The 72089-nt window shown below is 38.7% G+C and overlaps 1 protein-coding gene across 1 annotated transcript; it reads left to right on the top strand.

The window, feature by feature from the left end:
• Positions 1–43463: 43463 nt before the first annotated feature.
• LOC149302568 (lysophosphatidylcholine acyltransferase 1-like) lies at positions 43464–61541 on the top strand. Its single transcript, XM_089482266.1, has 13 exons — positions 43464–43603; positions 46558–46772; positions 48818–48930; positions 52162–52222; positions 52992–53050; positions 55727–55761; positions 56400–56454; positions 57108–57190; positions 57747–57872; positions 58324–58477; positions 59289–59387; positions 60580–60721; positions 61375–61541. Exons 1-13 carry the CDS (start codon positions 43470–43472, stop codon positions 61539–61541), a joined length of 1443 nt encoding a protein of 480 aa, XP_089338392.1. The 5' UTR covers positions 43464–43469.
• The last annotated feature ends 10548 nt before the right edge of the window (positions 61542–72089 follow it).

The following is a 72089-nucleotide window of genomic DNA, read 5'->3' as shown; positions in this document are numbered from 1 at the left end:
ATTTCCAATTGATATATACCTGCAAAGCTGGGTTTTGTGTTATTCTGTTGATCTGTATCGGCTATATTTCCATACATTATTTATGTTTACCTGCAAATATAGGATTTGTATGTCTTATTCAGTTGATCAATACCTGGAGTGCTGTTTCCATGTGTTGTTTATTTGATCTATACCTTCAGTGCTGAGTGTACATGTGATTTCCAGTTGATATATACCTGCAATGCTGGGTTTGTGTGTTCTGTTGGTTTATACCTGCAATGCTATGTTTCCATACATTATTTATGTATACCTGCAAATACAAGTTTTTTTTTTAAATCATTCAGTTGATATATATATATTGGCAGCAGGGGCAAATATTTATATATGTTTTGGCAGCAGGGGCTAATATTTATTTATATATTGGCAGCAGGGTCTAATATTTATTTATATATTGACAGCAGTGTTAATATTTATATATATTGGCAGCAGCGTCTAATATTAATATATATTGGCTGCAGGGGCTAATATTAATATATATAGGAAGCAGGGACTAATACTATATATATATCGGCAGCAGGGTCTAATATTAATATATATCGGCAGCAGGGGCTAATATTAATACATATCGGCAGCAGGGGCTAATATATATTGGCAGCAGGAGCTAATATTAACATATATTGGCAGCAGGGTCTATTATTTATATATATATCAGCAGCAGGGGCTAATATTAATATATATTGGCTGCATGGGCTAATTATATATATTGGCTGCAGGGACTAATGATATATATTGGCAGTAGGGGCTAATATTAATATATATTGGCAGCAGGGTCAAATATTAATATATATCGGCAGCAGGGTATAATTTTTATGTATATCGGCAGCAGGGTATAATATAAGTATATATCCGCAGCAGGGGCTAGTATCAATATATATCCGGAGCAGGGGTTAATATTAATATATATCGGAAGCAGGGTGTAATATTTCTATATATCGGCAGCAGGGTCTAATATTTATATATATTGTCAGCAGGGGCTAATATTAAAGAATGAAAAATAACTGCCAGTTTAGCTGTTATTTTGAAATCATATTTCAATCACGGTCTTTACTTCAAAGAGATAAGTGCATATTATGTAGTTAAAAAAATGCACGTCTAACGTGTGTGTGTGTGTATATATATATATATATATATATATAGTGTATATGTACCGTTTTATAAGTGGCCCCCCTACTTTGGTCCCTGGTCCCCCATGTGCCCCCCTAAATATGAAAGCCGGAGACGCCACTGGCAGCAATGACTCTTTTTAAGTGGACTGCCTGTTCTCAACAAACCCAGTTTGGGAGTGAAGAATAATGTTTGCCAGGATAGATTGTATCCGTGTTCCATGTGAAGATATAGTTCATATAGAATCATATGGTCATAAGATGTAAGCTTGCCACTGCTTTGCAGTTCTTCACATCAGGCAAGTCCAACACTAACCATAAACTAAAGAACATAACCCAAACAAGGAAAATAGACCTTGTGTACAAAGGTGCTTACCTGTAGCAGGCAAGAAAGAAGCAGATGAACAGGATGGGGCAAAATAAGGAACAGATATACAGGGAACTAGGCACACTAACATCGTAACCCGCAAGACATGGAGCCTGACAAGCACCCAGAGCTCTGGGGTCCCTAGGCAAGTGCTTAATGTATAATCTATGAAGTGGTGGCCTATCATGTTGCCTCTATGTAGCAAGAAGTTAAAATTATTTAGACCAGGACTCTACCAGTGATCTGCCCAGGGCAGAATAAAACAGGTTATATATTGCCCTTTCAAGTATAACATAAATAACATTGTTCCCTTCTCCACCTAACATAACAACCAAACATTATCTGAACAATGTTTGCCTAAAAGTAGCCATAATGCAGCTCTGGGTTCCTTTGGTTTAACTGGATTCCTGTTTCTGTGTTTGTCTTCCTTTCACATTTGTCAGAGAAAATTATGTGCAGTTTCACACAGGCTTTCACGCTGACTCAAAGATTTCTTCACACGGTAGTCAGAAAAAATGTCCTTAAAATTGTATACTGTGCTAATTGTTAAACTTGTTGTTGTCAGCAAAATAATTTAAATGTCTTTATATCCCTTTCAGTAAAACATTTACTTTTCCTTAAATTCACACATCCACACAAGACATAGTACTTGATACTGTTTCCATTAGTGTGTTTTGAACCATTCTATTCATGTTTTGCATACAGTATTGTTTGTGTAATCTGTGTACCAAATTCATTTTCACAATACCCTTTCCCTTCTGGCTAAAAAAATAACAAAAAAGAGACAGAAAAGGGGTAAAGGCTCTCTAACTCATCATCATTCGACTGCCTTGATTTAAAGGGAATACAGCAGGGTCAGCAACCAGCAACCAGCAGATTGAGTTAAGATATAGGAACCATGAAAAGAAAAGTCAACGATTAGAAGGCAATTAATGGGGGTATAAGTACAGCCAAACAGCCTGGTAATATGGCAGCCTTACAAACATTGTTCTCTGCAATGCATCTTTCAACAATAATACAATCGCCAAATGAAAATAAATGTTTTATTGAGATAACTAGGCATTTAAAACATTTGTCGATTCCAGGTACGCTAGAGTAGCATTTAATGAAGTATAGTAGATATCTTTAAGACGCTTTGAGCAGAGGAACCATGTGTCAGTATTTTTTACCAATTAAGCCACCCTGCTACAGCACACATATATACTACAGCAAGATTTTGCTTTAAGGGGAGAAGGCAAATGAGACAAAAGTATCAATGTCTAAATCTGATAAAAATCAACCCACGTCGTTCTGTTTTTACGTCAAATGTTACAAATGACTCTATGTATGTTAATTCTAGTACAGCCATTAAAAATTGTCACTTAATAAAAAAATGATGGTAAGCAGACTGACTGACACTACAGATAGAGAATCCATACAACCTGTGTACACCAGAGAATCTCAGCTTTCTGTGCAATCCGATACCAATTCCTCTTTCATTATCAATTTACATCTCAGTACGGAGAACTAAAGTATAGAATTTGCTAATGTGGAAACATTTTAATCATTCAATACCTGTTAACACACTGTATACATGTTTATAAAGCATATGGAACATTGTTAATTAAAAACCTTATTTTGAAAACAAAACCTCAGGTGTAATATTACCAATTCTATTTATTGAGTTCGCAGACTTCAGCTGGATACACAGATAGCTCTGTGGCCACCATGCTGAACAGCAAAGACATTTATTTCAAGATTTAGTGATAATTACTTGAGGTGGAGCTCACAATCAACCAAAGAACTATGGTTTGTTTTCAACTTGAAGCAAGAGTAACCCGAACAAACATATGGATGTGATCAGCATTTTGTATTTTTTTTAAAGAGATGTAGAATGTTCAGTTGGAATCATGAGTCGCAATCACACAGAAAGAATATGGATGTAATATGTAAAAGCTGCAGTAAGGAGTTAAGTTGTTCTCTCAGAATCTGGGGCCAGTTTTTCTGTACAGGTAGAAGCATACTCACAGTGTACGGCTAACGGCTGGCGATGCCCAGCGGCACCCTGTATGACTATAAAAATGTAGCGTGCGGCTGAGCAACTTATGGCATCAGGTGGCTGTTCATTCTCATAGGTAGCTGCCATTCTCAGATTCACCTTTATCATGTCATGTCTCATAGTATCTACAAAGATCGAAAGAACATTGGGTTAATAGAATTGCAACCTTGTGCTGTGCTCACAGCTATGTATTATTATTATTATTTATTGTTTTATATAGCGCCATTAAATTCCATAGTGCTGTACAGTGGGTAGGCGGGACATAACAAGTAGTATGTAACATAACAAATTGACTTACAGAGACAGCAGGTGAGGAGGGCCATGCTCAAACGCTCAGTCTAGAGAGATTTAGGGTATATTACACAATAAGTAAAAGGTAAAAGTGCTATTGTAAGCTAGTGTAAGTATTGCATTAGCGGGACTAGGAGAGGTTAGCTAAGGGAATATGGGAGGGTATGTATAAAATAGTAGGCATATGTAAAAGTAGAAGCACATGTAACAGCACCAGTCTGGGGATGACTAAGCGTCCCTGGCACAACTGGGCATTGTGAGTTGTTTTTTTTTTAAATTCCCCCCTCAAAGTTTCCAGCTTGTTTTGCAATTGAATTGTTCACGTTATAGGTCACATTAAAGGTGGAAAAAGTTCTGACATGATTTATCTTTGTCTCATTCTTTAAAATCACAAGAACCTGGCATTTTAACATGGGTGTGTAGACTTTTTATATCGACTGTAAGTAAAGCATTTAATTCATGTCTTTGTTAGTTATGATGAAGTACATCCTGGAAGATTTTCATAAACTCTTGTTAAGCAACATGTTCTTAAAGTACATAATTTATTAGCAGAGAACATATAAAATGATGAAATTAATTACAAACTTATTTTATTGAAAGGCATCTCATATTTAAGTTGCGGTGGGGTTGAAAATATCATTAAACAGGCACAGCAGGAATAAATCTTTTTAAGCAGAAACTGGAGAACATAATGTGATGTGAATTAAGGCATTTGTCTATAAAGGGACACTCCAGGCATCATATGCTCATTTCTGCAGAATCTCCCCATATGTACTTGCCCCTTTCCCCACAAGCCACATAATTTCTATGCAGGAGATGTGTTCAGCTGAACACATCTCTTTGCACATGACACACTTACTGCGGATCAGCTCCAGGACTGACTTGGTGAATGATGCAGGCATTAATTTGGCAAGCATTGCTGGACCACGGAGAAGGAGGTCAACTGCAGCTTCTGCACAGTGTCAGCCACACTGACTTCAACAGGCAGCCGCCACCTTAAAGTGTCAAGCCTGCCAGGCCATCGCCAGCCTGGCCCTGTTCAACATTATTCTTACATTGAAACTATACTCTAGAGTACCCTACTATGATTTTCTTTTTTTCTATTTACCCACCGGAAGTCATTATTTTTTATACGTGAAACTATACATAACACAATACCATATACATAAGATAATGCTAAGATGTGTACTTTTGTGGGTTTTTATAATATTCTGCTCATAGCTTTAAGTAGTCCAGAACTAAAAATGATGCATTTTTGTATTGACGGATATAGAAAAAAAAATGGAGAGTCAGCAGAACTGGGTTAATTATCTCTGGCAAGCTGGTTTTTGATGTTGTGTAGGAACCTTGAAATTTATTTTAAGAAGGAATTGTTGCAGTCCCAGCTGAACTATATTCATTGATTAAAACTTCCAATAGTTTGTACTTTATTTTGAAGATATTAAGTTTAATAATTGAATTTAGGGAAGATGAGATCTGTAGCTGCATATAGCACAACTATCATTATCTAATCAATTTTCTGTACTGAAGCTCTCCCCTTTCTCCACCATCTCTAAGACTGCCTGACACAATCAACAACAATCAGCACATTAACAGTATGAGTAAGATACCATGATGGGAAGGAACAATCATGCAGATCCTGAGAACTGGGTGGATAATGAGTTAACATTGCAACACCCACGGTATATACATAAGCATATCTTTGACTTGGAAAAGATGCTCTTTAACAAGTTTCACATTATAATACTTCAAATGGCTGATAATATGCCCTTGGGTGAAATTAATTCTGAAGAAATGCAAACCAGCTATTCTGTTTACTTTAGCTTTTATCAACAGATAACGCAAAAGTGTCAGCTACAATGCTGCTCGCTGTTGAAGTATTTAAATGTCATATATGTGTATTTTGTCTGCATTAATGTTTCAGTTTTTTCAGAATAAATCATTTTCAGGCAGATGTATTGTTACCAATTTCTATGTGGTCGGTTTTAGCTTAAACAACCTGACTCCTTATCATTCTAGCTGTACTAAACAATACAAAGTCTCAGTTAATAACCCCACCAAACATTGAGACTAATAAACTTCTATAGAGGAATGGACTTGAAAGCATGACCATAAAGAATCAGCTCAGTGTAGTGATTGTTCAGGGTAGGTCACCCAAAATATCACAACTGACAACAATAAAAACTTCCTGGTCTATACATAAAGAAGGTTTATTGGACAGGTTTTTGCCAATGCCATGCTACATTATCGTATAAACCAACAGGATAAGTAGGTTCCCCCTGGAAAATTCTTCAAGGGGGACTGGCCCTCTCGTGGATCTGGGAATACCACGATAATATTGCACCTGCTCACAAAGAGCCTGGCTCTTCCACATAGCTACCACCTCTACTGTATTTACATACTACTAACTACACACAGATATGCACATTTCTGCTAATATTCATGGTCTGGATCCTCAAGTTGATGATCCAGCCCTCCGCACTAATGAAGTTGGACACCACTGATCTTCAGTCTGTCTCTCTGCTCCCACCTTGACAATCATAACACCTTCTCCGTGTAATTTTCTAAGCTATGGAGCAAAGCTTGATTATTATGGTGTGTTCAGTGCAGCGGCAATCCGAGGGAGGTCACCTTCCAAAAAAAGTAAAAAATATATAGGGACCCCATTGATGTTACTGTGACATCAATGGAATCTGTAAGGTAAAGGAGAGATCCCCAAATAAATCTCTATGCACTGCACTGGGAATAGTGCAAAACAAAACATGATAAAACGTCGAAGGACACCAGAACAAAATTGTAGACCTGCACCAGGCTGGGAAGACTGAATCTGCAATAGGCAAGCAGCTTGATCTGGGGCTCCACGCAAGATCTCACCCCGTGGTGTCAAAATGATCACAAGAATGGTGAGCAAAGATCCCAGAACCACACAGGGGGGACCTAGTGAATGACCTGCAGAGAGCTGGGACCAAAGTAATAAAGGCTACCATCAGTAACACACTACGCCGCCAGGGACTCAAATCATGCAGTGCCAGGCGTGTCCCCCTGCTTAAGCCAGTACATGTCCGGGCCCGTCTGAAGTTTGCTAGAGAGCATTTGGATGATCCAGAAGAGGATTGGGCGAATGTCATATGGTCAGATGAAACCAAGGTAGAACTTTTTGGAAGAAAATCAACTCGTTGTGTTTGGAGGAGAAAGAATGCTGAGTTGCATCCAAAGAACACCATACCTACGGTGAAGCATGGGGGTGGAAGCATCATGCTTTGGGGCTGTTTTTCTGCAAAGGGACCAGGACGACTGATCCACGTAAAGGAAAGAATGAATGGGACCATGTATCGTGAGATTTTGAGTGAAAACCTCCTTCCATCAGCAAAGGCATTGAAGATGAAACGTGGCTGGGCCTTTCAGCATGACAATGATCCAAAACACACCTCCCGGGCAACGAAGGAGTGGCTTCGTAAGAAGCATTTCAAGGTCCTGGAGTGGCCTAGTCAGTCTCCAGATATCAACCCCATAGAAAACCTTTGGAGGGAGTTGAAAGTCCGTGTTGCCCAGCAACAGCCCCAAAACATCACTGCTCTAGAGGAGATCTGCATGGAGGAATGGTCCAAAATACCAGGAACAGCGTGTGAAAACCTTGTGAAGATATGAACTTTTGTTATTGACCAAATACTTATTTCTTTTCCACCATAATTTGCAAATGAATTCTTAAAAATCAGACAATGTGATTTATGGACTCTCTCATCTTTGTAAGTGGGAGAACTTGCACAATTGGTGGCTGACTAAATACTTTTTTGCCCCACTGTATATATAGTGCCCCAATACAAGTAAAAAAAAAACTACTCTACCCAAAACCCATTTAGTCAGTAGTATTTAAGACATACAATATAGGGTAATTAATGTGGTCCTCTAGAATATAATAAAATGTATGCAGGGATATTATACTAACTAGAGGATGTTGTTTTACATTGGGTCATTGTTTGGAGTGGCACCTATTGTGTAGAAGAAATCCTAAGCGGAATTGCAAAAAAATATTTTTTTTCTATTTTAGCATAGTTTTTTTTCTTACATTTTAGCAATATGTTATGTACTTTAAAGGAAGGTCCCATTTGTCATGTGCAAAACAATGCCTAATCAAACATGGAAAATGGAAATATGGTTGTGGTGGGGGATTTAAATGAATTAGGATGTTGGGGGTATAATGATGGTCAGGGGCAGCTCTACACCAACACATACATACATATAGCAACTCTAACGCCATACAGCCCCTCCAACACCATACACTTATATACATATATACATACATACACACACTCTTAAGACCATACACTTACGCGTGTATGCATACACATAGCGACTCTAACACCAGGCACTTACACATATAAACATACAAGTATACACATATACACACCCACACTCTGACATCATACTTAAAACACACATGCACACACAATCTAAAACCATACACTTACATACACATAGCCACTCTAACAATATACACATGCACATATATACATATACTCAGGCCCGGACTGGGACAAAAAATAGGCCCGGGCATTTAAGCCTGAGCAGCCCATATTTATTTATTTATTTATTGTTAAAGCCCACCCTTCATGTACCATCTTTGCATTTAATCATTCACACAAATCATTAACACATTCATTAATGCAGTCTCACAAATCATTCAAGCAATTCATCCACACATGAATTCATTAATTGTCATCCGCATTCACACAATTCATCCACACATTTATTCATTCATTCTCATACGCATTCACACTACCCCCTCTCATCATCTTATCTGCCCCTTCTCACTATGTTCCCCCTTTTCACTATGTAACCCCCTTCCCCACTTCTCAATATGTACCGCCTCTATCTATCCCCTCTCCCCCTTTCTCACTACCTAACCCCCCTCTGCCCCTTCTCACTGCAGCCCCTTCCCTCACCCTATTTACCTTGTTGCCAGAGCAAGCAGCAACTGCGACCGCGCCTGTGGCAGGGCAGGATTGACTTAGGGGCTGATGGAGCTGCAGCTCCAGGCTCCTACCTTAAAATAGGCCCAGTCAGGACCGGACTGACTGGGCCTATATGGCCGCATTAAGGCAGAGCCCCTTAAGCCCGCCGCAACTGCAACCGGGTCCGCCACTCTAAGGCAGAGCCGGCCTTAGGTGTTCTGGCGCCCTGTGCGGACTACTCCTCTGGTGCCCCCCCATCCCAAAAAAAGAAAGGAATAAAAACTTGTAACAAAACTCCCCTTTCTCACTATCTATCCCCCTGTATCACTATCTACCACCTCTGCCTCTTCTCACTGTTATCATTATATACTGAGGCAGACATTGACTTTGGTACAGCATAATACTTATCACTATATACTGAGGCAGAAATTGACGGTGGTACAGCATAACACCCATCACTCTCACACACTTACCAATCCACACGTATACACCAATCCACACGTATACACCAATCCACACGTATACACCAATCCACACGTATACACCAATCCACACATATATACCAATCCACACGTATACACCAATCCACACATATATACTAATCCACTCTCACTGAATATTTTCCTACCTTTCCTCTTTTCTCCTTACAGCTCCTTTTCCTCCTCTTCGCTCCTCTTCTTCAGTTCTTCTGTCTTCTCTGTCTTCTTCCGGTTCAGAGGGCACGGACAGCGGTGGGCGCGGCTTCAGTGTTGTGCGCCGGGATCTAACAACAAACCCCGGCGCACAGCAGCTCTTGCCGCGCGGATCACAAGGGAGCGGTATCGGAGGTCTTTAGCAGACCTCCGGCTCCCTTGAGTGATTTTAAGCCGGGTTGAACCCAGCTTAAAATCACTCAAGGGAACCGGAGGTCTGTTAAAGACCTCCGATACCGCTCCCTTGCGAGCCTGCTCCTCCAGCGGCGGACATTACTGTCCGTCTCTGGAGGGGTGCCGGGTGCCGCAAGTTGGCACCCCCTGATGAGCGGCACCCGGTGCGGACCGCCCCCTAGAGTGTGACGCCCTGCGCGGTCGCACACCCCAAAGGCCGGTCCTGCTCACACAGGGTTTAAATTAAAGCATCGGGGGTTTTTTTCAACTTTATTTAACATCCTCCATGTTAAATAAAGTTAAAAAAAACTTTATTTAACATGGAGCATGTTAAATAAAGTTAAAAAAACCCCCGATGTTTTAATTTAAACCCTGTGCGGCCGCGTTATTGCGGCCGTAGGTAGGGTAGGGGCCTGGAGCTGCAGCTCCATCAGCCCCTAAGTCAATGCGGCCCGGCCCACCGGGCAAACGCCCGGTGTGCCCGATGGCCAGTCCGGGCCTACATATACTGTATTTACGTATACACAATCACTCTCTGATAAATTAATGTAGCTCGCACACCCCTCCCTCAGCCTCTCTCTTATTTTTAGATTTAGATTTTTTAGGAGAGCAACAAGTTTATTTGCAAGTATGAAAGTAATTTCAAACTTAAAATACTTTTTCCAACACATTTGATGATGTCATGGGCCACAATAAGTTATTTAAATAAATTTGAAAATGGTAATTTCATACTTAAAATACTTCTTCCGACCCATTAGATGATGTCATGGGCCACAGTAATATTATGAACTATCTGTTTTCATATGTATCTTATTTACTTACTTTTAAAATGCAGGGTTTGCCCCTGTTGTGAACAAAAAATATTGGGGCCAGAACTCGACATGTGCAGTGTGCCAAAAAATGTCACCCTGAAATATGAGGCTGGTAATGCAATTATTTCCATGTGTCCATATATCAGTCCCATGTTTGGAATATGCTTTCTGTAAATAACGTTAATGTCCATATCTGTTATAATTTGCTGGCATGTTTTATTATGTTCTGTTGAATACAATCAAGTTCAACAAGAAACTGAAACCTGTGAGCTCAAATGGGAGCTTTTGTGTTATGTTTATGTTTTGGTGTATTTATTTGTGCATTTGTATATAATGGTCACAACGGTTTCCTGGAAATGTGTTGTTCCTGAGCCTTATTGCTCCTGAAGTTCTTACTTAAATAACCAAAAAGTGAATTTCTTAACCCTGAGAGTTTATTAAAATAGACCCTTAATTATAAATGCTGAAAGATATATCATTTTACCATAACCTAAAATTGAAATTTAGCCAACATACCAGCCTTTGTGCTTAGAGGAGCCTTTGTATTGTTCCTATTAATGAGAATATTAAAAGTAGAAATGGTTAATTGTCATTAATAGTGCATATTTTGAGCTGAAGCTGCATTTTATATTTCTCAAGATACTGTTATTATACTAGGAGCCAATCATTGTAGAATAATATCTATTTCTTTGTAAAATCATGGCAGGTTTTAAAATCTGCTATAACAAGTATTCCTTTAATAGTCTGCTCATTAAATTTGTTACCTCAAGTATGGATGGGGAAAGTCTTACTTCCTTCAATATATATATATATATTTTTTGTTGTTTTTTTTAATTTATTTTTTTAAGCATATTACAATAATGGTAAAAGAGTGCAATTATTTCACTTATAACTTTCATTGAAAATATAGTAGAATCAGCTCTTCTCGGTTTAAAAGGTAATTGTATTTTAAATAGAATACCATAATTTTAGGAGTAAAACCTTTTAGAGAAGGCACAGAGAAACTGTCAAACGCATTTGACAGAAGGTCAAACTCATATTTCTACATTATCCAAAATTGTAAAAGTACATTACATGTTCTGTATTACCATTACTGTACACATTGTTAGTGATGCCATGGGGTTATATTTTCTCAACCTCATCAACTGTGTTCCCCTAAATAGACAGTCTGTCCTTATTCTTATATGAAACAATGAATCAAAACTAGAAGGCTGCTTTTCAATAAGGCTCTGTACCAGGAGAGGTAATTTCAGTGATATTGGACAGAAAAGGGACATACATATATAGACAACAGCAAACAACAACAGAAAATGTCACCTTCTTCTCCAGAAGAATTCAACAAAGCACCATCTTCGTTCCCAGAAGAGCGGGAAAATGTCTGTCTGACCCCAGTACCAGCTCCAAAAGTCCCAGCATCTGTGGGTGATATCGGGATTTTTTAGCAGACATGAAATGGGAACATTTCACAGACATGAAAAAAGATTTAGGATCACGCATGGATCACCTGGATCACGGATTGGTAACCTCTACTTAACTAGAAGATTAACTCCATGATTTATTTACATCCCTGGTGCAGCCTGACTCTGAGGGTGAAGCTCTAATTACTAGGGTCCTTAAAGGGTCCTTAAACCTCAAAAAAGCACCTGAAAATGTCCCACGAAATGTAATAGAAAGGTTTCACTTTTACAAATACAAGGAAAGGATCCTTGAGGTGACGATGAATATCATAGAATAACCTTAAGGTCTGTTCTTCACACTTCACACCAGATCCTTCCACAAGACCTCTGCAGCACTGAGGGCAAACTGATTCCCCCAAAAAATAATTTTAGTCAGAAATGGGGTAGAGAAAATACTCTGGCTGAAGGCTCAACTCTCCTGATAAACTGATATATCCACAAGGAATATTACAGAAGCTAGTTTGCAAAGATTGGTCACCAGTAGTGAAAAAAGCTAAATAATCTACTTACTTTTAGTATAGTGTTCCTTATTCAGATAATTTTCTTTGCCTGTGTTATGTGAGTGCTAAATACATGTAGAAGATGGCTCCACCACCATGCAACTTCTGCAAAGGATTCTGCATTTATTTCCTAGAGTGTTAAAATGGATCTTGGTAATGTTGATGTTTCGTTAGACAATAAGTACGGCAAAATACTTTATCTACACGATTTCTGGAATGGATTCTTTGCGTCTAACGATTAGGTTCCTTCATTAGCAAGGAGATACGCTGTTTATAAAATATTAGTTTTTTTTTACTTTCCACAAACATTGGGTGATTTGGAATAAGTTATGTTCATGGCATTTTGATGTTATACATCATCTTGCTCTTATCCTTAATGACTACTCTCCCCAAATGACTCTGACGTTAGCGAGTGACTTGGTTATATTTTTCAACTCTAGCAATAGATGAATCCTTCTAATCTCTGTTTTAATCTTTCTCCATTTTTCCTATTTTCTGCCTTATTCATTTTTGGCACTATATTTCTCCCATCTCAACTACTGTACTGGTTCATTCAAAAGAAATAACTTCCTGATATATCAGACTAGCCATGCTTTTCAGACTTGTTCAGGTAATCATCTCTCCCATCAAAGATTTTACCCAGCTAAAGAGCTAAGATTGCCCCACAAAAGAAGACTAGCAACGGAAGAGGACCAAAAATCTAAAGCTGATGTCTATGTATATTCAGGAAACACATTTTCATAGACTACATCACCCAAATACTTATAGAAAACATTATGGTTCCATTGCACTAAGTAAGTCTGTTTTCCCAGTTTGACAAATTTGTTGACTCCAATGGTGGATTTTTACTACTAAATTACTTCATTAGTAAACATTTACCTTCCTTACTCAGACCAAATATCTTTCCAAGGAAAAAAGGGGCCCTAATTCTGGAAGGTGATCTCAATTTAGCTACTAACCATATACCACAAAGAGCTAGCCTCACTCAAGACACATACTCCGACATAGCGGTATATTATTTTATAATAGATAAATCCATCAAGTCATGCCACAATTTCCATCCTATCTCACTATTATAGATATATAGAAGATATATAGAAAGATCTTGGCAGGCAGTGTAGGATTCGTTAAAAATCACCAATCCTCAGATAATACAAAGAAACTGCTAACATTATTGCACCACATTCACAAACTCATAATACCTAACCTTGTTTTATCATTAGACACAGAAAAGACGTTTGACCGCAACATGCAACAGACTCTTATACATTATGCTTTTTCCGGGATCATTTATCATGGCAATTTCAGCACTATATCAAGGGCCTGCGGCACAGGTTGACACAACAGGTTTCCTCCCATACCCATTTAAAATAACAAAAGGGACCCACTAAAGGAACCCACGATCCCCCTCTACACTATAGGGAGCATTACATCTCATATTTCGTAAGTGGATCTATATTTGGGGAAAAAAAGGCCTCTAGGTATACCTATTCCCTCAACTGGTACAGGAGCTCCTTGCCCGCGACCAATCGTACAGACGATCGTACAGACCTTTAACTCCTGACGCCGAAACTTGGCCTGGGGAGGGAACAGGAGTTAAATAGGGACCTCCTCTAGCATCAACCAATGAAGGGCAGCTGTCCCTTATTGGTTGATGTCAGAGGAGGCCCCTGCAGGCAACCAATAGAGTCGCTTGCAAGGACCTTTAACTCCTTACGCGATCGTACGGATTCCTGCTCTCGTTAATCCCTGCGCCTGCATAGACGAGGAAGGCTAGAGGGAGAAGGGACCAGGAAGATTAGTTAGGAGATATCAATGAAGACGAACACGAAGATTCTCCATGTTCGTTTCTTCGGTTTTCAGACTGAACAACGAAAACGCACCCTTTGTGTTTGTTTTAATGATCGCCTGAATACGAATGCACAAGACTAGTGATTACCCTCTGCTAATCCTCCTGGACATTTATTCAGATACTGTGAAACACCCTCTTTTACTTCAATCCCTTCTGCAAGGGGCCAATGGAGCCACTTCGATTTACACCCCCCCAGGCTAGAAGGTGTCAGCACAAACCCTTAAAACCTTGGAAGAGCTCCTCTAAGTTAAAATGGTCTCAGCACAGAGCCATTTATCAACTATAAACAGAATGTATGTGTTATCTTCAGACATCTCTGAGTCAGACTCGGAACCCAAAACAGAAAGTATTTCTCCCACACACTTCAATGTACTGTATATCAGCTTGACATAATTTGGTAAGATATTTGGATGCCACAATACATTGTAAATACTTACTTGTGCTTTATTCTTGTGGCATGCTTGTGGGGATCAATGGCTAGGGCCAATACCTTACCCTAGGAATGTTGTAAATAGGCATCATTACCCTGCAGTTTCCTCTTTCTTAAAAGGGAAAAATCAGGTACAGTTGGTGAGAACATATAGAACACCAGCTCAGACCATATATTAGTAGATTGTAAGGGGGATGAAACAATCTCTGACGGGTGCTCAAGCTCAAGTGGAGCATCCACTCCAACTATAAAGCAAGACAAAAAAACACTATAAAAAAAGTCAAACAATGCATAACTAAAAGATAATAATTCCTTTATTTGGATTCGTAGTCCCATATTAAAAGTTCAAAATGTCAAAAATATGAGACAAAGAAAAAATAAGTAGTACAAAAAACATACCACATGCCACTAGAACAGAAAATATTCTTAAAAAAGCAGATTTGAATGGATCAGAAACATAGTGTAGACATTGTTAATGTTGGAAACATTTGATTTTAATGGAATATCTTCATAGAACTTTTCTGTGCTCATGGTTCTATATGGGCTGTAGGTCCTACTAGTTCATCAATAACAGGGCTAGAATAAATTATAGTGTTTTTAGCCAATTAAGTGCCCTTGAAAGAGCAGAGAGGTCAGACCCAGTATACCAGTACTGGTTATACCCCTCTAAAGGCAGCCCTGCATATAATGGTAAATCAAATGCTTGTTGCTGGAGTATGGTTTTTCCAATATAGATGAGTTTCCATAATAACTGTGTGTTTTCAGAGTACAATGAGTTTTCTATCAAGCTACTTGCTAATACAGTGTTAGAAGAGTTGGCCTTAGGGGACTTTACAAGAAACACAGTGTTACAATAATGGGATGCAGTATATGAGAATTTCATTGAATTGTGCATTCTGCTGAAATCAGGGGCGTAACTAGACGCCTCAGGGCCCGGGTGCGAGAATCTGTTAAGGGCCCCCCCCACCCCCTCACCCCCCCCAAAAACATGATTTTTACCCAACAATTATTTTTCAACTAATTCAACAAATTCAATTTACATATTGAATCATATCTGTAAAAAAATCAAAGAAAAAGGGGCGCATGTACAAAGGGCATAAAAAAAAAAAACTTAAAAAAGATTTCGGGCGGCCCCTTGGCTTGGGCCCCCCTGCCGCCGGGGCCCGGTCTCAGTCGCGACCCCTGCGACCCCGGTAGATCCGCCACTGGCTGAAATTAGCTTTCACATCTTAAGTTCTGCAATTTTTGGAATATGAGATAACGCTACTGCTGCACTCAAAACCTCAAGTCCAGAAATTGCCAGTGCAATATCTCATATGATTTATTCATATAGTTCAATGGTTCTGAAACTCCACATCCAAAAACATGCCACAGCTGTGAAGATTGTTCAGCCAGACATTACTTTATTGTCATTCTCACTTTATTCCTACTAATTGAAAAATCACAGTTTTTCAGACTATAAAATCCACCTGATAATAAAAACTAAATTAAATGAGCATTTTATATAAAAAAAACTTTTTATAGCTGTTTGGATGCATTTAGAATATATGACTGTTTAGCATCCTTTTTATTAATAAAAAAGGAGTGTAAACTTCCAGATTAGAAAATATTAGTCCAAGAGATCTAAGTATTAATTCTCAAAGGGACCCACATATGATACGTGCCTATTATCGCAAACCCTAGTTCGAATTTAAAAAAAAAGTTGGTGGTGCCATGATGCCATACTAATTTAAATAATAATTCATTTTTCTTCAGGACTTTCCTTCCAAGCTCTGCCTGACCCAAGCCGCTATATGGCAATGCTACCTTCAGTGGAGTCTGGTCACATTAGCATTTCAGAGTTTTAATTATCACAGCTTCCATAACAAAAACCAAAATATAATGATTTCTTCTTTTTCATATTTAAAGGGGAATGCCTAGACTTTTTCTCATTTACTGTACTAGTATCACATGAAAAAATGTTGTTTTCTATTTTGAAATGTTTTCAGACAGCTGCATATTACTTACACAAATGTGTTTTAAATCCAGTCTCTTAGACAAACACCCAGGCGCCTTGGTGTTTATTCCCTAAAGAGAGAGCCGGCAGGAGAATTTGCAGGAGATTTGCAGTTTTAGCACCCTCACTTCACTGCTTATTCAGGATGGCCGACACGGCCAGGACGTGTATAATGTATAGTTCAATGGGTAAAGAGACTGAAGAAATCTCACTGATTTCTATGTGCATTATGGAGGGATGAAAAAAAGGTCTTCAAGAACCATCACTGCCAGTGTCCCAGAGAGAGGAGGAGGATTCACATCTAGCGTGGCTTCCTTCCCCGACAGAGACCAGTCGGAGGTGAGTGTGGCCTGGGGGCACACAGATGGGACCCCGGGGGCCACCAGTCACAGTGCGTGTGAAGCGGTCTGAGCCTGGCCATTGTGTGGGGACATTGTACTGATGGCACTGTAGAGAGCACTATACCTCAGCCCGCAGAATAATAGGACTGTCCTGTACTTCCCCTTTCCTGTTGGAGAGCCTTACCATCCGCTGCCCCCTACCTGAGTCCCCATCCCTTAAAGATCTTTATCCCTCTCCTGTCCCATTTTGAAAAGAAGGCAATTCCCAGTAAGTTTAAGTGTTACAGTGAGCATGAACTCAAGTCAGTGTCAGATTTTAACCCCTTTTTTCTGCGGTGTTTGTGTTTAGCTATAATTTTCCCTTTTTCTCATTTACTTTACCCGCACAAATTATACATTGTTTTTTTTCAAGGGCTTTCTTCTTAGACACCATTATTCTGATCATATCATCTAATTCACTGATTTAAATAGCATATTGGTATATCAAAACAATTTTTTCAAATCTATTCATACTGTGGCCATGTCCTATTTGGACATATTTGAAGCTGGCCAAATCAATTTACCACACCAAACCATATGTTTTTGAAAACTAGACACCCCAGGATAGTTCATATGCTGGTATTTTACCATGTATTTTTCGATGCCAGGATTTTTGAGAAGATACAGTGGCAATTTTTAGGACTTGCTGATAAAATAAAACATTTTATCATTTTTTTTATTTTTTTTTTTACATTTGGACATTAATTGTTTCCTGGGGAGTATGCAAGTGCTAGTAATTAATAAGCAGCACCTGTTAGATTTATTGGACTTTGAATGCTTAACACATGTAAGATATTAAGTATAAGCCTGCACCAGCGGGGGAGAAAGAAAAAAGAGATGAAAATCAGAGAGAGAGAGAGAGAGAGAGAGAGAAAGGGGTAGTGGCACCTCTAACAACACTGGTGACATGTTCCCAAAGCCCCAAAGAGCAAATGGATACAATAAAAACAAACCAGTGTGAGCGCTCAACGAGTCATGAAGGTCAACAGGGTAAATATATATATTTTTTTTTCGTATACACAAAGTGATAGATAAGTACCATACATATGATAACATAATAGTTCGTACAAAGAGTGTGTTGCCAAGTCAGTTTAGAAATACTGTAAACCTGACACGTTTTGCCTAACAAGGGTTCCTCAGAGGTATCGCATAGAGTGACCAAAAACCCTAATATGTACAATAACCCTCAAATGACCAAGTGATACAACGGTATGTCAAATAAACACAGTGTGGTCAGTTGTGGGTATAGTCCTCAGCTAATCTGTTGTAGACTGAGAAGGATGTGATTAGCATTCTTTGGATATAGACAAATCGCAGAATGGATGTATCATATACTCGGCACATGTAAATGTATGATACATCCGTTCCGCAATTTGTCTATATACCAAGAACTGAATGTCTTTTTTTTCTGGACTGTCATCTGTGTTGTCTAATTCTAAGCAGTCAGAAGTTAACTGTTTGTACCTGGTGTCTACTTTTTATCATCGCAGTAAACAGCTTACTGCAAGTGTGTCACTATTTTAAAAACATAAAAAAAGAGGTAACAATATACATCACTGTTTTGCATTTCTGATGAATTGGCTGCTAGACATGTAAAACTGAATCCAGAAAATGAAGCAATCTTAAAATCATGACAATGGCTTTTATATTCTATTATACAAGGTGCAGTTACGCTCTGCAGGATTAATGGGTGATCCCTAGTTTTGGACTTTACATCCACTGGAATGAATTAATAATTAATCACAAGGGATTAATTAAATCCACTTTACAAGATGATTTTCAGAATGCTATTAGCAAATAAACATCTATGTTCTACATTAATAACATTTTGGGATTTATGCATGAAAGATAATTGAGACTGTCACAAAATAGCCATTCTGGAATGACTGCATTTCCTTTTCCCTTTATACCCATTTGATCACTGATACCCTTTCCTCACATTCCAGACTAGAACAAGAACACTCTGAATATCTGACAGCATAAATAAGATTCTGTCATGTATTTCATTTTAATCTGTTTCATTCTAGTTTTCTTCCCAGATAAGATACCTACATTTTCAACTGGTCTCTCACATTCCAGAAACTGGTTATCTGCCTCCACCCCTGCTATGCCCCCCTCCCTTTCCACTCTCTAGCGCAGCTACTGGAGGAAACAAGAAAAAGGGAGCAGAATAGAACCAAATAAGGGGAGGGGGTTTCTGCTGTTAAAAACATCATCGGGCAGCTTCATCCTGGTCATCCCTTTAAGATCATACACCAGTTCCCTGGATCAGACTATACAAGACAGAAGATCCCTGGATATTGCCCCTTCTACTTGTCTGTGGAGACGTGCCCTGTTCTCCTGAAAGCTTTAGGTCTCCAGAGATCACTGCAGCCTCATCCTGCTTCTCTTCCCACCTCCTGCTTTGTATGCTTACTCCTTGCTTAGAACAGAATCCCAATCTGGATTAATTATCTCTGCAGAAGAAACAGGACAGCTTCCATCATCATCCTCATCATCACCACCACCATCCCTCTACAACCTCTTCACTGCCGAATAGCTAAACATCCACATCATTTTTTGTGCTATTTGGGGAACTTGTGATCCTTTTTGGCTTGGATTTCCCCCCTTACTCAATGACTGCTGCAGTTTTCATTCAACTCTCCCCTCTGCCACTTGGTTGTTTCTTCTCTCTCTCTGTTTTGCCCCAACATTGAATTCCATGGGGCTGATGAGGAACACGCGCTTTGTACCCCCTGGTCTGGGACAGGGAGCTGGCCAAGGGCAGGAGCTATCCCTGCCGGTCAAGAACCCCTTTGTGCATGACCTGCGCTTCACCCCATTTCAGAAAGCCAAAGTAGGTCCTATGTGTCTGTCTGTGTGCCTGTACAACCGACATGGATCTCTCTTCTGTGACTGTTGCCCATCACTGCAAGTGCATAGCAGTCTTTAATGACGCTTGATGCGTATGTGATACTCAGGGAGAGTGACTTCACCCATAGACACCCCTCATCACTGCTCAATTTGACTCAGGACTGTAGACTTGTGAACCCTACTGGACTCTTATATACGGCTATGCGTAGTTCTCATTTCCTCAATTTATATCTAGAACTGCATGTCCAACTAGATATAAAACTTACTGGGACTGAATGCGTTTAGCTGCTGCAGAACCTCTTTGATGGCAGCATCATCATCACATGTCTGTAAAGACAGAGAATGATGATAGTGATCACACCCATTTAGAGAGATTCTGGAGTAGCTGGAGTGTATTCATTCACCGACTCAATAAATGATACAAAATAGGGCATTGTTTGTATCTGACCCCCTCCCAGTGCAGTAATTTCCAGATGGAAACAATGTCCCATAAAGGATAGTAAACATGCCTAAGGAAGTGATATATAATGTTATAGCAACACTACAGCTTTGCCAGAATGTATTTATTTTGGGGTTTTAGTGGTTGGTGTGCAGAAGGTAGGGCTGAGAAAGCACTCCAGCTGTGGACAACAGCATCTTTTACTGTCTTCTGCCAGTAACAATGTTCTTTTACTGGACCATGGTCCCCTTGATACCATTATGTATTTATATTTTTTTAGCGCTACTATCAATTTTTTGGGATTAGAAGTAATAACAGATTTACAGTCCAGATCCCTTCCCCGGACCCAAAAATCATTGAATCAACCCATTTAGCACCATTCTAATTATAGACATAATACCCTTCTTCAATCGCATGTTAAGCCACCGCAGAACCTCTAATAAGGCCAATATTTCTGTGTTCAATTTAATTTCTACATGACTGGGGATAATACTATTACCAATTTTTTAAAGAACTGCATGTGTTATTGTTTGAAAATAAATCCAAAATATACAAATATAACAGTATGTGGGTTTATTTGTTAAAGTCATTCAATACATAATTTCTTCCGCCACTTCCATAGTGTATATTTTAATGGATATTTTGTTGATATACATATGCATTAACCCTAATGTGCCAGGATGAAATGCTATGTCATTCACTAGAAGAGGCCAAGCTATTGCAATCAATGAATGATTCAGAATGCAGTTACATCACAATTTACTGTATGCGTTGAAGTTTTCCTGAGGGTATTTGTGTACATATTGTACAAAAAAAATAAGGCAACATTTGACATAAAGCAACATTTATTTATTTGCACCTTTTTTGTTTCCTATTTATCGCTTGAGGTTCTCAGGATGTTTTATTATATCTTTTCATGTGACAACACTGAAGAAATGATACTGCTACAATGTAAAGGTCTCTATCATCCACCAGCTCCGTGATGTCGTCATGGAAGAGGACTCCAGTGGCAACCTGTGAAGCTCTGGTGAACCCCATGCCCAAGAGGGTTAGGACAGTGCTGGATAACAATGGTGCCCACACAAAATATTGACACTTTGGGCCCAATTTGGACATTTCCACTTTTGTTGCCAAGGTTTAGACATTAATGGCTGTGCGTTGAGTTATTTTGAGGGGACAGCAAATTTACACTGTTATACAGGCTGTACACTCACTACTTTACATGGTAGCAGTCATTTCTTCAGTGTTGTCACATGAAAAGATATAATAAAATATTTACAAAAATGTGAGGGGTGAGATACTGTATAGAACTCTCATACTCCTGAACTGTTCTTTCGATTTTAAATCAAGCCAGCTCACAAACTTAATTTTCAATAACAGTAGTGTCTCCCCAACATCATGAAATAACAAGGATGGTAATCCATACAGTAAAGTAGTTAGTATCCATCCTAGTTTTTATTAGGGGTGACTAATAGTACCCAAGTTTGTTCTAGAATGTTAAATATAAGTTGAGATGGACAGATCTTAGGATCCAAGTAGTCATAGCCTGTAAAATTTTAGTACTGGCACTGAATTTAAATAGTTCTCTCTAAACGTTTTCATTCCACAAGTGCAATATTTTTAATACATGTGTTTACTTTATTTTACTTTATTTACTGTTTACATGGTTGAAAAAATGGCAATTAGATACGTTATATGGTGTTTAGCAGGGTTAGGCTTCCTGTACCTCTCCAGTGCCAGGTGTTCTTCAAACTGCAGAAGACTGAAGTTGACTACTTGACTCAATAGATAATAATCTTCAATGGGAGAGGGGACAAATACAATATAGTAAATATACGCATTTGCAAACTTGTATTTCTCTGATAACTGTATTGCAGGTGAGATGTACATGTGTATGTATATCATAGTTAAGTGTGTATATGCTTTATTGTTTAATAAGGTTCATATATTGGTGATGCTGAAAGCTGTTTTCTAAAGTCCATAGATCTCAAGTTTGAGAGTAGAAAGTTAAAAAAGCTGTTGTCTGTGAAGGGAATACTAAACCATTAGTTGTGTTTCTGCAGATATTCTATGGGGTAAAACTGTCAGCTAACATGACTGCCAAGTGCCAAAATAATGAATGTAATACTTTGTAGCACAGAAGTGGAGCTGTTGCCAAAGGTGGTACCAACATGGAAGAAGGTGTAGAGTTAAATAATTATCCCTTCATATTTAACACAATAAGTGGACTGATTAGGTTGATTAATGGAAATTATTTGTAAAGATAAATTCTGGTGAACAGTTTTTAATGCGACTAGTGGAACATTCCTTTGGTTACTATGGTGATAAAACAAGTTTTGTTAAGTGTCTGTACCAGTGATTGTGGCAGTGTTCCTGCTAGTAATTGTCAAGTACAAAGTTGTGAGTTTGTGGTTTGTGTACTTGTGGCTCTTCTGTATCCACCTCACCACTTTATCTCAGTTATCTTGTGATGTTCAGTTTATCAAAGGATGCTGGCATCTTGCTTTACCAGTCTCATTTAGTCTGTTGAATAGGTTTGACGAAATTTAGCTGTAAGTATTAGTATGTAGCATGAAGTCCTGAGATATAGCAACCAGAAAGATGCCTGCAATTTGAATGAGAGAAATGTGTATGTGGCCACTGGGGAGACCTACAGAAGTAAAGGGGATGACAATAATACGTTATAACAGCAAATATATTAACAGCACACATAAATGGCAAAAGTTGGCCTGGCCTCTCATGCAGACAAATTTGGGCCAACCCACAGCACTGAAAGGGTTAATGCGAAGGTCGTGAAACCTGTTTAGGACTTCACTTGTAAAACAACATTATTATTCTTTAACATTTTCACCACATAATATTGAGTATTAGATGGCTGATGAAATGACAGATTGAGAAGACTCGGCTTCAGATTAAATAGAGCTGCTGTTTATATGACACAATTTTATTTATTGCCTTTAATGCTCTTTGAAGATTGGCAGGTCACCTTTCCATATAACTACAGACACAATCTGTATTTCATGATTATTCCTCCAAAATAATTTATTTCCCTGGTGATGAAAGCTAATATAGTCTTCATAAGGGTTAGGCTTTTTCCGTTTATATTAATGCCGTTTTACATCAAACTGTTAGTAAATTTGCCACTTTTCTTACAAGTGGTATGCAGGATATTTTTTTAAAGAGTGTTAGACTTGGATTTTACTCTTATGTGGTATATTTGCAGAATTCTGCATCTTCTTCAATTCAGATTCAGTTGTTTACAGTGATGACCATAACAAAAATCTGCATTTTTCTTGCATGTTAAATTTTTTCTAGAAAGTTATATGTAATTAAACATTTGCCCTTTGCCATATTCTAGAATAGGAAGCAGAATTAGGACTATGTTCAATACTGTTAACCTAGGATTAAGTGCTTTGCATGGAATCTATAAGGTTGTTTATGTTCCAATTCGGTCAGTTTTTTTATAACCCCCATGGATTAATATTTTTTTTTGTATTTTTAAACATTTCTGCTAATTCCTTTGGTTTTGGATTGAATGTAGTCCCGCTATTCTTCTCTGTAACAATTTTCTCTTTTGTATGGGATTATGATAATGTCTGTGGGTAGATAGATTGATTGCAGTAGGAGAATCATTAATCCCATGTGGTTCTTACTCAGTGACAGATGGTTGCTTTCTCACTCCATCCGGCCATGTCTGGTTAAAAGTGTAAACAAGGGGACTATCCTATCCGTTATAATAGCTCTCTGTATAGGATATACCACTTTGGTCTAAAGACTCCTTGCGCTGCTTGTTGATATGTTGAAGAAGCACTTGACTCTAACATCATAGTTCAAAAACAAGTAGCCATGGCAGCCACATTTCCCTGTTTTTGGCCAACTTTTTGTGTGATTTAATTTTGATATCAATGCATATATGCCTCCTATGATCCCAAACACATCTTCTAATGTTGCACGTCTTCTAATGATTCAATGTATGTATGTATAGTATTTTACAAGGGTGAAACCAGGGCCGGCCCAAGGCAAAATGCCGCCTGGGGCGGATTTTAAAATGCCGCCCCCCCCTTATCTACCCTTCCTCTCCCTCCCTATTATCTACCCTTACCCCCCCCCCCCTTGTACTTACCTTTCAGCAGTCCTGCGGCGAGTCTCCCTGTTCGGTCTCGGTGCCAGCTTGTAATACTGGGCCCGGAAATGAGGTAATCTTCCGGCACTTAGCATTACAAGCCGACACCGAGACCGAACAGGAGACTCGCCGCAGAGGAGAGAGGGGCGCCGAGTGGGTACTGACAGCTTGGTAAGCGAAAACAACTCGGCGCCCCTCTCTCTCTCTTTCGCTTTAAAAAAAAAAGGGGGCTTGGGGCGGCGAAGTGCCGCCCCTTCAAAAGTGCCGCCTGGAGCGGTTGCCCCACTCGGCTCCATTGTCGGGCCGGCCCTGGGTGAAACAATAAGTGCCTCTATATAGTAAGTACTGTAGTCATACAGACAATATATTCGCGATGTAATATGGATGTGTACATTAGAAAAAGAGGTATCTGGCAGTAGCAGTCTAAAAATATCACTGTTCTAGATTCTACAAATACCGGTAATTTTGCAGCCCTGCCAGCGACAAATAGCTAACGTGGCTTTACTGTCTTACGCATTTTAATGATCACTTGCTGCATGTGTGCTTTGCAAATGAACCTGCATAGTTTTTCCCCCTATTTGTTATGATGCAATGTTTTGCAATGTGGGATAAAGAATAACGAGAAAGTAAACCATGCAGGAAAAATTAATTACATGATGCAGTCTACTCGCTGTAGTATTGCGTAAAACAAACAGGAATTTCATCCCTTGTTGTGTAGATTAATTATATTCCTGTTTCGACTAGAAAAATGTGCAGTAGTAACAAATGCAATGCATCCACTTTTTCTTGTTGGTCAGAATAAAAGGCTTCTAGTTGATAATATTGTTCTCAGATGCTTGCAGAACTTGTGATAGTTTGCGAAGCATAAGCCAGGCAGTGATGGGTTGGAAAAAAAAATATCTGTGGAATGACATCATTTTCTTCTGTATGTCTTATTAAATGATACATGTCACCATATAACATTACATTATTTTGTTTATCATTTAAAACGTGTTTTTTGGGGGTCTGTCAAAATACAGCTCTCTCGTATAGCAGCTGTGTCATTTTATTTGTTCCTCTGAAGGTTTAATCGCATAGAAAGAACACAGTAACGTTAAGAAGCTTTTTCGGATTGTATAGCCACAACCTGTCAGTGCCTGCTTTTTACGTGATTAAAGTATTATTTTCTGGAGATGGTTTGGGCACTGAATAGTACTAGCATTGACGCTCCCAAAGTAAGGAATTGACAAACCTCACATGAAAAAATTTTGCCAGCTCTGTTATATGTTTGGAGAGCTTAACCTGATAGAGACATGAAACGAAGAAGGAGAAATGTTAGAACAAGAGGACATAATCTTGACCAGAGGGACAGAAGTTTTGATGTAAAGTAAGGCAGGTTTACTCTACCGTGAGGGTTATAAATAAATGGAAGAGCCTGAGAGCAAAAGTTGTAGAGGCTAAATACAGTCAGAGAATTTAAACATGCATGGGATAGGCATAAAGCTATTCTGAATCTAAAATTATATGGATTTCTGTTGACCTCATCATTTTATGAGTACAGGGTAGTTGTAGGTGCACCTCAATATACACCCCCAATGAGGTGCCCTCTTTTTATTAACACACCTGTTCATATTAAAGGTGAAGTCTTGTTACCATAATCAGGTGTACTCAGTAAAAGGATAGTTTTCAGGAGAGTTTTAGAAGAGTTGTGTTGCAGCTCCTTGAAGCTACTACTCTCTATAAAGGTTACATTAGTGGGATTTAGTGTTGGCCCTTTATTGTATGAGTTAAGGCCCAAACTCTACTGACAACCCTCCCTGTAGTGAATAAAGCCCAGTATCTCTTGGTGTCATATGTCATATGTGTTTCTTTTTTCTAAAAAAAGATACCGAGTGGCCCTGCAAGAGCTGATCCAGCTCCATGCCAGACCCCGGGCTTGCTGGTCATAAGCTTAGCTAGACGTGACTGCTTCAATCGCTTGGCTCTACTTACGCTCTTCAATGTTTCTCAGGGAGGGCCAAGTCAGATATTGGAAATAAGCTTAGGCTGTCTCATTAAGCAATATTTTCTGATAATACTGCCATATTTGCTTCTGTATTGAATGCAGCACAATTAATTGTTACAAGTAAGACTTGCTTTATCCGTTCCCCTAAGCAATTACTAATGGCCTCATTATAAATCTGGAATTTCATGATTTCATGCATTTTACTGCTTTCCTTGAGGGTATTTTTAGGTTGCTCCTACATAAAGGGAAGGATTCACAAAACCAACAGTCTACTTAATTTGCTACAAAGTGCAAACGTTATCTAAGAGGTAAAAAAAAATAAATCAGTGTTTATTTATAGAAGTGATTATTGTCAGCACACTACATTTTACCGCAGGAAGAAATTACTTCTCCAAAAAATGTTTACCTGCAATAGAAATTGTAAATCTATTGTTTTTTATGTTTTTTCTTTTTACGATAGGTGAGCCTACCTTTTTACATAAAAGTCTATTGTCTTCACGTACATATTAAGTTTAACTATTGCACTGGAATTCCATTCCACCCAGTAATAGGAGCTGCTTGTGATGTCATTGCCATCTATTCACAATGGAAACAGAGCAGATACAATGTTTCTTTCTATGGAGGTTCTTTTTTCCAGCAAGCAGAATGATATGGCCAATTCATTATTACATTTTCTCTGAAAAGTGTTAGATCCTGATTTGCTCCCTCTTGTGCTGATCTGGGGGTCCGCATAATATATAGAAATAATGTTTAAAATGGTTGTATTTATCAATTTTTTGGGGAACATGAATTTCACACAATTTACTATACTGTATATTTTCCCCAAAAACTAGGAGAATATTTTAAAATTATGCAAAATTTCTGCAGAATAGGAAAGTTGAGATACGTGATGCCGATTTGATTTGACGCATATAACCCTGTCATTTACTGTATGAAAGGTTGTCGTCTTGGTGAATGACAAAACTGTGCTTCAGTACTTCCTAGCAATGCTGAAATGGAAATTACTTTAAAACTACTGCTTCGTGTTGCAGATATTTATACATTGCTCATGAAGCAGGTAACCAATGCATATATATATATATATATATATATATATATATATATATATATATATATATAAAAGGGTGAAGCCGTATTAGTCCAGTAGACACAATGTAAAAAAATAGAGTATTGCAGAGTATGTGGTGATACCTTTTTTATTGGACTAACATAATATTAAAAAGACAAGCTTTCGAGAGTTATCCTCCCTTCATCATGTCCGAATCAATACTAATCAACATGATAGAGGTTACAACTTAAAACAAGTGATGGTATAAGAGAAGGGGGGGGGAGGTTGAGTTGGGTGTCGTAAATAATAGGTCTGGAGGTGAGAAATGCAGAGAGGTAGAGAGATAACCCAGGGACAGAACAAGTAAACTTAGGGAAACCAATAACCACAGTAAAACATCAAAGATAATAACAGCAATTAGACATTGGATGCATGGGCGTAGGAACCCCTAAAAATCTGGGGGGTTAGCATTTTTACTGGTAGGGTATACCTGACCATTTCACCAACAGGGACTTTTATGACATTGCATTATAAATACATAGACATTAATATGTAGTTGGTCCCCCTTTGCAGCTATAACGGCTTCCACTCTTCTGTGAACAATTTCCACAAGATTTTGGAGAGTTTCTGTGGGGAATTTTTGCAACCATGCCTTTATGGACGTTGTTTTGTACACTGGGGCACAGTCATGATGGAATAGAAAAGGACCTTGCCCAAAACTGTTCCCACAAAGTTAGAAGCATAGTGTTGTCCAAAATGTCTTGGTATATCACCTTCAGCTCATAAAACATTCTACTAGATGAATGGGAGAAAATTCCCACAGAAACAGAAAAATCTTACAACCACAAATGGACCCCACTCGACACGGCCACAGAGACTACTATGATGTATTGAAGGATCCATCTAAGACTCCTAACATGTCATGCACACATGAACATATCCACACACTTAAACACTTGAATAACATACATACACATGCACACACTAACAAACAAACACACACACGCAATAATACACCCCAAAACAATCCCACCCTAATATACCTAGACACATGCCCACCATAACACACCTGGAAACATACTAACATACCCATAAAAACAGATGTGCACAATAATATACCCACAATCATACGCTATCACACCCAGACACGCATTCAAACACATCCTTCACTTACTCTGCCTACCCCTAGATTTAACACAAGGCGCTTTGTATTAGTGATGCCCTAGACCAAGTAGCACCCCGCAATATTCTCTTGTGTCCAAATGCTAGATACAGTGACACACACTCATTTTAACCAGAAATAGGCCTGGATTTAACCCTAGGTGCCCCTGAGTTAAACATGTGTTACAGAGAATCCTTCTCTTTCCTTTAAGTACGACATGCCTGCTCATACACACACATATGCACTGCTCTTACGCATGCCTGCCCACAAAAACACATATATACGCTGCAATTGCCTGCACATACACACTTGCCAGTACTCACACATATGCACTACCCTTATACACGCCTGCCCAAACATACATAAACTGCTCACACACACGCCTACCCATAAATATACACTGCCCTTGCACATACTTACACAGACGTATACACTATAAGACAAATTCACTCCTTATATACACACATAAACACTGCCCATACAGACGTACACATATATACTGCCCATACAGACATACACATATACACAGCCCATACAGACGTACACATATACACTGCCTATACAGACGTACACATATACACTGCCCATACACACATATGCACATACACTGCCCTTATATGCGCGTGCCCATACACGCACATATACACACCTGCCCTGTACACACACAGATATGCCTGCCCAAGTGCCCATACACATTCATAAACATTGCCCATATACATGCCTCACCATTTGTATATGCACACACATATATCTACCATCAGACCCCCCTTCGTTTTGCACATCAGACCCCCCCTCGTTTTGCACATCAGATACCCCCCTCGTTTTGCACATCACACCCCCCCTCGTTTTGAACATCAGACCCCCCCTTCGTTTTGCACATCAGACCCCCCCTTCGTTTTGCACATCAGACCCCCCCTCGTTTTGCACATCAGACCCCCCCTCGTTTTGCACATCAGACCCCCCCTTCGTTTTGCACATCAGACCCCCCTTGTTTTGCACATCAGACCCCCCCTCGTTTTGCACATCAGACCCCCCCTCGTTTTCCACTTCAATCCCCCCCTCGTTTTCCACTTCAACCCCCCCTCGTTTTCCACTTCAACCCCCCCCTCGTTTTCCACTTCAAACACCCACCCCCACCCCCCTCGTTCTTCACATCTCTTACCTTTCTCTTCTTCCTTTCTGCTTTCTCTTCATCCTCTCCTTCTGGTTTGCCGCTCACTCTCAGTGCTGTTTATGCTGAGCGCCGGGGCTGGGATATAAACGTCATATCCCATCGCCCGGCGCTCAGTGACAGAGAGCACACTGATCTCCCCAACCAGTCCTGCACGCTGCAGCTGCTGATCGGGCAGCTGTGCACCACTTACAGCCCTGGGGGGGATTTCTCTATTATCGGCCCCCCCCACATGATTTCCTTGAGGGGATCCATCCCCCCGTCCCCCCCGGTTCCTACGCCCGTGATTGGATGACTAGATGAAGTTCATATGAAGTTCTGGTAGTGTGTGAGGAAGCCAGAATCCACATTAAGTCCCTCTTTTATGGTGTAAAATGTGTAATCATTTTCATCTCAAATGTTTTTCTTTCCTGAGAGTCTCTGAAATTTCCTTTGAGTACTTTAATTTTTAGATTTTGGATGGAGTGATTGTTCTGTGTGAAATGATGTCCTACCGGGGTGCAATATTTTCCTTCCTCATGGTTTTTGATGGAGCTTCGGTGCAGGTTCATTCTAAGGTGCAGCTTAAGCCCAGTTTCTCCAATGTAACACCCTTTGTCACATGCAGTATCATGTACACCATGTTTGCCGATGTACAGAATCTTTGATGCTGTATGTTTTGTTGTTGTGACTGGCTGTGTTGCTGTCACATATATGTTGGCAAAGTTTGCAGCGGGATTTGTTGCATGGTACGGTGCCATTCTGTGTATGCTCCTGTTCTGGGGCCAGTTTGCTGCGCACTAATCTTTTCTTCAGGTTTGGTGGTTGTTTGAATGCCAGTATTGGGGGCAACCTCCCCCCCTTCTCTTATACCATCACTTGTTTTAAGTTGTAACCTCTATCATGTTGATTAGTATTGCTTCGGACCTGATGAAGGGAGGATAACTCTCGAAAACTTGTCTTTTTAATATATGTTAGTCCAATAAAAAAAGGTATCACCGCACACTCTGCAATACTCTATTTTTTGACATTGTATATATATATACACCCATTGTACAGAGCTACGGAACATGGTGGTGCTATATAAAACAATAAATATGTATATATATATGCATTTTGTATATGCTGCCCGTGAGGGATCAGTTAATTATCCACGGCAGTCCCTTCGAACTCTTGCCATTGTAAATTAATTGATTCCATTCTGTAGGTATCTCCTGGCTGCATGCTGCAGTAGTAATTGTCATGACTTGCATAACCTAGATCATGAATGCTTACTGGGCCAACAATGCATTAATCAGAGAAAACCTCTTTAATGTTCTTTCATCCGGAAATAACTGAGCTCAATAAAAATAGATTCTTACTTATTTAGCTCAAGGAGTACTTCAGCAACAAACCAGTTTGGAGTTATTTATTTACTTTTGGTGGTTATGCCTAGAGCGTTACAGAGCTCTATGGCAGTTATCTGCATTTGAAAAATGAAATCATTCTGTACAGGAATATAACAGTCACCAACTCCTTTCCCCTTTATTCTCTACTTGCATAGGCTGTATTGTGTGCCTACCTATCACCCTAGCGATTCTTAGTACTCTTGACTCTTGTTAACAAAATGCATCATCCCTCCAAGGCTTGTTTGCTGCCAAGGGTGATCATATTGCTTTCAATCTGCAGACCCTTATGTACTCCAGTTATCTCATCTATAGATTTCACAGTCCATCTGCTCCATGTGGTTTCACATTTAGGATTCTGTTAGAGTTTTTTGATGTCATGTTTATTATAAAAATCCATGTAAGTATGGTATATAGCTGTGGAGAGAATGAAAAATCAACTGTGGTTGTACCTACATTTACTCACTCATCTCATATATATATATATTTTCTAGAATTATTAAAGTCAGTGTCTACTGTTCTTGCACCTATAAAATGTTTTAAAGAGATTCACAATAGAGCCTTGCTGTATTCTGCCTTTTATGTGACGGTATACCAAAGGAGTATGTACCATGGTTCTATTTTGTCATTGTGTTGTTCTTTCTTTTTTTACGTATATTTCAGATTGTAGTTTATTTCAGCAATGCTACAATATGTGCTTTTTTCAGAAATAAAATGCTATTTACGAAAAATTAGATTTACATTTAAATCTTACTTTGTGTTTTGCATAAAACCATGAATTTACGTGACCTCAAACCATGTCTTAAGAGTCAATGTTTGGACAAATAGGCATTTCTCGGATCTCAGTGAAGCCTTTCACATTGTATCTGTTGCTGCTAGATGTTGTTATGTGTTTTCAAGTGAATTTTGCTTTTACTTTACATACTCAATATCCACGTTCGTAGCCAGGGATGAAAATTATGGAAGTGTTAAGCGTATTTTTGCCATACCAGTTATGCACATCTGCCCCCTGGCTTGCCACTCTGCCCCAGAAATGCCTTATACCCCCTATATGCCACTGTGCCCCATGATATGGCTTTTAACCCTCTAAATGCCACTGTGCCCCATGATATGCCTTTTGACCCCCTATGTGCCACTCTGCCTCCATGCCTTATACATGCCACTCTGGCATTTAGGGGGTTAAAAGGCATATTATGGGGCAGAGTGGTATATAGGGAGGTATAAGGTGCTTCAGGAGGCAGAGTGGCATATAGAGGGTTAAAAGGCATTTCTGGAGGCAGAGTGGCATTAAGGGGGTTAAAAGGCATTTCACAGAGCACTCTGTGCCTCCGCTGCAGCCGGGAGGAAGTGCGGTTAGCAGCGGGGGTTGTCTGCGTCCATCGCGCAGACCTTCCCCGGCTGTCAGAGATCACGGGGAACTCTGCAGCGGAAGTTGTGTACGCGAATCGCGTAGAGCTCTACACGCTGCCCGGACTAAGCACCGGGGAAGTACTGGTAAGTTGGGGTGGGGGAGAGACAGGAGGATCCAGGTCCCCTGCGTCGCTGCAGGGGATCTGGATCTTAGTCTCATAGTCAGACCTAGTTTAGGTCTGATTATAAGACAACCCCGATTATAAGACGAGGGGTATTTTTCCAGATTTGCTCTGGAAAAAACCTTGTCTTATAATTGAGAAAATACAGTAATAACAAGATCTAATCTGGAACTGTTTAGTAGTTTTGCAGTAGTAAAGTCACATATAAGCTGTTTGCTTATTCTGTGATTTTTCTTTAAATTATTTAATCATAGGTGTATCTTTTAATTATTTCGATTTCCATTTTAAATGTGCTACTTAGCAGTAAATAAAATATTCATAGTACACAGGAATGTCTGTCGGGGTTTAGTGAGTGTACTGGCGTTAAGTAAATTGTGATGTTTCTCTGTGAACAAAACTGAAGGTTACTCAACGTTTGGCGATTGTGTAAATACCTCTGCTTGGCTCCTTTCCTTGCATCATGGGGGAAAATAGCCACAGTGTCATAAAGAAAATCCAGTTTGGTGACAGTGAGACTGCATATGTCAACTGTTCCTCAAAGGGATATTTTATTTCAAATAAAATCAGCACAGATGAGTGTTTGATGAATACTGTAAAGTAACAAAATTTAAAAGGAAAGCTAGAATCTGTTAAAATAAAAATCAGTCTGCACTAAAGCATCCCCACTCCTGACAAGGGATTCTTGAGGAAGTCCTAAGGCATTTTAAGAAATCTTTAACACGTCATAAATTAGTGATCAGAAGAATGTGAAGTGAATAAATACGCTAACTATGTTACATGGTACATACATTTACAGTAGAATTCTGTCTTCTTTTTTATCAAATCCTATTTAGGGGGAAAGTGTTTATGTGAAGTCAGCATGACTATATAAATCCCATAATAAGAATACCAACATTTAAATAATGAATGAAAATAATTAATTAATGATATCATAAGTAAAACCATAACTTGAGATTCTTCTGTTTGGGCCTATTTATGCAATTGGAGCATGTTTCTACGAATCTTTATTCTGAGGAGCAGATCTATCCCATTCACTGTCAACTACGAGATGCACCAATGCTCTATAAAAAATCAGACAATGGTCTCAGGAAATAGGCTGTAGCCGCAGACCTTTCAGAATGTTGACCCAGTTCTCTTTGTTGACAGCAAGAATTGTTATCCTGAGTCTGTTATGACAGCACGTCTGAAAACAAGAGAACATTTTAAGCAAAAGATGTAAAATTGTTTGTTTGACGTTGCATAAACACTTTTTATGGGGGTTTCCATTTACCCTTTATTGAATGATAGTACCAGTAAAATTTCAGGCTGTGATGAACATCTTCCTTTGTTTCTGGAGGTGCTTGATCTGATAAAAATTCCCTTTCAATTCAGTGTTTGCAAACTAGTCAAATGGACAATAAAGCCTGTAAGTAACACAAGGATTCTTAAAAAGCTTTTCCTACCTTATGTTTCTTTTTCACAATGTGTTTATCTAATGACATCACAAAGTTATTTAAAATATAAGCTATCTAAACAAATGCACATATACAGCTCAATAATTTCTAAAAATATATCTGGCTTCTTGGACATCCTCATATATATACACTATATGGACAAAAGTATTGGGACCTCTTAATTGTTGAATTCAGGAGCTTCAATCAGACCCATTTCCACAGGTGTATAAAACCAAGCACCTAGCCATGCAGTCTGCAGTTACAAACATTTGTGAAATGGGTCATTCTTTTCAATAAGTGAGTTTGTGAAATGTCATGCCTGCTAGATATTCCACGATCAACTGTAGGCATACCTGGGAACTTCTGGCAGGACACGGCCAGGACTGCCAACTGACATCAGTGGGTGGTCCCGTGACATTTGTGGGAGGTTCCCCTGACGTCGGTGGAAGAAAAATGGGCGGGCAGTGGGGCGTGTCAAGACCCCACTTCCAGAGGATTCAGGTCTTGACCCCGAGAAGCGGTGCTCACCTGGCAATCGCCTGGTCAAACCCAGAGAGTTCCCAGGTATGTCTGTAAGTGGTATTATTGGAAAGTGGAAGTGTTTAGGAACAGCAGCCAAAACCCCACAAAGTCACCGCAGGGTCACCGAATTCTGAGGTGCGTGGTGCATATAGGTCGTCAACGCTCTGCTGATTCTATAGCTAAAGAGTTCCAAACTTCCACTGGCATTAATATCACAACAAAAACTGTGCAGCAGGAGCTTCGTAGAATGGGTTTCCATGGCTGAGCAGCTGCATGTAAGCCTCACCAAGTGCAATGCCAAATGCCGGATCGAGTTCTGTAAAGCAAGCTGCCACTGGACACTGGTATGGAAATGTGTTATGTGGAGCGATAAATCACGCTTTTTTGTTTGGCAGTCTGATGGGCAAGTCTGGGTTTGGCGGACGCCAGGAGAACATTACCTGACTGCATTGGAGGTATAATGGTATGGGGCTGTTTTTCAGGGGTTGGGCTAGGCCCCTTACTTCCAGTGAAGGGAAGTCTTAATGCTTCAGCATACCACTACATTTCGGAGACTACTGTACTTCCAACTTTGTGGGAAAAGTTTGGGGAAGGCCCTTTTCTATAACAGCATGAATTTACCCCAGTGCACAAGGCAATGTCCATGTAGACATGGTTGGATGAATTTGGCGTAGAAGAACTTGACTGGCCCACACAGAGACCTGAACTTAACCCCATCGAACACCTTTGGGATAAACAGGAATGGAAATTACAAGCTAGGCCGTCTGGTCTAGCATCAGTGCCTGACCTTGCAAATGTTCTACTAACCTCGTGGAAAGCCTTACCAGAGGAGTAGAAGATGTTATAACTACAAAGAGGTACCAACTACATATTAATGTATTTAGAAAGCAATGTCATAAAAGTCCATTTAGTGTGTGTGTATGTAGTCAGTCTTTTCACAGACTTACTGAGAATTCCATTACTGTGAAATGATCCCACGTGATAACACAGAAATAGCTGTCCTTAAGCATTAATGTGAGTAGCAACACAAATGTAGTTGTGTTAGATATCGTTTAAAATATATGAGATCATCTGAGAGCAGGAGCATTTGAAGAGAAAGTATTCACTTTAGTGCATGAGTGTATTATTATTAACACCATTGTTTAAGCAGAATTTTTAGAAGCAAAAAGTTATTTTGTGAGCCAAGAAAATGTAAAGGCAACAAAAGTAATTTAAAAAAATAAGTATGCATGAAGATTATGCATTCCAATGAAAAATGTATCCAAGCTGTCTCCACATTGTTTTTTCCAGCGATAAGTGAAGCAAACTGTTTTCTGATCCTGTGATAAATAAGTTACTTGTGCCCTTCTAAAATGTTGCATACTGGTGCATGCCTGTGCGTTCATGTGTTTTAAATAAGGGCCTCATTATCAATATCCTGTAGAGGCCATAATTCCCCAAGGTGGAAGTGTAACTCAAACACACAGACTACTCATAACCACACTGACCAATAAAACTTTCAGAGACACTGGCTCACACTCATACTGGTAATTTGTTGGACCCTGAAGAAAACTCAAGTGTAATTTCAAACCCTCATACCACTCAGTCATAAGAAGCACACACTCAAAAGACATGCATCACACATCTTAACCACACTTAGCCACAGGTGTATACATGCACCACAGTCACCCACTGTCAGGCACTACTGACCCTTACCTGGCATAGTTAGGGGTTCCCTTCTCCTTTCCCCTGCTGCACAGTTCCGTGGTTGTGGAGTAGGCTCGGATCAAATAGTAGGCCACAACCGAGGAGTAAAGTTGGGCTGCCTCACTGACCCTTTCCTCTACACATCCAGCGTATTAGCACTTGTGGAGGGGGGAGAGAAAGCTTGGTCCCATAATTACCTTGTCACTAATTTTCATATTTCATTCTTTCATTTCTCAGTAGACTGATTACTGTTGTGATCATTTTAGGAGATCTTAAATAATTTTAATGAAGTGGTTTATAGTGAATTTTCACTTCATTGAAAGCTAAAGATTTAGAGAATATGACCTCTCAGGATTTCTCAGCTGTTGACTATGTGTCACGGACCAGGTTATCAGGTCTGATAGGAGCCCAGGTGCAGGGGATACGAGGGGCTCTGTCTGTACACCACAATGCTTGGGGCTTGGGGTCGGTACAGACGGGCGCAGGAAATAAATCACAGACAGAAGATGCTGATAATAGTTGTATTGCAGATGATGGTACAACAACATATAAACAAGGAAAGTCTCTTGGCTGGAAGCCCTCTGGATGGGGCACACACGGCAGGAAGCCCTCTGGATGGGGCACACACGGCAGGAAGCCCTCTGGATGGGGCACACACGGCAGGAAGCCCTCTGGATGGGGCACACACGACTAGAAGCCCTCTGGATGGGGCACACATGACTAGAAGCCCACTTGCAGGGCACACGGCAGGTTGCCCACTTGCAGGGCACTCGACTTGGGAGTCCACTAGTGGGGCGCTGGCCGCAACTCAGGAACAATACAGGAACCAAAACAGGAGCAGATCAGGAACCAAAACAGGCAGTCCTAAAACATCAATGTCAAGACTGAAGGGCTGGGCAGGTTTATAAAGGCTGTGATGTCCAGGATGCACCTTGTTTCCTGGTTATGGCAATCAGGTCTGAGTGCAGCTGGACTTGATAATCACTCTGAGTGCTTCAGGGTGGCAAGGGCGGCCACTAGTGGCTGGAAATGTGAAACTAGTAGCACAAAGTTTAAACAAGTCCAGACAGCGAAGGGTGAAATGTTACACTATGTTGCCTAAGTTCTGTGAAATTGCCACTGCCTCTGTCAAACAGTTAAGAGTCAGTCAGTGATAGAAAAAGTCAATGCAACTAACTCAAAAAAGTACAGATTAAACAGGGCTGCATTGAGGTCATTGAGAAGTAATCAATTCAGTTTAAAACTGGATTTAGAGGTGCCCACCCTGTATCTATTCCTCACATCCATAATAAATTGTCTAAGGTCTTAATTGAGGTGTTACTCTGTTGCTGTTCTAATGGCATGTTAAGATAAGTAGTAGTGGATAAATAAGTATACCCCTACCTCTTTACCCTCCTTCTGAGTTTGTTTCCTTCATTGTACCCCCAACCATTCTAGTCTAATGACTAGTACCACACAGTGGTTAACAGAAGATTATGAAATTGCCAAAGCTTCTGAACTAGATGGGAGCATCTCTGACTTATAGTGGCAGCTCCTTGGAACGAATGGTTCCACTGCAACTGTAACGGTTTTGTTAGTGGCCATCGACCTGCCTGCTACATAATCAGTGCGCTACCTGAAAATAGTTCCAGTTTCTACTGAATGCTCGGATTTAACCAGTATAAAATTGTCAATACATTGGTTCCATTCTTGTTTTGCAGAAACAAGGAGGGGTTTTAAAAGAGTTCTTTATCTCACCTGTGCCCCTGTTCACAGGTAGTAATAAAAATAAATAAAAATAAAAACACTGTACATAAAAATCTAAGATTAATTGGTCTGCGATAATTTATTCTACTAGATTTATCTCTGTTTCTGCATTTGTCAAGAAGACTTTAGAAACAGCTTTTTGCATTCGTTTGAAAAGCAGTCTAATCATCTTAGCAATCAATGGAATTGTCTCACACAAGAATAACACTTTATAAATAACCCATTTTTTATATCATCTATGTTATCTTCATATTTCTGACTTTGTGTTGTGTAACTAATGCAGGAAAACCACAACCTTAAATCTTATCAGTAGGATTCCTGAGTAAAATGAGGTCATACCTAATCAAAGATTCTTCATCTACCTACTATTGTAATCGTATCACATAAAACAATTCATGGATGTGTAAGATTATGTTCCCACATGTTCATCCTCTCCGACAATCCACTCCGACAATCCTCTCCGAGGATTGATTCTATTTCAAGCTTGCACATAGGAGGAATACATTGTAGTGTGATAAAGCTCCTGGTCTTGTGTTGCATTATAAAGGGTGCAAACAAAGAGCTGTAAATATTGGCTGTAAACAGAGTTCTTTAGACTTTAGATTAAAAGGAAGAAAATAAGTTACATCTGAAGAGAAGGTCCTAAACAGTTTGTGATGCTATATCTGTTTCTTTGTCGGGCCAGCTAGGATTTTGTAACTCATTAACAAGGCATTATGTTCCATATTCATCATGGGGTGTCTTAAATAGAATGATCACTTACATTTACAATATACACTCACTGGCCACTTTATTAGGTACACCTGTTCAAATGCTGTTCACACCAAGCATCAGAATGGGGAAGAAAGGGGATTTAAGTGACTTTGAACATGGCATGGTTGTTGGTGCCAGATGGGCTGGTCTGAGTATTTCAGAAATTGCTGATATACTGGGATTTTCAAGTAGGTTTTAGAGAGAATGGTCTGAAAAAGAGAAAATACCCAGTGAGCAGCAGCTGTGTGGACGAAAATGCCTTGTTGATGTTAGAGGTCAGAAGAGAATGGGAAGACCGGTTTGAGATAACAGAAAGGCAACACTAACTCAAATAACCACTCGTTATAACCAAGGTAAAATGAGTCAAATAACCAAGGTATGCAGAATACTATCTCTGAATGCACAACACGTCGAACCTTGAAGCAGATGAGCTACAGCAGCAGAAGACCACACCAGTTGCCACTCCTGTAAGCTAAGAACAGGAAACTGAGGTTACAATTCACACAGGCTCACCAAAATTAGACAATGAAAGACTGGAAGAACATTGCCTGGTCTGAGTCAATTCCAGCTGCGACATTCAGATGGCAGGGTCAGCCTTTGGCGTAAACAACATGAAAGCATGGATCCATCCTGCTCTTGTATCAATAGTTCAGTCTGGTGGTGGTGGTGTAATGGTGTGGGGGGTATTTTCTTGGCACACTTTGGGCCCCTTAGTACCAACTGAACATTGTTTAAATGCAACAGCGTGTCCATCCATTTATGACCACAGTGTACCCATCTTCTGATGGCTACTTCCAGCAGGATAATGCACCATGTCACAAAGTTCACACCATCTCAAACAGGTTTATTGAACATGACAATGAGTTCACTGTACTCTAATGGCACCCACAGTCACCAGATCTCAATCCAATAGAGCACCTTTGGCATGTGGTGGAACGGGAGATTTGCATCATGGATGTGCAGCTGACAAATTTGCAGAAACTGCGTGATGCCATCATGTCCATATGGACCAAAATCTCTGAGGAATGTTTCCAGCACCTTGTAGAAAGTATGCCATGAAGAATGAAGGCAGTTCTGAAGGCAAAAGGGAGTCAAACCCAGTACTAGCAAGGTGAACCAAATAAAGTGGCCAGTGAGTGTATTGTTGAGTTCTTCTGTCTCTATAGGAATACAGTAACTGCTACTGAGCATTAGTCCTTTGAGGAAACCATTGCTGCATATAAGAGAAAGATATATAATGCTATGGCATCCATATCTGCTGCTACTAGCTGATCATGAAGCCAAACAACTATAAAATTATTTTATGTGAAACCTGCTTGTGTATATTAACTTTTTTATTATTATTCATGGTCTAAACTAATACTGGTAATTAATAAACCTAAATAAGGTTACCTCAGGTAAATTAACCCCTTAATGACAAAGCCAGTACATGTACGGGCTCAAGATGCATTGTTTTTCAATGTCCTTAAGGGGTTAATAGGGGTAAATGTAACAACATCTTGCTGCCAAAATGCTGTTGAAATCTACAATTTGATCAAATATCAATGCTTATTTATGATACACATGGTCAGCCAAATTCAAACGTAGAAAATCCCGTTCCAAGTCAAACTTTGTGTTTTAAGTGTGCTACCACCCTTAGAGGGACACTCCAGTATCAGCCCCTCCAATGAAGAATGCACATTAACGTACTTTGGCAGAACGCATCACCTGCAAACAAAGGACATACATTTACAGGGGAAGAAAAAAAACCATTAACAGGAACACTCAGCTATTATATACATTAACTCCTTCTTCGATTAGTTATGACTCCAGTGCTATGAGAAGGGTGTGAATAATTGTATATGAATTAGAGGGAAATATCTCAAATCCTTGTGTTATTGCGATAAACATAAGCAATTTTCTTTTGTTTGCTGAAATTGGAACTTTTTTGATGTTCAAAAACTCTGTAACATATTGTACAACATTTTGCAATTAACACTGTAACAAAAATTAAAAACAGTTGTAACATTGCACCTTTCTTTTATGGCAGGGGCGTACCTAGAGTATTTGGCACCCGGGGCGGATCCTGTAAGTGGCACCCCCCCACCACCAAATGTAAAGACATCTACAAAATTATGTTAAGAATATTTATTGCACCAATTTGTAAACTGTATGTCAACTGTAAACAACAAGAAATCTGAAAAAATAAATTAATAACTTATAAGTAAAATAAATACGTTTAAATAACATTTACTGAACATATAATAGTGCTTTCTTTAATAACCCTCCAAAAAAACCAGCGTCCACATTGCCCACATAGAACCTGACCAGCCCCCAAACAGCCCAGCATGAGTCAGCATTGTTCCCAAACAGCCGAGTGTACGCCATCTTTGTCCCATAAACACCCTGCCTGTGCCATTTTTGTCCCATAAACACCCTGCTTATACCATCTTTGCCTTTTTGACAAATCAACTATACACCTATGATTAACACAAACACTTTTACAGTCACTCACTAATTCACTTTCATTCACACAATCATTTATTCCTTCACACAAATTATTTACACATATTCATTGATGCATTCTCACAAATTCATTAATTCTCTCACTCATTCAAACAATTCATCCACACATTAATCCATTCATTTTCGCTCTCTCATTCTGACTCTTTATTTCAATATTCTTGCTACCCTCCTTTCTCCCTATCTACCCATTCTCACCCCCTTCTGCCCTATCTACCCCTTCTCACTCCCTTCTCCCTATCTACCCCCTATCCCCCCGTCTCACTCCCTTCTCCCTATCTACCCTCTCCCCCCTTTGAAGTTCACTTACCTTTCAGGAGTCCTGCGGTGGGGGTGCAAGGCCTCTGTCTCCCAGCTCTGCCACTGTATGGAACAGTATAGAGTGATGGGAGTTATGATGTACTTTAGAGCATAATTATATAATGAAAAAGACATTGGAAATGGTACAGCATAACACCCATCACTCTCACACATTTACCAATCCACACATACCAATCCACACTTACCAATCCACAGATTCCACACATACCAATCCACACATACCAATCCACAGATTCCACACATACCAATCCACAGATTCCACATTTACCAATCCACATTTACCAATCCACAGATTCCACGCATTCCAATCCACACATACCAATCCACAGATTCCACGCATACCAATCCACACATACCAATCCACAGATTCCACACATACCAATCCACACATACCAATCCACATTTACCAATCCACAGATTCCACACATACCAATCCACAGATTTCACACATACCAATCCACAGATTCCACACATACCAATCCACTCTCACTGTCACTCTCACTGAATGATTTCCTACCTTTCCTCTTTTCTTCTTACAGCAGTAAGCTCCTTTCTTCCTCTTCGCAGTTGCCGCGTGGATCGCGAGGGAGCGGTATCGCCCTTGAACCGGCTTAAAATCACTCAAGGGAGCCGGAGGTCTGTTAAAGACCTCCGATACCGCTCCCTTGCGAGCCTTCTCCTCCAGCGGCGGACATTACTGTCCGTCTCTGGAGGGGTGCCGGGTGCCGGCAAGTTGGCACCCCCCTGATGAGCGGCACCTGGTGCGGACCGCCCCCCCTGCCCCCCGCTAGGTAAGCTACTGATTTATGGTAACTTTACACATCAGCACCACCGCATTTCCAAATATTTTTAATGCTAAATGTTACAAACACACGTTTTTTGGAGCCATTACTCACTAGTCCAAAAGGGACGACAGGTCTGCCTTAAGCAATGGACACAGTTGATCTTTACATCATACATCATACAAAGCATTTTTTCCTGATCAATAAGCACCATTATTTTGTCCAATAAATGTTTTATTGTTCAGTAATATTTGATATTTATTTGACACTCAATATAAACCAGGTTATTTTTATTATTATTATTATTTATTTTATATAGCTCTGTCATATTCTGCAGCGCTGTACAATTGGTAAACAGAACATAACAAGTAGTGCATAACATAACAATTTGACTTACTGAAACAAGAGGTAAAGAGGACACTGATTAAACAAGCTTACGATATAGAAACTATGCTTCTAAATACCTAATGTATGTTTTCTATTAAGGATCTGTGATTTAGGAGTCTGTTAAATGTGCGCCAGACACAATCATTTATAAGGAAAATGTTCTACTATATGAGATATATACAAAACATAAATACTGCTTCTTGCTTGTTGCAGAGTGAGTTTTTTTGTGGTCTCCATACCATGTATGCCTCCTTGAGATTCAAATAACACTGTCCTTTTATAAGCTTACACATAATGCATATGATGTTATCCAAAAATGTTTGAATTGAAATGCATATGATTATTAATATGCTTTTTGCTTCGTGGGCAGACAGGGTCAGTGAAGCAAGCAAATAATGCATCAATAATGACTGAGGGGAAGGAAAACAAGCCAGACTGGCCCTTAATATGTAAAGCTATAGATGTTTTTTTTTATTCCTGGAAATAATCGTGCTGGTTTACAACCATTTTCCTTTCGCGTAACACAATAATATAACATCTAAGCAACCTTGGCTTGTTTCTCTTTGCAGATTTTCATCATGACATTGACCCTTTTCCCGATCCGCCTCTTCTTTGCCGCTTTCATGATGCTCCTGGCTTGGCCTTTCGCCTTTGTCGCTGCAGTGGGCCGTACAGAAAAGGAACTTGAGATGCCTATGTCCTGTTGGAGAAAGTGAGTCTTTGTGAATAAACTGATCTTGCATCTCTCAGAGCTAGTATAGCACTTTCACTTTAGCGCTAAAAGTAGATTTTGTAATCTGTGAGGATTAAGATGATTGGTACAGTACAATTTGAATGAATCTTTTCTGTAAAATATGAAGCTTGGGAAAATTTGTGCTGCAAAGTACCTTTTATCAGGGACGTAACTAGAAAGTATAGGGCCCTGGACAAAAATTGCCCCGAGGCATCCACAACTTCAACAGCTGGTCTGGGCCATCATTGCCTCTTGCCCTCCTTCAAACTACGCTCTGGCACACATATGTAAACACACTTACACAAATTACATACACACTTACTCATACTCACTAACACACATGTACACATTCATTCTACCACACACTTCATCTCACCCCATTTACACATACATGGTCACACACAAACACCTACACATCTGTGCTCACTCACACAATTACACATCCATGCACACAGAAAATTACACATCCATGCTCCTATACATGCATATATACAAACACATTCCATCTCCCTCCTGCCCTGCTTACCTCTCACCTCTCCATCAGCTTTCTCGCTGTGCGCGCACACTGTGCGAGCAGCCTCAGTTTCACCACTGGGTCATGTGACATAAAGTGATCCCAATATGATTTTGTCTCCCCATGCCGGTTTAAAATAGTTTAGAAAGGGCCCTTCTTTGACCGGAGCATTCCAGGTTGGAAGGCCCCTTTCTAAACTATTTCGATCTAGTACTAAGAGACAGGAACAAGGGGTTACGTCACTGCCTTTTATCTGTATTAAAAATACCCTGCACACTCAAGTGTGTATCCGGTAGACTTGTGCATTTGGATGTATACAAATTTTAAGTTTAACAAAAGACCTCTGACTTTTCACTTGCATTTTTTACTCTTTCACACACTCATTCACGCTCTCTCACAATGTCTCCCTACCTTCTCTGCTGTGGCTGTCTCCTTTTCCACAGCTCCGCTTCTTCTCTCGGCTCTTCTTGTTTTTATGTCTTCTTTCTTCATCCACTTCAACTCCGGTAACCAGGCCTCCCACTTCTGCAAAAGGGCACAACCTCTGCACCCACCCTTTCCTCTGAATGAAGGAATGGGGCGAGGCTGTCCTAGTGGCTCTGCCCTTTTGCAGCAGGACTCGGGTCAGGATAATTCAGAAGCATTCACAGAGAAAGAGTGGTGCAGAGATGCTTTTCTTTCTTCGCAGATCCATCTGAATTATTCTGGCCTCTTGGAGTACTTCTGCAAAATAGATGGGGCCACAATGGCACCACAGGAAAATGGTGTACACAGAGGCTCCACCCAGAAACCAGGGAAGCCTGGCTAACTGAGCTGATACCGAGCATCTTGGGCTGGGTGAGAAAGTCCTCTGATCTCCCCTGTATGGTCCAGTGAGCCATGAAATTGATAGAGGTCTGTCACAGTCCTCTCGCAACACATTGACGTGGTTAGGTTAGTCAGTGGTCATGCCTCTGACACCTGAACCCTATTCCAATAACCCTGACAGTTGGTGGTATTGCGTTTTAAAATCAACCAGAATGTGTTTTTTTCATACATAAACCCTCATTGTGTTATAATCACAAAGGTGCAAATGGACACTTAAAATGTGAAAATGCTATCAGGCTGTAATAGTTACAAAGTAATCTGATGTGGCATTAATATTTGAACATCGTCAGTAATAGGTTTTAGTGGCTCAGTCTGGAAATTTAGCATTAAAAGTGTTGGCCTAATAGTGTGTTTCCAGTGCTACTTACTGAGAACAATCATTTATTATTTATCTTCAAGACAAAAACATTGTGTGCAGTAGAATTACTTTGCAATCAATCGCTAAGCTATTTTGCTTTTATATTGTGTATTATTATATAAGAGTGACATACTGTATCTGGAGATTCGGCTCAGTGACCCGATAAATAAGCGATTCATAAAATAATGATTTATTGCCTATTTGCATATCCTATAATTAATTTTTTTATAGTATTTGCTCATTGAGTGCTCTTATATATAAATACAACTGCATTCTAGATCAACTGAAAAGGCATTTGTATTTTATGTGTGTGAAAAGTGTCACAAAAATTGTAGATTTTTCTATTGCAATTAAATCTACACAATTGACTGGCCTGTGCTGAAGCAACACAGATGTAAAAGGTGCTGCGATTTTCCCCCTTTCTACTTAAAGTTATTCATAAAAGTGAGATTGCCTGTTCAACAGGGTTCTTCTAAGCTTGTTGATGCTGAAGGCAAACAAAGCCATCAGCTTGGCCAGTCAGTTTTTATTGTGAAAAGTAAAAAGGTAAGCAAATGTATATGTTTATTGGGATTAAAAACCTTGTAGACTATGAAATCAACAGATAGCAATTTACAGCACAGACTAGTTGTGTTTTGATGGGTTAGCCTGTGCTAAACTGGGGTTGTGCAGGACAGCTGCCCTGTATCTTATGAAGAGCCAACCCAATAAACTTTTCCTGCTGAGGTGACCCTCAACATTATACTTAGATTATACTTACCCAACATTAAGTATGCATTGTGCAGGCCTCGCTCAGCTCTTCTTATGGGAAGAAAGCTAATTTTTAGTTCATTGTAAAGCTGCTGATTTGAAATATTCAACTTTTCTATAAACCCTCAATTATACGTCATATTCCGGCGCTTAGCATTACAAGCCGAGACCGAGTTAGAGGGCTCGCAGAGGAGAGAGAGGGGCGCCGAGCGGGTACTGACAACTTGATAAGCGAAAACCAGTCGGCGCCCCTCTCCTCCGCTTAAAAAAAAAAGCGCCTGGGGCGGCAAAGTGCCGCCTCTTCAAAAGTGCCGCCTGGGGCAATTGGCTCACTCTGCTCCATGGCCGGCCCTGTACAGTACATATGTTTTCTGGAACAGCACATTTTATGCATTGCTCATTTTGCTGATTTGAGAACATTTTACTAGTTCTGTTTCATTGCAGGTTTTTGGACATAGCACTGAAAGCAATTATGAGGACAATGTGGTTTGCTGGAGGATTTCACTGGGTAACTGTGAAGGGTCGACAGGCTTTGCCAGCGGAAGCTCCAATCCTGACCCTGGCTCCGCACTCTTCCTATTTCGATGCCATTCCAGTAACTATGACAATGGCGTCCATTGTGATCAAAGCAGAAAGCAAAGACATTCCTGTATGGGGAAGTAAGTCAAAACATGAAACTAGCGCTATCTAGTGTTAGATAAGGTTACAATATCAATGTATAAGAGGTATTAAATGTGTATACACCCTGTGTTTTATGACTGACTGCTTTGCATCTCAAAAAACACCACTATGGCCGACCAAGGCGCATTGAATAATACAATTGACAAAACCAAATAATATATATTGGTTATCACCAAAAAACACCATTATTAATAACAACGTACACCAATCAGCCATAACATTATGACCACCTGCGTAATATTGTGTAGGTCCTTTTTTGCTGCCAAAACAGCCCTGACCCATCTAGGCATGGACTCCACAAGACCTCTGAAGGTACGCTGTGGTATCTGGTACCAAGACATTAGCAGCAGATTGTTTAAGTCCTGTAAGTTGAGAGGTTGGACGTCCATGGATACATTCTGGTTCCATGTGTGCTCCAGGTAAGCAACTCACACCACTTGATGTAAAAGAAAATGTGATTCATCAGACCAGACCACCTTCCATTGCTCCGTGGTCAAGTTCTTAGGCCTACGTGCCCATTGAAGGTGCTTTCTGTAGTGGACAGGGGTCAACAGACCTGACTGATCTGAGGCTACCCAGCCCCATATGCAACAAACTGTGATGCACTGTGTGTTCTGACACTTTTCTATCTGAACCAGGATTAACATTTTCAACAATTTGAGCTACAGTAGCTCTCCTGTTGTATTTGACCACACAAGCATACGAAACTTTCAGGACAAAATGTTCACTTGCTGCCTAATATTTCCCACCCAGTGACAGGTGCCATGGTAACAAGATTATCAGTGCTATTCACTTCACCTGTCAGTGCTCATAATGTTATGGCTGATCGGTGTATGCTACTCCATTAATTGTGAGAACATGAAAAACTGCTTTTGTGGCTTTTTAACAGTATCTTAGATGTCCATGTTCAATATACAGTATGTTTTATTTATATTATGAGCATTATATTTACCTGCATTATGGAAGTATTTTACAAATTGCTGCTTTCAGAACTGCTTTGCATGGGCAAACTGTCTTTGGTAGTCAGGATGTAAAAACATTGGTTAAGGGAGAGACATTTTTTGCCATGGCTCATGGTTATTATTAGTATTTATTGTTTTATATAGCACCTTCATATCTTCTAACACCTTACATTGGGTAGACTGGACTTAGTATATAACATAACAATTTGACTTCCAGAAACAACAGGCGAGAAAGGGTTCTGCTCAAACAAGCTTACAATCTAGTGGGCATTAGATAAAAGTGCCACTGTTAGGAATAGACCAACCACATAAGTGTAAGTATTGCTGGAGAGGGACTAAGAAAGTTATGCTGAAGGAGTATGGGAGGAAGTGAATTGACATGTGAGGTTGTAGGCGACCATAAAGAAGTGGGTCTTAAGGGATTTTTTAAAGGATCGAAGGCAGGTAGAAAGATGGATAAGCAAGGAAGGATATTCCAGAGAATAGGGGCAGCCCTTGAGAAATCTTGCAAGCGTGCATGAGAGAATTATGATCACCCTCATCTGTTCTGAATAACCTATGTATGTTAGATAAATTGTTGTATTAGTTTTTTGCCAGCCTATATGAATGGTGAGAAAGTAATGTTTAGGTACTATATTGTTGTGAAAATGATTTTGGCTGAACCAAAGGTGTCTTGTAGACAACTGGAGACCCTGTTTTTTTTAAAAGGTAGTGTTGTCCTTTTCTCATTATTACAACAGGTTTTGCTTCAACATATTGCATTATAGAGCACTAAAGGCCTGTTTAATGTATTTTTTCTTAACAGTTATAAATCACAGATCTATGAAGTTGTGAGACAGATAAATATGTTTGAACTCTTTCAGCCTACAAAGTACTCTTTGGGTCTGTAAAGCAGCAGCAGTGACGTATTTAGGACCCATGGCACTGTGTATTAAATTTTTGGCATGTAAAACCCTTGATTTGTATGTTTTTTTCCAAGGATCCCTTGCTACATTAAACATTTTAACATTCATTGAACATTTTGCAATTGATTTTACAATCCCTTTTACTTCTCTCCCTAGCATTAATCAATTACATTCGACCAGTATTTGTATCACGCTCGGACCAGGACTCTCGAAAGAAAACCGTAGAGGAGATCCGGAGACGTGCTCACTCTAATGGGATGTGGCCGCAGGTAAGAAAAAGAAAACACACACAACAAATTAGTCATGCAGGTAGTTTACCAAGCATCTTTCATGTCCATCTTGTGTGTAAACCAAGATATCTGTAGCCTCTCACTAAGGACAAACCTCAAAGCTCTTTAGAATCTTGCAGAACCCCCAAACTAATAGCACACGATTTTGGGGTAAGAGCTGAACCATTTGAGTTAGGTGAGGTTGCGCTGAACCCTGTGGGTGACTTATTAGCCAGAATTTACTGAAATGCCAGTAAGGATTAAAAATGTGTTGCTTTAAAGGTTTCCCTTTGCAAAATGGTGCAACATTTTAACCACATGGATGGAGCAGATATTTATTCCCAATTTATATGTTTGGTACTGCTTGTATTACTATGGTAATCTGACTGTGCTAATTAACATTTGTGTTTTAATTTGGCTGTACATAACTAGGAGAACATTGAGTCTTTATGTTCCACAAATTACAAGCAGTTTGTTCCAAGCACAAGCTTCTACACATCTGGTTGTTGGCTGCTGATAATGGACAGACATTTAATTTACGTTTTCTTACAAATCGAATAATATTATTACTCATTGTTTACAACTGCCCCACCAAGAGTTGTGACTCCGTGATTGCACAAATAAGCCATGATTGGTTGGAATGTGTTTATTTGTAAGAGGGTGTTTGTCAATCTGTTTAATCTGCTCATATGGTCTACTTTTGATTACTATGATTACTATGCATTGCTTGTTGAAATTGAGATATCCTAAATCAGTGTCATGGGTTTTCTTACAAAAGAAAAGGCTGAGAAGCTAATAATAGGAACAAATAAATCAACCTTATGACAGAAACAAAATGTAATATGCAGAACTTAATATGTATTATTTATAAAAAAAAAAAAGTACATGCAGGACATGTTCAGATAAATTGAGCTTTTTTGTCATTTTCTGGCCCATGGAGATCAAATGAATAAGATATTAATTCCCTGGTGTTTGATAATGTATACTGTATGTCCTGTCTCTGTAAAGAATCCAGCTCTTTAACCCCTTGATGACAATTGCCGGTCCGGGCACGTCACCGAAAATCGTGACGATTATGACAATTGACGTGCCAGGACCGGCACGTCTTTAAACGGGTGAAAAAATCGATCCGTGATCGATTTTTTCACTCAAACGGTGTTGCTCTAATGCCTCGACATCGAGGCATTGAGCAACACCAAAAAAAACATTCCCGGCCCCCCCCGATCGCTCCTAGGAGCAAATAAAAAAACATGTTTGAAAGACTGCACGTCTTTCAAACATGGCGGCGCCCGCCGCCGAAAAACGGGTTTAGGAAGCGATCGCGAGTCGCTTCCTTTGCTTAGCTGGTGTTGCTAAGATGCCTCAGTATCGAGGCATCTTTGCAACACCTGTTTAGCAAAGGAAGCGACTCGCGATCGCTTCCTAAATGCTCAACTTACCTTCCCGGTGCCGGCGTCTTCGAAACACATGCGGTGTTTCAAGATGGCGGCGCCCATCAAGCCGGGGGCGGAGCCTGCTGTCATCATCGGGGGGGGGGTGTTGCTGGATGTCATGGACATCCAGTGAATAACACCCCTAGTGGTCAGATCACTCATAAGAGTGATCATGATCTGATAAATCAAAGGCAATGTTTTCTAAACATTGCCTTTGATCAGTATTGGATCTGCCTCCCTCCTTCACTTGCTTCTAGTGAGGGAGAGAGACAGATCAGTGTGTTTTTAGGTATTCTCAATAATATATATTATTATTGATCCAAAGGCTCTTATAAGAGCCACCCATTTAATATTAACCCCTTCATTGCCATTGATCACTGCATAAACAGTGATCTTGCATAGTGGCAATTGTTTTTGGGGTTCTTTTTTTTACATTTTTTTTTACTTTTTATTTTTTTTTGTACTTTTTTTTAGGGTTTTTTTAATTTTTTTTATTAGAGCCATTAACCCTTTCCTTCCCTACTATTTTTGCTGCAATTGTTGCCATGCAGCGGTATACGGCTGAGGAGGCATGTTCCAAATTTGGCCCTTTTGCCCCCAAACAATCTGACAAACCCATGCATGTGGGGTATCAATGTACTCAGGAGATGTTGCTGAACACATATCGTGTTGTGTGACAGTGACATATACCAGGAGCTGTAATTTTACACCTGAAGTACAAAGTATGTTTAAAAAACAGCAAAAACAATTACTATCACAAACTTTGACAAGGGTTGGTGGTAGGATTAGTGCATGGAAAGGGTTAAACTATCAGCATCTAAAATACCCTGGGGTGTCTAGTTTTCAAAAATATATGGTTTGGTGGGGTAAATTTAATTTGCTGGCTTCAAAGATGCCCCAAATACCACATGGAGACAGAATTACCAGATTCAGAGAAAAATGGTTTTGAAATAGCAAAACGCTACTTGTACTTATTGCCCCATAACGTGTAGAAGAAAGCAAAAAAACATAAAAACATTGGGTATTTCTAAACTCGGGACAAATAGTAGAATCTATTTAGCAGGTTTTTTCAGTAGTTTTTTATGATGAATAAAAGATTTTTCAAATAAAAGTGAGAAATTTTTTTTTTTTTTCAATTTTTCGTCATATTTTATTATTTTTATTATAGAAAATTACATCATATATAAAAAATTATGGTGTCTGAAGAAAGCCCTTCTTGTCCTGAAAAAAACTATATATAACTTGTGTGGGTTTAGTAAATGGGTTAAGAGAAAATTACAGCTAAACACAAACACCGCAGAAACGATAAAACAGCCATTGTCACGAAGGGTACAAAAAATAGAATCAGCCTTTGTCACGAAGGGGTTAATAGATGCATGTTAAAGTTAACACTGATAAATGCTTGAACCAGGGGTCGACACAAATTTGGTTTGGATCAAGGGGCCAGTCAAAAAAGTTAGGAGAAACCTTTTTTTTTTCTTCCCTAATCATGTTTTTATTTTCATGGGTCATGTGGTGTGCATTATGTGGGGGTTTTCAGCAGAATTGAACATTTTCAACTCACTGACTGCATTTTAAAGGAACCCCAGTGAAATACGGTCTGAGCCTTTAGCAAGGATGCCCTTAATATCTGATCCCTCTGTGTTAATGGAGAGGTTATGTGGGAACACCTACCATATAGTAGCGGAGAGACATATGAATAGTAAAAACATGTGACAAAATGTAACCTTTAATTTCCTTTGTAACATAATCACACTGATCTGAATTACATTGTGTTTATTTTATTTATTTATTCCAGGTAATGATTTTCCCAGAAGGAACGTGTACCAACAGATCATGTCTCATTACCTTCAAGCCTGGTATGAACTTGTCGATAGTGTTCGAACGGGGGAAGGCTGAATGTGATATGTTGATGTCAGCTTTTTTTGCAGACCTTCTAAACCGAAAACACAATAGCACGATGCAGGGCATGCCAATAATTGCATCTGTTATTATTGTGGAGTATCTGTGTATCTGAATGGTCTGATATTTACAGTACATTATAACATTATTTACTTCTGGATGAATAGTCCATTAGGGCTTTTGTTTGCACATATGGGTGTACATTGATATCTTTCCGTTTGTCTCATTCCATGACGCTTTGTGCAATGGGGATTCCAAGTAAACATTGACAGGCAGTATGTACCTGTCTTTCGTTATTTGAGAAGCCAAGATTATAATTCTAATATAAATACAATGATTGAATTCTGTTAGTGAAGAAAGCACTGGGTGTGTGTGTCTGCGCAGTATATCCAGTGGTGCTGCCAGATGGAAGAGAGTGGCCACTGGTACAGCTAAGTAAAATGCTATTCTTTAGCTGAATAAAGGGCCAGGAAAATGTCTGGGCATTAGTTGCTCATAAAGCAATTTCTACTTGTCTTACATACAAGTTTGTGCATTATGTTTCTGTGTGTAGAGTGATCAAAAAAAAATTTGCACAAGTCTAAAATATGATGTCAAAGGTTTACAGTAATAGTATGTGTGTAAAACATTAAACACTTGTTACATCATGCAAGTAAAAGAATGTAACATATTGTTTGTTACTTTTACAGTGTTAACAGAATGTTGCCATTTGAATTTTCTTTTCAGGAGCATTCATTCCTGGTGTACCTGTGCAGCCTGTGGTTATAAGATACCCCAACAAAATGGTATGAAATGTTTCTTTGTAAACTTTTCTAGCCTGCGTTGTAGAGATGAAAGAATCAAGTAACATAGACCAGTTCCTATACCTGCATTGCAATAGCATTACAGATAATGTTTTATGATTAGAAATCCCATTGTAAATTACTCATTTAGCTCTAATAAGTGTTTCTAAGTAAAAGGTGCAGCTGTTTTAGTTTGTAAAGTTATGCATCCTTGCATTAGATAGACCAAAGTACTATAAAACTCAAATACTTTTGATCTACGTGTCCCACCAACACATTAATCATTCTACATACAGGCTCTCCCGATACCAGCATGTAACAGTTTTTGCTTAAAAATATTTTCCCATCTGTCTGACTCACTACTGCGCTCTCTCTCCTTCCTTTTTAAGTTGCTTGAATGGATTGTGTACAAATGCCTTACTAACTTCCTCTCCTCTAATTTCCTCTTGACCCTGTACAGTCTAGTTTCAGACCCCTTCACTCTACTGAAACAGTTCTAACAAAAGTATCCAATGACTCTGCCAAGGCAAAAGGTCACTTCTCCCTTCTAATACTCCTGGATCTCTCTGCTGCTTTGATACTGCCATGTTCTTCTTGACTATTTCTTCTAATGGGGAAAAAATACAACTTTCTCCTGGATCTCCTTATGTCTGTCTAACCATTCATTCTGTCAGCTTCTCTGGCAAGACATTATCACCTCTTCCACTTTCTGTTGGTGTCCCCCCGGGATCAGTCCTTGGCCCTCTGCTGTTTTGTCTTTATACTTCATCTCTTGGGAAACTAATCAACTAATTTGTCTTCCAGTATCATCTATATGTAGATGATACTGAAATCTACCTGTCCTCTCCTCACTTCATTCCCTCTACCTAATGTATCGGTCTTAGCATGTCAATGCCAGTCTTGGCAAATACCCTGAATATATGTTTTGTTGGCACTATATAAATAACAGATAATATTAATGCTATGGTAAATAATGTAGGAGAACAATGTTTACTTATCAACATATTATGTTTGTACTGTATATACAAAGACACAGTTTTAATCCCTGTATTTTGTCAAACATGTAAGTAATGCTAGTGTTTTAACTAAGCCAAATATCCAAACAAAGAAAAAGCAAAGATCCCTCAATATCTCGGATATACATACTATAAATGTATGTACAGTAACATGAAAAAGGCAAATGTGTATGCATGTTATAGTTTTGGATTGTAGTTTCAGCATATAAAGCATACATTTTTATTATTATTATTATTATTATTATTATTATTATCTTTTATTTATATAGCGCCAACAATTTACGCAGCGCTTAAAACTGACAGACTAAGACAAACCAATACATTAGATGGAGAGAGTCCTGTTCTTGTATTTACTTGGATATTTCAACAAAGTAGCCTCTGTACACTGTTAAATTGCATGGCCCCCAACTGTCTTGATTTAGGCGGGACAGTTCCGATTTTGGGTCTCTGTCCTGCCTATCCCTTCCTCTGTCCCGCTTTGCAGGGGCAGAGGAAGGGTGAGTACAGATCTCGACCCACAGCCACCCAATCAGCAACTGCAGCCTGCAGACTAGCTGGGACATCGCAATCTCCCTCTAGTCAGCTCAACATTAGGGAGCGCAAGGTCTATCACTTCAGACCTCGCTTTACTGCTCCCTAATCACTACCCGCCGGCAAATAATGCCGAGCACGGGGATATGACATCATCCCTGTACTCTGCAGCAATAGCCGACGTGTAGTGATGAGGGAGTACTAAAGGGAGGTCTGAAGTGACATACCTTGCGCTCCCACCACAGGATGGAGACAGAAGGATGAAGTATGGTGGAAGAGGTAAGAGATGGGGAGAAAGGGGTGTAAGGACAGTGTATGTGTATATATATATATATGTTAATGTGTGTAAGGGAGTGTACATGTATATGTGTGTGTGTGTAAGGGCAGTGTACATGTAGATGTGTGTGTAAGGGCAGTATACGTGTATGTGTGTAAAGGCAGTGTACATGTATGTGTGTGTGTAAGGGTAGTGTACGTGTATATGTGTGTACATGTATATGTTTGTGTGTGTGTAAGGGAGTGTACATGTATATGTGTGTGTGTAAGGGCAGTGTACATGTATGTGTGTAAAGGCAGTGTACATGTATGTATGTGTAAGGGCAGTGTACATGTATATGTGTGTGTAAGGGCAGTGTACGTGTATATGTGTGTGTAAAGACAGTGTATGTGTATATGTGTGTTTATGGGCAGGTGTGTGTAAAGGCAGTGTGTAAGGGTCCTGGGAGGAAGGATAACATTAGCCTTTTTTTAAGTGGCGATGAAAGCCATGTATCCGTGAGTTCCGCGAAATTAAAAAAAAAAAGTGTCCCTCTTTCACATTTTGAAATTTTGGGAGGTATGAAATTGAATGATCTTTAAGGATTACTCATTGCATTTAAAGTGTTCAAACAAAGCTATACAAGTCTTTGGAACATTATTTTCTATGATGTATTTTTGATCCTTTTTCATTACTTATTCTATAGAAGAATATTTGTGAACAAATAAGACTGCAACACTCAGTGATAATGCATTTTTGGGCGTGTTTGCATCTACCTGTTGTGCAGCACCATGTTAGCACTATACGGTAGCATTAGTTAGAAAATAATGGTAATACATGCAGATATGTGACAATGTGTTTTCTTAACATTCCTAGGACACAATAACCTGGACATGGCAAGGCCCTGGAGCGTAAGTTTAAAATGTTTATTCAGTTAATAGTTTATTGCTGTAGAGTATAACAATTACCCATATAGCATTGTAAATGCATTTTAGGTACCAGGTCACCAGCACTTTGGATAGTATTGTTCCCCATTCAAAAATAATAAAATCTTGTAAATTAAGTAAATAACATTATCACATAAAAACAAAACAAATATGTATGCATGCATTAAAAGAAAAACTGTAGAGATAATGTATTCATGTGTGTGAATACATGTATTCATGTGTTGTATACATGAAGTTGCGTATGTAATCTAAATAAGGAAAATGCCCATATAGCTGTATTAGCCCAAGAATAGATGGATGGAAAAAAATATTTTCTTGGGATAACACAGAGCATTGAAAAAGATGCATGGTCACATAAGCTTTTGGGGCCTACAAGGTCTGTTACTCAGAGTTGATGGGATCTCATAATTTGAAGAAGTGACATCTAAGGTTCCAAAGGCTTACGTGACTTCACTTGTCCCAATAAAATGCATCAACTACAACAAAAGACAATGTTTAATCTGCACTGTAACCTTATAAACATAGGCCCAGATAGTACTAGAAGACTGACCTGTATTATTACACTGATCTGTCATAATGTATTTTTGTGCTCTGTGTTATAGAATGAAAATACTATGGCTTTCTTTATGCCAATTTCACAATTATATGGAAATTGAGGTAAGTTTTTTCCATCGAATTGAATATTATAATATTTGACCAAAGCGTACTATACCAAATAGACAGACTGTAAATGTTTCATCTTTTAAATTATATAATGGTTAAAGAAATACAGAATTGGATTATAGTAAACATTTTTATTTGCATAATATAGATTTTGTAAATAGTTTACTTATGCTGAATTTACCCAGACATTTAATACATTGAGTTTAATAGTAGAAAATATAGATACAGGGAGGGGCTGGGCAACAGAGTCACGTCAGACAATATTACATTATTCCACAGTGAATGCGCTGAAAGAAGCTTCTGAGAAGGTAAATGGGTGAGGGGAGAAAAACAGGCAGATAATGAGAGAAATCATAAGGGAGGGAGCCACAGAGTGTGTATGTGTGTTAGCATGTGTGTATATGTGTGTGTGTGTTATCATGAGCGTGTCAGCATGAGTGTGTATGTGTAGGTGTGTGTCAGCATTAGTTTGTTTATGTGTTAGCATAAGTGTGTGTGTTAGTGTATTGTGTGTAGCATGAATGTGTACCTGTAAGGACAGGAAAGGTGATCCTTGCCAGAATTCCATACACTCAAACATTATTTGCAATGTTTTATAGAAATTATTTTATTTGTAATAATACCTATATATCCCACTTATGTTGCAGTTCCTTCCAATTTATACTCCCTCTGAAGAGGAAAAACAAAACCCGGATTTGTATGCACATAACGTGAGACGTGTAATGGCCAAGTATGTACTTTTGTATACCTTCTCTCATGCTTATGCCTAGGGTAGCCAGTACAATTCTCTTTAGCCTTTATGTCTTGTGTAACATAGGGGCTGATGGAGCCTAACAGCATCCAGATACAAATATTAGCTGTACTGTAGGTTGCAAAACCAAGAGGGGTGTGAGGGAGTTGTGTATATGTGTGTTGTTCATTATTGTAATTTTAAAAGCAAGGTCCGTTAACTCCTTCATCCAGCACTCCTGGCTCTGCTCCCAAATGACATCACCAATTTTTAAGGTTGTAATGATAACTTAGACCTGCAGATGGAGTTGAAAAGCTACTGTTTGATGCAGGTTTCTTGTGTCACAGCAAAAGATAATCATACCACAGGATCAAATGGTTGAACTATGCTTAATATATTGGAAATATATATTTTTTAAAAAAACATATAATCACATTCCTGTTCGCATAACACAACTCTGTGTCTGCCGTTTGTGGCTATGCTACTACAGCTTCAAACAAGAAATGTTTATCAGTTTTTTCTCCTGATGATAAATGTATAAATGTTGATGTTTCAGGGCCCTGGGTATGTCCGTCACAGATTATTCTTTTGAAGACTGCCAGCTAGCACTGGCCGAGGGTCAGCTTCGCCTACCTTCAGATACCTCTCTCTTGGAGTTTGCAAGACGTGTTCGTAGTCTTGGGTAAGTAGAGATTTACTGTTAAACTATATTATCAAGCCCTACTCCTTTCTGCCAGCTTCTAACAAATTGGTTTGAAAAGCATTACATATTATATCTGAGCACCTTGGTTTCAAAATTATGGAGTGGCGGAAGCTTCTTTCCCATAAATCTGAGATCTCTTGGTTGTAAGCTCGCGAACAGGGCTCTCTATACATTATGTCTCAGTCTGTCCCTGTCTGAGTTTGTCATAACAATAACTGTTAAGTTATATGTCATATAAATCAATGTTAATAATATCAATATACATACCAATGATTCTTTATCATTTTAGTTCCAGTAAACCACTGGAGAGGCAACATGGCAGGGGCATTTTGTTCAGTTTGTAATTGAAGCTGCTTTTTTTTTTTATATCTTTGTTTAGAGTTGCTTACATGTAAACCATGTCAGTGTCAAACGTGTATCTTGTTCACAGTCTAAAACCAGAGAAACTTGGGAAGGAGCTGGATAAATTCTCTGAAAGCGCCAGGAAAAGAAAAGGTGAAAAAATCAAACTGGATGAGTTTGCAGAGTACTTACTTGTCCCAGTTACAGATAAATTAGAGGACCTATTTGCCTTGTTTGATGAGGTAGGAAAAGTACATTGATCAGCTTTGCTAATATAAGAAGATTGTATATGTCTAATTTTTTTAAGTGTCAGTTTTAAATAAAATAAACTAAATACGAACACAATCTACACAAGAACTACTAAAACTTTATGCACACCCAAATTAGAGACATAACCATATTGTACACAAAAATTAGACTATACTTGTTAATGAAAAATCAACACTATTCTGGTGAACATTTATACCAGAGATGCCAGTCTACAGTATACGTACAGAATGCTACACAATAGCAGGAATCTGTGTTGATAATAATAAGCAAGTAAAAAGCATTCCTTTACATATGAGTCAACAGGGCCTCCTTGTGGTCAAAATGTGCAATGATTGTTTATAAACTGATGTAAGTCAAGTACTTGGTTAATGTACCAAAAGCGTGCACATAAAATTGTAAAAAAAATTCTATGCATTGAGTGTTATATGCTAATTACTATTCCTGTAATAATTACCATTTTTTAAGAGAAATTATACATATTCCATCTCTTTTAATACACTTAGCTTTGTGTGCTTCTGCCATTGAAGCATCATCATAAGAAATTCAATTCTAAATATATACAGAATCTTTCAAAAGTATATAATGTGCCCATGTATTAGTTACTGATTAGAGGGATACATAGACCGAATTAAATTGTAAGTTGAACATTTTTAGGGAAATAGTTTTAAAATGAACCCATGGTTTTTTATATATTGGTTTTAAAGAAAGCAGTTTTGGAACATGGACTAGCAGGTTAGTTTAGAGAAAGTTTGTTCTAAGATGTTATCTTTTTTTCTGTTAAAGGAAAATAAAGGCACCATTGACTTAAGAGAGTATGTCATCGCCCTGTCTGTTGTGTGTAGACCTTCCAAGACATTAGAAACCATTCAGCTGGCATTTAAGGCAAGTAGCATATATTTGGTTATTTTAGAAATAGAATTCATTTACAGTCGCAAATATAATTGTTAGGATTACCAATTGGATAACTCATCTCTGTGCACTTCAAATTCTTTCCTACTTGGCTCCAGCGTCAGTGCTCCTTTTTCGATTAATTCTGGGGCCATAAGCTGTCTCCTTAAGTATGCCTTCTTTATGGCTTTAACTCAAATCACAAAGTTGTATTTTAAACTTGCCCAAATATACAGCTTTTTTTATAAATGAAATTAAATATTGGATACGAAAAGTGAACTTTCTATGTAGTAGATTTAGCAGAATTCCTGCATTTTGGCACATCTAAAACAATTATAGAGATTGAATTTGTTAAGCCATAATCACCCTAAACCACCAATAATATAATGCCAGAAGACCAAGATAATTATAACATACTGGATATAAATGTGTATCTATGTAAGTTCCATACTGTGTATATTCATGTTACAAAATGATGAAGTTAAAAGGTTCTTCACAAATCTTGGCAATAATGCCAGTTCTGGATATCCTTTTGAGCTGAGGCTCGTACAACTTTTTTAATAGCTTTACCGATGAAATAGTTGAGGGCTCCTTTTAGCAGGATATGTTAGCAGGACGGAGGCATTTGTGCTGAAAGCAGCAGTGTCAGCGAGAACAAAGGCAAAATCACGGACAAAGTCAAATGTAGCTGGGTCAGAACCAGAGAAATTCTTCAATCAAGTCAAATCGTAAAGCAACGGACTGGGACAGAAGCACAACATCAACAAAAAGATACTATAACAACACAGGAGTGTTACACCAGCCAAGGGCAATGAGACACTGAAGGTCCAGGGTTAATATAGGCAGTCCAAATTGAAAATGAGTAAATTCCAGGTCACTAGAGGTTAGCCAGGGGTTAATAATGTCATATGCACACAAGTAGATGTGAAATCACGTGATTGTGCACTGCCAGACGAGCTGGAACCTAGCCTACTGTGAGGCCACTTCACCAAGCAAGTGAGCTGGCAAGTGCTGCAGAAGCCCACTATCTCAGACATCACAGGAGGACCTCGGAAGACGACCCCTTCGCAGGGGAGAGAGCGGCTGTTGGGAGCAGTGCGGAGGGACCCCAAAATGGAGGTAAGTCTTATCAATAGTAAAGCATAGGGTAACATTTTGTTTTTTGTTTTGTTTTTTTTGCATAAAGATGTACGAGTCAGAAGGCAGTAAAACCATAGTAGAAGAGGAATTGGCTATAATCCTGAAGACCGCACTGGGAGCATCAGAACTTGATGTTACAGATCTTTTTAGCGCTATAGATAGGGAGGATAAGGGTAAAATCACATATGGTAAGTACATATGTCAAAAATATTAATTTAGATTTCACTACAAATATGTTTTGAGATCTTTTAGTATTGACACTTTATATTCATTAATCCAAGACTGCTGAATGAAAGGCGCATTTCAATCATTAAATGGGAACGCATTCGAGGTTATCTTGCATTGGCATTTGGTGTTTTAGGAGACTTTTCTCCTCCTGCATTACCATAGCATAAAACATACACATTGTAAATATGCATTTACTATTATTAGGAGAAAGTTGCAAGTACAAACGTAATTATTTAATCAAATACATTTTCCAGATTCATAACTTTTGCAAGGAACACTTAATTACCGTTCGACACAAAAGCAGACACTGATAGGTAGCTGCCATAGTAACAGAACATACTTCTTACGAGTTTCTGCCTTTTATTTTATTAAACATTCCGTAAAGGTAAAATTTTAAATTTGCAAAGGTTTGTTCTGTCTCAGACCTCACTGACTCAGTAAACACTTAGCTCAGAGGGAGGATCATGATTACCTGGTGATCTTATATTCAGTAATGATTGTTATATATTTTACAACTACTTTTTTTTTTTTTTTTTTTTTACTAAGTATTTGATTCAGAATTTTTGAGTATCCCTTTAACATTATTTTAACTTACATATCTTTTTCTTCTCAGATGACTTTGACAGGTTTGCAAAAATGAATCCGAATTTTGCTGCAGACTATCTCTATCCAGAAACCTGTTTGGACAGCCTTTCTGCCCCCAACGGTTTCTGTACAGATTTTACACCTGAAGATACGGAGGAGTCACATAACTACCCTGCGCAAAAGAAACTGAACTAATTCTTGAACTTAATCTTCCTCTCCTGGTGAGGGGTTGTATATGCATAGTACCTCCTGATAAGGCTCTGAGCATAGCAGTTCCTCATGTACCTATATTTATCTATGTGATGGTTTTCAACATTTTTTTCTATAATTTTAAAGTGTTTTAAAATCTAAGATAATGAGTGTTCTCCACCGGTGTGCTGCGCAATACACAACTCACATCAAATAAGCAAACTGTACAACATCATGTGATGTGCATACCCTTTTTTCTATTTAGGCTTGGAGACAATAGAGGTCACACGATAACACCTGATCTTGGGTTGCATAGTCAACATCAAATTACTTCTCAAAAGGATCTATTCTTTTTGGTGGGGTATATTGTGATTTTGTTGATAACATTGTTATATTAAGATCCATTCCTTGCTATATCTGTTTTGCAGTTGTTCGTCTGCACCTCTGTAAGGCACCCTGTGAATTCCTGTTGGTGTGCTGAATCCAAGTTTTCTCTTTGCAATGGGCTAGCGCACCTTTAGCACCAGTTTTATGTGCTGTACAAAGTGTGTAACAACAGGTGTTTTAAATGATGTTGTGTTTAGTGCACTTTGGTGAATTATAATGTTTTAAGGAACAATTCAAGTTTTTTTTAAATTTATATACCTTAGACTAGAAACTTGACTAATGTAGTAGTAACGAGCAGCTCTGAAAATACTCCCTGTTTATCCAGTTTCAAAATTTTTTGAATTCACATTTTGCTTGGTAACTAGTTTGCAGGTCTAACATTACTATAAAACTAGTTTCTTATTTTGTTTAGTTTCTTTTTTTGGAACATTTTTTTTGTCATTTGTGAAACAAAGGATATATATCGCGATATGTGCTGTAACAACAGAACTGCTAATTACATATGGTCATGAAATAGGGCGCTTATTCCATAAGAGATAAATCAAGATGGACCTTAAAAGGTCTATTTAAGTAGCACTGAAACATTGTTAAATTCAAAAAAATCCTCTTGTTCCTAAATGATGGAAAATGGCAGAACTAATATGGCATTTTTTTTACTTTGATATCAATAAGAAAAATAAATGTGTTTTGTTTTTATATTTTGTGGCTCAAACTCTAGAAGGTGATGTACTGATTGCTATCATTACCTTTCTGAATGCCACTTTTCAGAAAGATGTCAATAAAGAAATGTTCAAATGAATTCTCAGGTCAATTCCATGTTTGGATGAAATATAGACAATGTGTCTTTTTTGCAATGTGTCCATCCTATTTTTTATTCGCATATTTTTAAGGAACTATTTTACAGAGCCTAACTTACTTCTTACATTTTTTTTTTCATTTTTAAAATGAAGGCCTCCATACATCCAACAAAGGGGAATCAAATAAAGTTAATACCAAATAACAAATACTGTTGCTTGCTATTTAAATCATTCCAGGAAGGGGTTAAGTTTGTTAAAGATTTTCCAAACTCAAGTTATTTTTAATCAGGAGAGCACACATTTTTAGAACAAATTGTGTTTTGCTTAAATATACATAAAAAAAAAGTGTCTCTGCATGATGGGTCCATTGATGTTGACTCTGGCCAATGGAACCTCAGTTGCTGATGAACTTCGTTAATGTGGTCCTGCGGCTGAAAAACTGTCGTATCTGTCTTTATGGGTGAAACTAAGGACCTTGATAGGAGCCGACAGAAAAACATAGATACAAATTTAAAAAAAGGAATACAGGAAAATTAATTGTTCTATAGTTGTAATACATTTCCAATGTTATCTTATATATACTATGTATGTGTGTGTATACTGTATATATGTATCATATTACATAGTGATACACGCAGAGAAATAAATTGTTTGTTACATGATTTCATTAGAGGCATCTTACCTAATAATATGGTACTTTGTTTTAGTATTTGGAGAATTTGACTTTTTGGTATAGTTAATTAACACACTGTAGCTAAACTGCATTGAAAAAATAAAGTGAATAAAACATTCAAAATATTTTTGGCTCATTATATTCTGTTCTATAACATGTGTATTTTGGACATATGTCTGGGGCAAAGAGGGCATGGGCAGACTGTTTGGGGCAAAGGATGGCAAGTTTTATGCATCCAATCTGGGTGCTAGGCAGGTCGTGTGGATGCAATGTGGGTGCTGGGAAAAGTCCTATGTGTGGAATCTAGGTCCCAGGGCTGGGCTTTGGGTTTGCAGCCTTTGATCTATGTCTGCAATTTAGAGCAGGAGTTCAGATTATTTGTTCTTTAAGTGGTCACAGATTTTCTGATAGCGGCCCTGCACCAACATAACCACAATGCATAATATGATAAAATAATGGTCTAAAGGTGAACACTGCAAATTAATGAGTATAATGTATGCATCCTTGTCTTATAACAAAAAGTGGTAAAGTGAAAAAAAAAACTTCACATAAATTATTTAGAATGAGACTGGTGTTTACTTGAGACTATGGGTATAGTAACCTTGTGATGTTGAGATGAAGTGACCTAACCAACATTCAAGGGCTTTAGCCAGTCATTGCCTTTTGGGTTATTTTCTTCAGTACCAGAGGTGCACAATATGGTAGAAGAAGTATAGCATAAACATTAGACACTCATTTAGATAAACTATAACATGATAGAAATTGTGATATATATAATAACCATAATAACGACTGCCAAAGAATCTTCCTGCATATAAATGTAATGACCAAGTGTTTTTCATAGGCAAGAGATTTTTGGCTATTTTTACCTTATGTTTATTTAGTTATTTCCCTTTTTAATATTATACATTTGTTTCAGAACAAGTAAGGCACTTTATCGAAACTGTATTAATACACATAATGCAATATTTATTAGTACTAATATGTAAAAAAAAACCAAAAATGTTGCTTAAGATTTCTTCAACAATGTAGCTGCCACTGCTGAATTTATTTTTAGCTACATCCCCTGATTATAATAAGAGTATACCACAAAGTGTTTTTATGTTTTAGAGAGCTACATAGTCTACTTTGTATTTTTTAACCCCTTCGTGACAAAGGCTGATTTTACTTTTTGTACCCTTCGTGACAATGGCCGTTTTAACATTTCTGCGCTGCTCGTGTTTAGTTGTAATTTTCTTCTTTCCCGTTTACTGAACCCACACACATTAGATATTGTTTTTTTTTCAGGACAAGAAGGGCTTTCTTTAGATGACATTGTTTTGATTGTATCATATTATTTACTATTAAAAAAAGTATAAAATATGGTGAAAAATTTAGAAAAAAATGACTGTTTCTAAATTTTAGTTGAAAAATCTTTTACTCATCTATAAAAGGTAATGAAAAAACCTGCTAAATAGATACTACTATTTGTCCTGAGTTTAGAAATACCCAATGTTTTTATGTTTTTTTGCTTTTTTCTACACATTATGGGGCAAAAAGTACAGGTAGCGTTTTGCTATTTCAAAGCCTTTTTTTCCAAATCTGGTAATTCTTCCCCCCATGTGCGATTTCGGGTATCTTTGAAGCCGGCCAATGCAATTTACCCCATCAAGTCATATATTTTTGAAAACTAGACAGCCCAGGGTATTCCAAGTGCTAGTATTTTAACCCTTTCCAAGCACTAATTCTACCATCAGCCTTTGTCAAACTTTATGGTAGTCATTTTTTTGCATTTGTTTTTTCACACACTTTACTTTAAGTATGAATAAACAGGTTCTGGTATATGTCACTATCATAAAACACCCCAATATGTGTTTAGCAACATCTCCTGAGTACAGCGATACCTCACATGAATGATTTTGCCTGGGTGTTTGGGGGCAAAAGGGCCACATTTGGGGCATGCGCATTTTCAATGTTGAACTTTGGCATTTGGGGATCCACTGCCCATGCCCTATTTGGTACATCTTTGAGCCGGGCCATTTCAGTGTGCCCAATAAAGTCATATATTTTTGAAAACTAGACACCCCAGGGTATTTCAAATGCTAGTATTTTAACTCTTTCCATGCACCATATCTACCACCAGTCTTTGTCAAACTTTGTGGTAGTCATTTTTTTGCATTTGTTTTGTCACACACATTTTACTTCAGGTATGAATTAAAAAGTTCTCGTATATGTCACTATCACAAAACACCCCAATATGTGTTCAGCAACATCTCCTGAGCGCAGTGATACCCCACATGAACGATTTTGCCTGGCTGTTTGGGGGCAAAAGGGCCACATTTGGAGCGTGCACATTTTTCAATGTGGAACTTTGGCATTTGGGGATCCACTGCCCATGCCCTATTTGGTACATCTTTGAGCCGGGCCATTTCAGTGTGCCCAATAAAGCCATATATTTTTGAAAACTAGACACCCCAGGGTATTTTAAATGCTGGTATTTTAACTCTTTGCATGCACACATTTTACCACCAGCATTTTTTCAAAGTTTGCAGTAGTATTTTTGTGTGTGTATTTTTCCCACACACACCTACTTTATGTATGAAAAGCTCCTGGTATATGCCGCTGTCACACGACACCCCAATATGTGTTCAGCAACATCTCCTGAGTACAGTGATACCCCACATGCATGGGTTTGTCATTTTTGGGGGGAACTAAAAGGCCACATTTGGTACGTGTGCATTTTTCTAATTGGAAATTAGATGTGTGGCCATCCTTCCCCCCGTGTTATTTGGGACATTGTTGAATCCGGCCAATTCAATTTACCCCATCAAATCATACATTTTTTAAAAGTAGACACCCCATGGGCATTTAATATGCCAGTATTTTAACTCTTTCCATGCGAGAATTGTTTTAAGCTAATGTGCTAATTTTAGGACTTGCTCACAAAAATATATTTTTTATATATATATTTTAATTTTTTTTTGCCTTTTTTAAAACATTTTTAAGATTTTTTTTCAACTTGAAGGTTCCCCTGATAGTGACATCAGAGGGAAATTATTTTTACATTTTACTGGTTTTTTACTATTTTTTTTCTAATGATTATTAATTTTATTTTATTTTTAATTTATTTTTTTCTAATCACTCTGTGATTAGAAAGCTGAGCTCCATTGAATTGCATGGTTGAATGCAGTACCTGTATTCAACCTGCAAGTGGAGCCAGAGTTCTCTAGAGGGTCAGGAGACCGTCTAGCGAACTTTTTCGTCTTTATTATTTTTTTTCCCGGACCGCCGCCATCTTGCTGATGGCGAAGATCACTGGCAGCTGCGGCTGTGACCGCTCTCCGGAGCGGTCACAGTCCATCAAGAGGTAAGTGTTTGGTGTCGCTGGATGCCTCCTGATTGAGGCATTCCAGCGACACCATTTAAGTTTAGGAGGCGATCGTTGATTGTATGGCGGATGTTGACGCCCCGGGGAGGGGCCAGACATGGCCCCTGATTCCGATCATGGCGTTGCTGAATGCCTCGAGGTCCAGGCATTACAGCAACGCCGTTTGGGTAAAAAAATCGATCACGGATCGATTTTTTTTACCCGTTTTAACAAATGACGGTTCTGGCACGTCATTTGTCGTTAACGACATGATTTTCCGTGACGTGCCCGGACCGGCAATTGTCATCAAGGGGTTAAATACTAATGTTGATGTTTTTTTCCTTTAATACTACTAAGTAGTAGAAATACCAAATATTGGGGTACATTTGTAATTGTTTTCTTAATATGATTTTTATTATCTATGATCAAAGATACCAGATAGGACTGCTGCTCTCCTCAGTCCTTCGGATACATTGGCGGTAAAACACAACATGTTTCGCACTAAATTTAGCTAAAATCTGCTTATAACTGCTAAAAAACCTGAGCGTTCAAGCAGCTAAAAATAAACCCCTTATTAAACCCCAAAACTGTAGTCTATAAAATCAGAAATTTCCTCTTTCTTGAATAATATTAAGATACCAAAGTTGGCAGTTGATCGACCGAATTGAACATATATTTTAAAGAAATGCTTATTTGTTTTGGAATGCCTGATGCATTAATTAAAGTGATAATCACAAAGTACCACCGCTATGATAAATTGTTTAGTCTTAAATCAGTCTTGCACATCCAGTCTTGGATGAAATTAAATGTTTCTTATGTGGGGCGAATCACAGCTTTTAAAATAATGATCCTTCCTAAACGTTTCTACATATTTCCCACTATTCCTTTAATCATTCTTCAAAGTTTTTTCAAGTCTACAAGAGATATCTCACTCTTTATCTGTGCCTTATTTTTGTTCTCACCTCATTCCCTCAAAATTGTAAGCTTGCGAGCAGGGCCCTCTCCACCTAATGTATCAGTTTGTCTTAGTCTGTCAATTCTCATCTTATCCTACCCCTTGAATATATATATATTGTATTAAGCGCTGGTGTTGGTGCTATATAAATGAAATATAATAATAATAATAATAAATAATAATAATTACCTAGGCAATAGTCGCAGCCATGATCTTACATCCAGCTCCTCAATGACCAAAAGATCAGTTTGTACATGAGATGAAGTAGCCAGGTTGTACACCAGTGTTGAAGGTAACCGCAATAATCAAGGGATCCCCATATGCCCCCCCGACTTACCAATGCTTCCCCAGACTCATCATAATGCCCTCTGGATTTAGACCCTATCTGAAACTGCGAATTCCTGCTTGGTGATGCCACAGTGCATCAAACATTTTTTTTTATTATTAAAAGCACATGATGCATATGGCTTTGTAAACTCTGAATGTTTTCCCCTCCTGCAGAACAGAAAGTACTATTTTCCACAATCTTTAGAATATTGGTTAAATCCCCCACTACTCTATCTGGTAATTCATTAATTAATTGACCCATGATCGAAATATAGTTCTATTACAAATTTAGATTTTCAAAATCTAGGCAAAAAGGGTGTCAAGTTAACACTAAAATATGGGTTAATTACAAATATCATCTTAAGGAAAGTCACTAAATTTTATCCCTTGTTGTTGTTAAATGTATGCATCAAACAGAAACAATTAAAACTTGCTTTGAAATTCACAAGAATATAAGCAAGTGTAATCACATCTAAAATTGTATATACGGTACAATGAATAAAAAAAATTTAAAAAACAAGAAGGAATATTTCTAAGATATTTCTAAGATAATGTTAATTTAGATTACCCGATTGTCTGCAATCAGACTTAATTCTCTCAAATTCCCCGTACTTCAGACTCCCTGGTGTCTAGTGGGGGCAGCAGAGGAGGTTGCGCAGATATTCCCAGGCTCCCAGACAGGAGTATCCAGGTGCCCTGCAGCGCTGTGAGGGATCCTCCTCTCTGGCAGCTGGTGAACGTCTGCGTGATGTACGAAGACAACGGCATTTCCACTGTGGCTTCTATGATGGAGCACCGGAAGGTCATGTCACGCCGGCGCTCCATCATAGAAGCCCCCAGAGGAAGCACTGGCAGCAGCAGAGGCTGCCAGAGAGGAGGATCCAGGTCCCGCTGCGGGGGATCTGGATCTTAGTCTTGTAGTCAGACCTCTGTTTGAGGTCTGATTTTAAGACAACCTCGAATATAAGATGAGGGGTATTTTTCAGAGCATTTGCCTTGAAAAAAACCTTGTCTTACAATCGAGCAAATACAGTAACCATATTAACTTATTATCAAATTGGTAGCATGAGCTTGCTAACTGAATTTATTCCTTAAACGTTATGATCTGAGGTCATTGAGTACTGACATAGGCGTAATATTGATTTTGGTGGGTGGCTACAGCCATAACCTGCATGGTAACCACAGTAGCATCCTCCATGGTCCTGATCCATGGAGAGTCCTGAACCTACTTTGCTGGTGCCACACAGGTTAGCTGTACGTTGAACAGCAAACTCTTGCACTGATTTCAGACCTCGAGGACCAGCGCCACAGCTGGTCCTCGAGGAAGAGAGGGACAATTCCCCGTGGCAAATTAACCTAAGAGGGCTGACACCTTTCTGATTTCTTTCTCTGTATTTTTCACAAACTGTTGAGGTTTCTTTTCTTAGCTATTAAGATTATGATAATCTTAATAAGTAGATAAGTAATAAGTAAATAATCTTAAGTAAGTAGAATCATACGTTAGTACCTAACAGAGATAACAGTCCCAAACTCAAGGTCTATGAAATATTTAAAAGGGACAAGAGAAAAGACGGGGGGGAATTTAATTTTTTTTTTTTGGTTATTGGCTAGTGATATTCTATTGCAGGAGCTGCGAAAAGTGTATCTATTTGAGAGAATTAAGTGTGATTGCAGACAATTGGTTAATCTAAATTAACATTATCTTAGAAATATCTTAGTAATATTCCTTCTTGTTTTTTAAATTTATTTTATTAATTGTACCGCATATTCAATTTTAGATGTGATTACACTGGCTTATATTCTTGTGAATTTCAAAGCAAGTTTTAATTGTTTTTCTTGTTTCTGTTTGATGCATAAAGTTAACAACAACAAAAATATTTTAATACATACGACAATGTAAGGGATAACATTTTGTGACTTTCCTTAAGATGATATTTGTAATTAACCCATATTTTAGTGTTAACTTGACACCCTTTTTGCCTAGATTTTGAAATCTAAATTTGTAATAGAACTATATTTCGATCATGGGTCAATTAATTAATGAATTACCAGATAGAGTAGTGGGGGATTTAGCCAATATTCTAAAGATTGTGGAAAATAGTACTTTCTGTTCTGCAGGGGGGAAATAACATTCAGAGTTTATAAAGCCGTATGCATCATGTGCTTTTAATAATAAAAAAAAATGTTGGACCCACTGTGGCATCACCGAGCTGGAATTCGCAGTTTCAGACAGGGTCTAAATCCAGAGGGCATTCTGACTTAGTATGGTCTGGTTCCTTTGTTCAACTTTGTGTATGTGGCTGACTGAGGGCAAAACCAGTGTGAGACAGGGCAGTGAATTCAGACACGCATATGGATGTAGAGGAGATATCAGAAAAATATAGAAAGTGAACACAGGAATGGAAAAAAAGAAGCTATTAGCAGACGAGTGCAAAGGAAAACACCAGCATGTATACAAAACGCAAGATTTTTTTTTACGTATAAATTGCTACGTTTAGGACATTTAGGAAAAATATTCCAACTTACTTTTGTACCTGTATAGTAATTCTCCCAGAATGCCTACTGAGCCTTTCCCATTCGGGGGCATCAGCTTTCTAGAGAGTATTTCCGGGATGGCCGTTAAACCCAGCTACAAGTGGAAAATGAAGCGGGAAGCTCCAGGGAAACATTTCACGTGATGTCACGCCATCCAGGAACTACATACCAGTTCTAGACTCACCGGGCACAACTGCTTGTTTCTAGGAACTCAATGAATAAAGCTGCTTTAGCTCTGGGACGCAGATGGTGGTGATTTATAATGACCACATGATCACTGTGTGCCAAAAGAAAATACATGCCAAACTTATAAATGGATCACAGAAAGGATCCGATGTTCACTTTACAGAAACTGATATATATAGTATCTTGTACCTGCTACATATAGTGAAAATGAATAACACGAGCTGCATAAAAAGACAATCCATTGAAAATAAATATATATATATTGGTGTAAGCAATGTTAAACACACAAATATAAATCTCCAGTCCCTATAATTTCTCAGTTTCTCTCTTTGTTATAATACCACCATGAAATATAGGCAGAATACAGAAGATAACGTGTGTAGCTAAAATCCTGCCTCCATTATGTGTTGATCTATTGGTCTTTTCTGTTTAGAACTGATTTTGATATGATAAAGTGAGCCTGAAAAGCAAAAAACATGTCCTAAATATTATATATAGTCTAATATTATTAGTCCAATATAATATTCTTCAAATTATATATACATAGATAGGTAGATAGATAACCAACATTTGTTTCCACTTCATGCAGTGCTTGATATAGTATGTATGTATGGATGGATGGATGGATCTATCTATCTATCTATCTATCTATCTATCTATCTATCTATCTATCTATCTATCTATCTATCTTTGTGTGTATATATAAACTGCTGCAGCTTACTTATTACTATATGTTTCTTATAGGTCTATATGTGAAAGATATAACTGTGCCTTAGCGTCACACAAAACTGAAGACAGCAGCCAAAGAGCAGCTTATAGGTATATTTGTTTAGTGCAACACACTGGCTGGCCAAAGGCTGGTGGTTGAGCTGAAGAGTCATTAAAAGGATGAGGGAGGGAGATTGTTCTCTGGGACCTGCATATGGTACAAGTTCACAGACAGCAGCTGTACAGATCCTCACATCACCGAGTCTGCCTCCAGCAGCAAGAGGGACATTACCAGATCCATTACCCCTATTACCCCTAACAGGACATGAGGAGCAGACCTTGAATTAAAAAAAACTATTATTTTCCGGCTACTGCTTTTAGTTTGAAAGCCATGAACAAGAAAAGTATATTTTTGTTTTGGGATTAAAATGTTTTTTGTTTTTTTTTTATTTTGAAATAATACTAATTTCACCTCACTTGAACTCTGATTTCTACTGAGGTAAGTCGATTTCATCTACTTATATATTTATTTGAATGTGACAAAAATATTAACGATGACTATTTATATTATTTATGTGCGTTAAAGACAATAACATATTTTCACAATGTACAAAGAGTTTGTTCAAGAGTTCTGAAATGA

Source organism: Sceloporus occidentalis, unplaced genomic scaffold (assembly GCF_023333645.1).
Source record: "Sceloporus occidentalis isolate IW3139 unplaced genomic scaffold, rSceOcc1.0.p SCAF_18, whole genome shotgun sequence".
Taxonomy (NCBI): domain Eukaryota; kingdom Metazoa; phylum Chordata; class Lepidosauria; order Squamata; family Phrynosomatidae; genus Sceloporus; species Sceloporus occidentalis.
Note: the sequence above shows the minus strand (reverse complement) of the source record. Positions and strands in the feature narration are given on the sequence as shown.

Excerpts from the sequence above, each read along its gene's own strand:
- LOC149302568 (XM_089482266.1), top strand. The coding sequence starts at position 43,470 with ATGACATTGACCCTTTTCCCGATCCGCCTCTTCTTTGCCGCTTTCATG. Across the intron at positions 55,762-56,399 it reads ACATGGCAAGGCCCTGGAGC|AATGAAAATACTATGGCTTT; the intron begins GTAAGTTTAAAA and ends TCTGTGTTATAG. Across the intron at positions 59,388-60,579 it reads CCATTCAGCTGGCATTTAAG|ATGTACGAGTCAGAAGGCAG; the intron begins GCAAGTAGCATA and ends TTTTGCATAAAG.